This window comes from Microcaecilia unicolor, unplaced genomic scaffold (genome assembly GCF_901765095.1).
Source record: "Microcaecilia unicolor unplaced genomic scaffold, aMicUni1.1, whole genome shotgun sequence".
NCBI lineage: Eukaryota > Metazoa > Chordata > Amphibia > Gymnophiona > Siphonopidae > Microcaecilia > Microcaecilia unicolor.
Window position 1 is genome coordinate 1 of NW_021963126.1, and position 57,139 is coordinate 57,139.

At 42.0% G+C, this 57,139-nt stretch overlaps 1 protein-coding gene across 1 annotated transcript; it reads left to right on the top strand.

Moving 5' to 3' along the window:
• Window positions 1-1,869: 1,869 nt before the first annotated feature.
• Window positions 1,870-56,589, top strand: LOC115458972 (protein TANC1-like; the record flags this gene model as incomplete). The annotated part of the gene is made up of 9 exons (XM_030188834.1): window positions 1,870-1,948; window positions 9,928-10,061; window positions 17,088-17,211; window positions 24,737-24,912; window positions 31,187-31,319; window positions 33,960-34,051; window positions 40,342-40,488; window positions 45,731-45,831; window positions 53,549-56,589. Coding segments are annotated over 9 exons (2,391 nt in total), but the record flags the coding sequence as incomplete, so codon positions are not given.
• Between the last annotated feature and the right edge of the window lie 550 nt (window positions 56,590-57,139).

A 57,139-nucleotide genomic window follows, 5' to 3' on the forward strand; every position in this document is an offset into this window, starting at 1 on the left:
TGTCAGACAGATTTCTCACCCCTGTTTCCAGCTAAGCTACTTTTATTAGCAAATTTCAGCGTACAGATTCATTCTTTAGCATGATAACATAATTGGCAAGCAGTATACTTTCTCAGACTTCATCTGCTACACCTCTTCTTGTTTCACATAACTTTTCCTAGATCTCTTTCATACAGATTCAGAGCCATAACTAGAACATAAGGTTACAACAGATAAACCTTCTTAATTACACATTTATGGTTCCTAGCATTCAGGGTCTCAGTTCTCTGCTTTAAGAGAAACTGAATAATTTTTCCTCATTATGTGACTGACTTTTCAGTTCCCCCTTAACTCCTAGTTGACTTTCCAGGTCTCTCTTAGCCCGTACTAGACTCCAGTAGTCCAGTATACCCTGATCCAGTTCAATTTCTCCACAACAAACCACCCTTTGATTCTGTCCAGAATCATCCAAACAAGGAGAAAAGGTGGTTGGCCAAACAGAAAGGCAGTGAGAGAAAACACATTCTTACATATTCACGAAAGAGTGCAATCACAGTGCAGAAAACAGCGCAGAACAATGAAGCCTATTACAGTAAGGAGAAGGCAGCCAGCTAGCAAACCAAGTTTGCTATTCAGTTCATTCACATATGTATACCACAGATTGTCTTCTAATAATACACTCATTTATTCTCAGACGTTTTCTATTTGAAGTGCTAGGCAGGCAATGCAAGGGGAGCCCAGGTTGGGACGCAATCACCCAGGTCCCGTCAAGAACAGGAGCTAGAGAGAGGCCCCGGCGCCAGGCCCCCTTTGGAGGCCCGGGCCCAGGGAATTTTGCCCACCCCCCCTCTCGGCAGCCCTGCCCCAGACAAGACAGATGGACAGACATTCTTGGCAGCTTTTGTATAATTCTTTCCAACTTCAACTGGGTTGGAAAGAGTGAAATTGTGCCAAATCACAAGTATTGATTTGTATTATTTCCTATCACTACTACTACTAATCATTTCTATAGCGCTACTAGATGTATGCAGCGCTGTGCACATTATTTGCAGGTACTTTCTCTGTCCCTAGAGGGCTGGCAATTTAAGTATTTGTTCCTGGGGCAATGGAGGATTAAGTGACTTGCCCAAGGTCACGAGGATCAGTGTTGCTGCTGGAGATTTTGACCCAGGGGTCCTTTTACTAAGATGCATTAATGGATTTGTGCATTCTAAATGCCACACAGCTCATTGTATACCTAGGGACTGCATGGCACTTAACCAGTGGCGTACCAAGGGGGGGGGGCGGTGGGGGCGGTCTGTCCCGGGTACAAGCCGTTGGGGGGGGGGGGTGCCGTGCGCCGTCAGCTTGTTCGTTTCCATGCTTCCTCTGCCCGGAACAGGAAGTAACCTGTTCCGGGGCAGAAGGAACATGGAAACGAATGAAGCTGACCGGCGCGCGGCCCCCCCCCCCCCCCCCCAGCGGCATGCACCGAGGGGGTTCTTTCACGGGATGGGGGATCGCGCTGCACCGGGGGGGGGGGGGGCGCATCGGCGATCCGCCCCGGGTGTCAGCCCCACTAGGAACACCACTGCACTTAACACATACTAATTCATTAGCACACGCTAAATCCGTTATCACACCTTAGTAAAAAGATCCCCTAGTTTACATTATAGGTATGAGCCTTATCGAATTGTTTTCTTCCCAACCCATGATGCTAGGTCACCTTGTCAAAGTAGTCTGTAACTATGCTGAAAATGTAAACTGACCAGTGCAGTTCAAGGTTAGGACCTCAGGCATGGTCCATCAAACCAAGTCACAATAGCATGAGCTGGTTATTTTAATATTGTTGGCCTCAATGTTTTAAAAGTCTACTGTTTTTCTTGACTAAAATGTCTGATATTTTGATAGGTTGTTCGTAATCTGCTGGGACTGGAAAAAGAGTATGCAGTACAAATTGATGAAACTGACACATTGTGGGGAGAAACAGGTATTTCACTAGATTCAGATAACTTTAATGGCATGACAGTTTTACATGTGTTGCAAAGTAATGCATTGACTGGTAGATACAGAGAAAAAAAATGCTGGCGATAATCATTTTACTACCGTTAGTTTGAAAATGATGTGCAGAGAGGACAAAGAACTATTATAGGTCCAGGGTCCTGGTCACAGCTGCTTTTTCTCCTCTTTCCCTCAAGATCTTTTGTGATGTCTTTGTATTTTGCAGTGTAATAGATAATGCATTTCTATTTCTCCAGTATTGCGTTGGCATTCAAAGTCTGGCTTTTTGAGGTTTCTAGTTCAGTTTTTGTTTACCTCTTTCTATTTCTAGTTTCTGTTTACTTATTCTGTATTTGGTGTAGGTCTGTCTGTGTTCTGCATGTGTGATCAAAGTCAGGTATTCTGCTAATGTATAGGCTATGTGCAGCAATGTGTAGCAGTCCACTTTATGTTTTTGGATCTGTTCATAAGTACATAAGTAATGCCACACTGGGAAAAGACCAAGGGTCCATCGAGCCCAGCATCCTGTCCACAACAGCGGCCATCCAGGCCAAGGGCACCTGGCAACTTCCCAAACATACAAACATTCTATACAGTTATTCCTGGAATTGTGGATTTTTCCCAAGTCCATTTAGTAGTGGTTTATGGACTTGTCCTTTAGGAAACCTCTAACCCCTTTTTAAACTCTGCCAAGCTAACCGCCTTCACCACATTCTCCGGCAACAAATTCCAGAGTTTAATTATGTGTTGGGTGAAGAAAACATTTCTCCTGTTTGTTTTAAATTTACTACACTGTAGTTTCATCGCATGCCCCTAGTCCTAGTATTTTTGGAAAGCGTGAACAGACGCTTCACATCCACCTGTTCCACTCCACTCATTATTTTATATACCTCCCAGTAGGAGATGTATCAGTGCTCTAGGGCATGTTGCAGTGTTTAGATTCTTTGTTTTTCCCCAGGCAGGATTGTCGCTGTTTGGGTTTGAGGGTTAGTTTGGTAGGGCAGGTTTGCTATGTATGTGTTGAGTGCATTGTTTCCAGGGTTCTATTTCTTCATGGAGCACCCATTAGTGGAAGGAAATTTTGTTGCTGTTGAGGTGACACCAAAACCTGTTATAGAGAACATGATTTAACAGGGCCAGAATTCCTCTTAAACCATGACATAGGTTTAAGAGAGAAGTATGGATCCTGAATCAGATACAATAATTCACCCACAGGTGACATATATGAATCGGCTAAGCCCACACTGTTGTGATCATTTTCAAGGTGAACAGTTGTCAATGCAAACAATGGCTTCTCATTGACACGGTGCACTCTTTCCATTAGATACTTGATGCATCAAACAGTAGCCGCCATGGATATCTCTGCACAATACCATGCACAGTCTTTCAAGCAAATAATCCACAGCATTCAGCAAAAATGTGTTCACTAAGTAGAATCAGGTACCACAACAGTAAAGGAATATACTTAAGGATAACCAACTTTAGAAGTTGAACCTCTTCATTGATAAAAAATAACCTGATCCAGATCAGTAGGAGATGAAACAAATCTGAACTAGACATAAGTCAGCAGAGACCAGCCTGAATAGATAATGCTAACAAAAATGACTTAAGAGTGGAGATTTTGGATTTAGTCTTATGAGCATGAAAAACTTTAAGGTTGCTCTTGAGTTAATTACTCTCCTGCCATCCGTCAATGACCCGGTATTCTTGAGCTCTCTTTACACTTAAAAATGTTTGCTTTCTTGTGATGCAAACACAAAAGTGAGATTCACTTTTTTCTGAACAGGAAGTTCTAGAACAATGAGCCATTTTATAGGATCATAGGAAGACAGACCCTGGAGAAATGTAAAGAAATATTTTTTCACAGAAAGGGTGGCGGGTACATAGAACCCACCTGTGTGAGTTGTGGTGTTATCAGGGGATAGGATGGGGAGGGGCTAGAGGAGGTAATGGAATCAGAACCAAAGTATGAGATGAGCACAGAGGATGGCTAAAGGTGGAAAAATGAAGATTAAACCAAGGATCAAACCAGGTCCGGGGTATTACCTTAGGTGGGGAAAATGTGTAAACTACTTGACCTTGGCAGTCTTATGTGCCATCAACTTGGGATCTTCAAACAAAGCAATTTTACAGTCCAGCACACTTTCTGTAACTCCTTTCTAAAGCATGCAGTTATAAATTACAAAATGTGTATGCAAACAAACCATGTCTTTGTAATAGGAAATTTGTGTCACTTTTAAGCTTATGTTTTGTGTCCATACACGGAGGTTTTTCTCATTGAAACGGTGATGAGAGAGAAATTGTTTCAGATCATTGATTCCACAAAAAGACTAATCAGCTGTAATCCTGTTTTGCAAATGCCATGAGTGCCTAGTTATAGACAAACATCCTTTTTTTATGTCCTTTCAAGATTGTTGTCTGTACTGTAGGTTAAACTTAAATTTTTCTTTAGCTTAATGACTGTTCTCATGTTTTCCTTGTAGAATCCCATGCTTATTGAACTGCACATTTAAATTCCTTCCTAAAGGGGGGAGTAGGTGGGGCGTCTTCAGAGTACTTTGCTGTCGGACCAGAGCCGTCTCTGTAGTAGAATAGCCGGAATTCCTGAGTCACAGTTGTGTCATGTTATTGTTTGTTTAAGCATACTGTGGTCTATTCAGTCTTGCCTGTTCTCAGTATGGTATGCTTGAACTCCGGGCTGAAACAACTTCAAATGGTAATGTTAAAAATTTTTTTTTTCAAAATGGATTTAAGATAGGCACCCGAAAGGCCCCCTCTCTAACATTCAACACTCTGAACTCCCCCCTTCTCCCATTAAATCCTTCTTTCCTGAAGTAATGCTTGAACGCTGAAAGGATTATTTACATAGAACGTCAAGATCAGAATTGAGACATCCCAGTTGGGAGGCGCTCAATTCAGGTGCTGTTTTGCCAAGGTTGTACTGAACGTGGATCACTTTGCAAAATACATAAGAACATGCAGGTCTGCACGTGTGTCGTCCTGCTCCTGCAGCAGGAGTAGTACATTGAAAAAATGAACAGCATGAAACCTGGTACATTCATGTGGAAGCAGGGATTTTGCAACTTCACATGTAAGTGGCAGCACTTCCACTTGCAGCTGTCCCATTTTACAAACTTTGATATGTAAGTGCAGCCAATTAAGTAGTAAGGCCACAATTTTATCTGTCTTCATTTTGGAATCAGATATGAACAATGAGAGATTAAATGAGGGATTGCTCCCTTAATCCCTCATGTGAAGCCCTGGCTGAAAGGAGCACTTATTAAAAATTTGAGTGCCTTTTACCCTTAACATAAATCTAATAGCGGCATTTTTTCCCAAAAATATGTGTTCCTTTTGTAAAATGGGAGTATACAAATGCAATTTTTGTCCCGCCCAAGGCATGCCCAGACCATGTCCCCTTGAAATCTATGTGGTGTGGAACTCCATGTGTAAATAGGCTTTATGAAAACATAATTTACACAGTGTATGCCATCTCCATGTGTTTAATGCCACCCATTTACATGTAGGGATGCTCTAACCTCTTTTGTGATGGGATTAAGTAGGCCATAGCTTTATTTGCAAGTCTTAAATCTCAGCCAACTCCTTACTCCCCCAGTGAGATTCTAGGGTTTTGGAACCACCCTCTACTCTGGATACCATTGGCCCAGCACTGCTATTTGCAAAGTGCCAGCACATCCCCCTTGGGTTTTCACTCTACTTTCTGCTCTTCACCAGAGTGGCCCAGTGCTGTAAATTGCACAGCTTTATAAACAATGGACCTCATATTCAGCCATCAGGAATGAGCGCTTTGTTCACCACCAACGAAGTTGTTATTGGATTTTCAAATCCAGCCTTGTCCGGACTGTGGCTTTGAATATCCAGTTATTTTTGAGACGGCTAACACAAAGCCACTTAAGTTGATATTCAATATTTAAGTAGCCATGGGGTAGCGTATAAAGATAGAGCAGACTTTTATTTGGTCCCATTTATGCACTGAACCTGGCCGCTTAAGGGCTGAATATCAGCTCTTAAGCAGCCAAATGCTGACTCCACCCCCCACCCCCACCCCCCAGAATGCCCCCAACATAGCTGGTTTGAGTTAGGCGCTAAACACTTATTTCAGCAGCATTTAACAGATTAAGTGCCGGCTGAAAATTAGCAGCTAGCCCTGACCAAGCAATGTAACTGGTCAACGGTATTGGCTGGAACTCAAATAACCAAAGAAAATACAAACTTGATGCGACACTGCACTCCATAGGATGTGAGGATGAGGAATCTCTTCTGAGATGCTTTACAACTTGGCACATCAGAGTCCACAGTGCTCAGTTAATAAGCTTTACCGCCACCTTCCTGTTCTCCAATCTGGAGCTGGCTGGGCAAGCATGTTTTAAAATTGGCCCTGTTCTTGTCCCCCCTCCACAAAATGTCCTAATTAGATTGTAAGCTCTGTCGAGCAGGGACTGTCTTCATGGTTAGAAATGATAAGTAGTAGTAGTAGTAGTTATAAGGGAAGTGGGCCCTCAAAGCTATTTGAGGCTGGATGGACAGTTAAGGGACATGTTACTATGGTGTCCTAAGCAGTTAACACAGGTTTTAGTTAACACTAACCATTATTGGTAGCCCATGCTAATGTCTAGTGTGTGTTAAACGGATCAGCACAAGTCTCTGAGTGCTGAACTTCCGCATGGAGACTTTGTTGTGTCATAGCATCTGTCCAGCCAGGCGAGTTTCTCACCTCATTGAACCTCAAGGAGTCTTAGTTCATATCCCAATTTGGCCTCCTCAAAGGAAATTTCTCCGGTTGTGAACCTGGTAGATCATTTTCAATTCAAGGCTATGCCTTTTGGCCACACCACTGCACCTCACATTTTCAAAATTTATGGTGGTGGTGGCAGCCTTTCTTCACTGGCAAGGGATCCAGGTACTTCCTTACCTGAACAATTGGCTAATTCGGGTGCTTCCTTATCAAGAGAGCCTTCACAATACACACACAGTTCTGTATCTTCTTTCTGCACTGGGTTGGGTGGTAAATACAGCAAGAGTCACCTCACCCCTTCCCAGACCTTGGAGTTTCTGGAGTGTGCTTCAATACCTAGGCGGTAAGGTTTTCCCTGCCTCAGCATCATCAGCTCAAGCTCAAACAGCAAATTCCTCAGGCTTCTGTCTCTTCCCTGCCTGTGGCATCAGATTATGCTCAGGCTTTTGGTTCTACGGTGGCAACTTTGGATGTTATTCCTTGGGTGAAACTCCACATGTGGCCCTACAGCGTCCTTGTTGAGCCGGTGGTCTCTGGTCTCGGGGACTTAAAACCAGCTTGTGCAGTGGACGCCTCAAGTCGGGCGGGGTTGCCCTTAAAGACTCCCAGTTGGTGTGTTTTCATCTCCAATGCCAGCCTCTTCAGATGATGACCCATTATCTCTACCACTCTGCACAGGGCTACTGATCGAGAGTGGAGGCTTTCTGATCTATCAATAGATTAGAACTTTGAGCTGTCCGGAAAGCTCTACTAGCTTTTGTGCCTCTTCTTCGCGGGAAGCTGGTGCACGTGCTCTCGGACATTTCACGGCCGTGTCTTACGTCAACAGGCAAAGAGGAACAAAGAATGTATCTGTAGCCCAGGAGGTGCACCTTCTTTTCCAATGGGCAGAATTGAACATTCCGATATTTCAGCGTCTCACATATCGGGTTCACTGACTCGTAAGCAGATTCCCTCAGCAGAATGTCTCTGGACTTGAGGGAATGACAACTGTCAAGATTGCATTTTGCCTCATTTCCACTCAGTGGGGCCTTCCGGTTCTGGACCTCATGGCCTCCTGACTCAATGCACAAGTACACAGATTCTACATCCGCTTCAAGGGAGAAGGCTCCCTAGGAACAGATGCACTGGTAAGCCTGGCCATCGGACAGTCTCCTTTACGTGTTTCCTCTGTGGTGTCTCATGGGAAGGGCGTTGCACAGGATTGCATGTCATCCCGGGAAGGTTGTTCTTGTAGTTCCGGATTGCCCAGACATCCTTGGTACGCAAACCTCATCCGTCTTAGATTGTTCCTTGGTTGACTTCTCATTCCTTTGTTAAGCATTATCATTTGGATGTGTCTGCTCGAGCTGATGATTTCAGCGTCTCACATAGCAGGTTCACTGAACTCTAAGCAGATTTCCTCAGCAGAGTGTCTCTAGATGTGGGGGAATGGCAACTGTCAAAGACTGCATTTCACCTCATTTCCACACAGTGGTGGCCTTCCGGTTCTGGATCTCATGGCATCCAGACTCAATGCACAAGTGCACAGATTCTACAGCCGCTTCAGGGAGAAAGGCTCCTAGGAATGGATGAACTGGTACAACCTTAGCAGTCAGACAGCTTCCTTTACATGTTTCTTCTGTGGTCTCTCATGGGAAGGACGTTGCCCAGGATTGCACGTCATCCCGGGAAGGTCGTTTTTTGTAGCTCCAGAGTAGGCCAGATGTCCTTGGTATGTGTACCTCAGCCATTCTATGTATTTGGGTGTTTGTATTGTTGTGGTTCTGTTATATCTAAGGCACAAGTTTTGCCCTTTATTTCGTAGTTCTTTTTCTATCTAGAGGGTGGAAGTTTTTTCTCTGGAAGTCACACTTCACTGCTTTGTTATCAAATAAAGGCTTGGTTGCTAAGCACAGGAGCTTATGGGACACTACTCATTAGGTTTCTCTATCTCCACCTGCTGGCGAATGGTCACAACCCATTTGTCTGGACTGAACCTTTGGATTAAAGAAAAGAAAATTGGTAAGTTTCAAGTTTATTTAAGGTTATCAATAGAAATCAAATAAAATAAAACATGGAAAAGAAAATAAGATGATACCTTTTTTATTGGACTTAACTTAATACATTTCTTGATTAGCTTTCGAAGGTTGCCCTTCGTCAGATCTGACGAAGAATGGTATGTAGAGAAAAAGACGACCTTAGATTTTAAAGGGTTTAATTTTTCCTTCTTTCTCTGATTAGTTAATCATGCAGAATTACATAGGTAGCTTTTAAATGTGAGGTATGGGTAACTCTTGTTGCCTCTTTCTCAATTACATTCCTGACCCATCCTAATCACATATCTTTATTTCAGGTTCATGCTATATTTCTGTGCAGTATGTTTTGAGTTTTGTGACTGTTTTTCTCCTGTAACCTGTAAAGTGTTTACACAATAGTGTAGCTGTATTGCTGCAGTGAGAAGTGATCTGTATTTGTTCAGTACTTTTCTATTTGAAACGATTTGTATTAAGAAATCAATTATAATTGGATTTATATATCAGAGTGAACAAGATTAGGTACCAGGGTTGAAATAACCATCAAAGTTTTTATATTTTTAAGTGTGAACTTAATATTCAAATGGATATAGTTGAATAAATAAGAACTTAGGTAAATGAAGCCTTTTAAAAGTGGCTAGGCTGACTGGCTAAATTTACCCCCTTAAATTTCATTAGACAACTAAATTCAGCTAGTCAAATTCTGGGTTGGCCTTGGGAGTAGAGTTAGGATGGTGAAGAGGGTTGGTTGTCCACAGTTAGATGCTGCAGTTTTTCAAATTTTGGCCACCCTGCCTCCTAATTCTTCCTTCCCTCCTTCTGGTTTTTTAAATATGGAAAAACGTGGCAGTAATGTCCTGCCTTTCCTCTCTGTTTCTATTGTTTCAGAGAAAAATCTGGCCTGTGAAGAAGTCTAGGATGTTTGCATATTTCTCTCTCCCCCCCCCCCCCCTTTAACTCTTTCAAAGCTACAAACTGAGGGCCTTTTTTTTCTTTGTTTATTTTGTTGTTGTTTTTGCTCTTTGAGAGAAGGGAAGAGGGATAGGGAATTTGCAGCTTTGGAAGAGTTGGGAATGGAGGGATGGGGATCACTGCCTGATGATGACATTATCTTTTGCTATAAATATTATGATGATTGAACACTTAGCGCAAAGTGTGACCTCAGAGTATTGCTCATGCTCTCTTGTCATTTTCCAGCTCTTACGGCTGCATCAGGGAGAGGAAAACTGGAAGTGTGTCAGCTTCTGCTTGAACGTGGAGCGGCCGTGTCCAAGCCTAACAGACGTGGCATTGGTTCATTTTTTTGTGCCGTACGTCAGGGCCACTGGCAGGTATAGTAAGAGTTTTAATCAAATAAAAATACCGTTGTTAACTCATCATGCCAGAGAATCTTAGTTATGCATATGATCTGTCAAGTGAAAGGATATTCTACATCGCTACTTTCCTAAATTCACTCATTCAGAGTTGTGTACAGGTTGTCACTCTAGTTCTCTTGTGCACATAGAAATGAAGTGCATCAAACAAGTTGTAGGTAATATCTTTCCACAGGACTAAATTTAATTCATTTCTGACTAGCTTTCAAGAGTTCTGCTCTCTTCAGGTTCATGCAAAAAGTCTTGAATTAAACAAGCAGTGATTTGGTATGTACAATTCAGAGGAGCTACCAACACCTAAAGCTGCAGTCTGAAAAAAGTTTTTCTTCAGATTTGTACACCAGGATATGGCAATACCTTCTAAGGGCAAAGGGAAGATTTAGTTGCCGGATCTTTTAACCCGTTACCATAGTTGATAGAAGTTGTTCTAGTATTGATAATTGTAATTCCTAGTATATTATAAACCTGATAATAAGTAAACACAAGAAAGAGAATGAAAAAAGCTATACACCGCAAAAGCTGATAGACTATCCCATGGAGCACGCAAATTGACGCTTAGTGCCAAAAGTTGTGTGTGCTGTTATTCTATATTAATTAGTGTGCACATACTGCTCTTATTCTATATGTGCACACTAATTAATATAATAATTGACTGTTAATTATACAACCAATTACTGACAATTTACACCAATTAGCAGTTGGTGTATACAACTGCCTTCAGTTTCTATTCTATAATCTGGTTGCCTAAATTCTGGGGTGCGCATCTTCAAAGGGGGCATTGGCATGGGAGGAGCATGGGCAGGTCAGGGGCATGCATAGAATAAGTGCACGTAGGTTACAGAATATCTGCATTTCTCTGAGAACAGGCAGGCCATATTAATCTCACATGTGGGTGACGTCATCCACAGAGCCCGATGCGAAAACGTTGCCCGGCGTACTTACCCTTTAAGATCTTAAGGCAGCGCTCTCATCACGCATGCACGGGTGCCTTCCCACCAGACTTGCAAGTGCAGGACCAGCAGTCTTTTTTCATCCTGTGGTGGAGAGAGAATATGTTCTTTGACTGTTCTCAGCACTCACCAGGTGCCGTCCCTCACGGAGTTTTTTTTCCTCGTTTTTTTTTGTTCAATTTTACTTTTTCATATGAATATTACTCTTCATAATTTTCTAAGAACCTTTTCCCCCACTTTTAGGTTTCCTTTATTTTTACAGCACCAAAGACCCTGTTAGGCCTGAGCACCCAGTTGGCTTCCATTGACTTTTTCAGTTGAGCTCTGCCCTACTTTCCTCACCACGAGCTGTTTGATTTTGCTTCGGCCATTTTCCCTTCCATGTCATTGAAGTTCCCAGTGACTTTAAGCGTTGTACCTGGTACAATTGGACCATGTCTGGGGCTGACACTCATTCCTGGTGTATTCAGTGTTGTGGGCCAGACCATAATCATCTAAGCTGTGTTCTTTGTTTGCGTATGCAGAAAAGAACCCAGAAGTCCAGAGAGGGTTAAAAAAGAGAAGAGTTTTGGAGCCAGGTTCAAATCTTTGACGCATCAGTATCAGCCTTGGCATCTGCATTGGAAGCATCAGTCTCTATGGCTACCAGGCCCATGTCTGACACTGGGAGTGGACATGCATCAAGTGGGTTTCCACATACCTTGATGCCAGCCGCTATGCAAAGCCCCCAGTAGCAGTCCGGTATCAGACCTGACAACGAGGAGACATGTGAATTCAACATTGTCCTCATCGGCACCAAGGGACATCAATGCTCAGCATTGGGTGAAGGCCAAGAAGCACAAGCAATGTTCCCTCTCAACGCACGGTGCTGGGAGTTCTGGGGCATTGAAGACTTCGGTACCCGAGAAGCGTCGGTGCCTTTGCACCAGTCTCTTGGTAGCTGAGACCTAGTTTCTGCCACAGCACCAACAACTCTGCAGGCTATCTGAGAACGGTGTTTCCAGCTTTTACCAAGGTCAGCCCTTGATGAATGGATCCGGGCCATGCTCCAAGAGCACTTGGCGGGGCTTCTTCAGCTGCAGAGTCCATTGGCATTGGGGGCGCTTGTGCCAGCCATGACTCTGCCTCTGCCTGCCCCTCAGGACCCTCAGCATGTGGTGAGGTCACCGACAAGGGTGCCATGTGGGTATCAGCGTCGACACCTGCCCATGTAGATACTTCCTCAACCTCTGTGGAGGAAACTTCACCGGAGTCTAGAGGCAAACCTACAATCACTGTAGCATTCCGAGCATGGCCATGGTTCCTTTCGTCCAAGGTAGGTGTGGACTCTGTCCTCTCATGTGGAGTATTTTGCTGATTCTGATTCGGACCATTTATGGATGTCTGATGATGATGATCCACAGTATTTCTTGGAGGAGGAGTCCTGTGGAATTCCACCAGACTCCTCTTCTGAGGAGAGACACAAGTCTCCACCTGAGAGTCTCTCCTTCCCTTCTTTTGTTATAGAGATGGTGGCTGCCCTCCCTGTAAGTTAGAAATGGAAGACGAACCCAGGACTGAGATGTTCAAGGTTCTGGACCACGACTCATCTCCTAGAGAGGCTATGACTGTCCCTCTTCACAGGATCTTTCGAGACGTTCAGGTGAAAAATTGGGAGTCTCCTCTGTCTGTCTCAGTTTTTTCCAAAAAGATTGACACAATGTATCAGATTCAAAGTGCACCTGGATTTGATAAGCCACAGTTGCCTCATCACTCATTAGTGGTTGAATCCAAGCTCAAGGGAGCTAGGAGTTCCAGGGACTTTGCCTCGGCTCCCCCAGGCAGGGAAGCCCAGACATTGGATTTGTTTTGGTGTAAGATGTATCAGGCCTTGATGCTTATTTCCCATATTCAATCATACCAACTCTACATGAGCCTTTACTTGCGGTCCTTGGTGCGCAGTCAGTCTGACTTGGCGGAAATCTCTCCCTCCGGAGCAGGCTGAGTCACTTCACCAGCTGGCCAGAAAGCAGAAGGTCTGTCATAAATTTCTGGCCAGCAATGCCTTTGACACTTTGACATAGGGTCCTGGATCTCTGCTCAAAGTATAGCAATGCACATATTCTCATTGTTGCGTGTCTCTGACTTGGACCTGGTGGTTCAGCAGAGGTTGGTGGGTGCTACTTGCCGAGGAGATGATCTTTTTAGCGAAAAGGTGAAAGAGGTTGCTCACTTTATCAAAAAGCACACTGACACCATTGATACCATCTCACGGCAGACACCTTTGCCGTCCTCCTCCTCCAGGAGATTTTCTGGCAAGTCGAAGCAACTCCCCAACTACTCTCAAAGCGAAGGTACATTCTTTCTTCTCGCCTCACTCAATCTGTTCAGCCCCAGCGTTCTCTTTCTTGTCAACTGTGTGTGCAAAATACCCAACTGCCTTTCCAGTCAAAGCAAAGGGCGAGCTTTTAACTGGCTCAAAGAGAGCATAGCTGCCATCAAAGTGGCCATGCCGGACAACCTTCCAATATTTTTTCCAAGGAAGGTGACCCCTTGTAACCTCCGACCGGTGGGTTCTTCAAATAGTCTATCTTGGTTACACTTTGCATTTGGCGACAGAAACCACCAAATTGTCCACCGAGAGCGACTTACCTCAGCGCTTATCACAGGGAAGTACTTGTAGAGGAACTCTCAGCCCATGTGAAGGTCCATGTGGTTGAACCCAATCCACCAGGGGAAGAAGGAAAGGGATTGTATTCTTGGTACTTCTTGTACCAAAGAAGATGGGAGTGCCCCATCTTAGACCTAAGGGCCCTGAACAAATATCTGGTCAAAGAAAAGTTCAGGATGGTTTCTGTAGGCTCCTTTCTCCCCGTGATTCAGGAACAAGACTGGCTATGCTTTCTGGACTTAAAGGATGCCTGTATTTATATCCTGATACTTCCAGGCCACAGAAAGTAGCTCCAATTTCAGGTGGGGACACATCACTTTCAGTACCACGTTCTGTCATTTGGCCTCATGGTAGCTCCCAGGGTATTTACCAATGGCCCAATATTTAGTGCTGAGACCTGCGTAGCTAGGCCAGCCAAAGTTAGAACAGCTTTTGAGCAGTCCTAAATTTGGCCACTTACCCCTGACCTGCCTCTCTTTTTTGGTGGCGGTTAAAGGCGATATTCAGCAGGACTGCCCGCTTTAGTGCCTACCCACTTAAATTGCTTTGAATATTGGCACCCCAATGTTTAGCAGCAGTCACAGCGTCACTACACAGACTAGGGGTCTATGTGTTTCCTTACCTGGATGATTGGTTTTGGAAGAGCACGTCGAAGGAGGGTGCTCATGGGTCCATGCAGAGAACTATTCGGGTGCTGGAGCTACTAGAGTTTATCAACTACCCGAAGTCCCATCTACCATCAGTTCAGCAATTGGAGTTCATAGAGCCCTGCTAAGAATGGTTCAGGTGAGAGCCTTTCTTCCTCTGGCATGGGCTGACTCCCTGGTGCCATTGCCACTCAGGTTCACAGCTGCCAGCAGGTCACAGCTCGGCAGATGTTGAGGTGGTTGGGCCATATGGCCTCCACTGTGTATGTCACTCCCATGGTATGTCTCTATATGAGACTTGTCCAGTGGACCCTGGCTTCCCAGTCGTCTCAGGCCTCGGGGAACCTAGCAGCTGTCATCCAGGTAAACCCAGAGCTAGATCAATCTCTCCTCTGGTGGACAATTCTGTCCAATTTGATCTTGGAACTACCATCCAAATTCCTCCTCTCAGAATGTGCTAACAATGGATGTATCCAACCGGGGGGGGGGGGGGGCTCATTTAGATGGGCTTCACATTCAAGGTCCATGGTCAGCCCAGGAGATGGATTTACTGATCAACCTCCTGGAGCTCCGAGCAATTTGGGACACTCTTGAAAACTTTCAGGAGTCCATCAGGATGTGGAACTGAGCCATCCAGGACAGGATAGATTGATAACTTATAGTTAGATAGATAACTTAGATTGTGAGCCCATTAGGGACAGTACAAAGTACCTGTAATAGAAATTGTAAACTGCATAGTCGCCTCAGGGATCACTTGCTGTATATCAAGCACTGAAAATACATAATAAGTAAATAAATAGTTCTCTGGGCCATGTACCTAGCGGGGAAAACTCAACAGCCTGGTCGACAGACTGAGCAGAGTAATGCAACCTTATGAGTGGTCTCTCAGTATAAGCGTTGCCCGCGCGATTTTCTGAGAGTGAGGCATTCCCTCTGTGGATCTCTTTGCCACTCTTTACAATCACAAAGTCCCTCAGTACTACTCCAGGCTCAGGTCACATGACAGATTAGTGTCAGATGCCTTTCTCCTTCATTGGGGGACAGGTCTTCTGTATGCGTATGCTCTCATTCCTTTCATAGCGAAGACCCTGCTGAAACTCAAGCAAGACTGGGGAACCACAATCCTGATCGCTCCATATTGGCCCAGGCATTTATGGTTCCCACTTCTTCTGGAGTTATCCTCCAAACAACCATAGAGATTGGAGTGTTTTCCAACCCTCATCACTCAGAATGAGAGGTGTCTTATCCATCCCAACCTCCAGTCCCTGGCTCTCAAGGCCTGGATGTTGAGAGCATTGAATTTGCTTCCTTGAATCTCCCAGAAGGTTTCTTCAAATCTTGCTGGCTTCCAGGAAATATTCTACTAAGAGATGTTATACTTTCAAATGGAGGAAGTTTGCCATTTGGTATGAGGGCAGGGCCCTAGATCCTCTTTCTTGCCCTACACAGAACCTGCTTGGATACCTTCTACATCTTTCTGACTCTGGTCTCAAGACCAACTCTAAGAGTTCACCTCAGTGCAATTAGTTCACTTTGGACTGAGGCCCATCCAGCAGCAGCACAGCAGCTATTTGGCTTACCAGGATCCCCAAGCCCTGCCAGCTAAACACTCCCAGTATCTCTTCCTCCAGGAGATTGGGGGGGTGTCATTTTACTCCACTCCTTCAGTGTCACCCCCAGCACCTTTAAATCCTTTAGTTATTCACTGGCAGCAATCACCAACACATTTCCCCTGCTCACACCTTTCCAGGCCTTCCCTCTAATACAACTTGATGTTCGTGGAACCAGGAAGTTGCGTGAGAAGGAAAGCTTGGCACAAGCGTGAGCAAGGGGAGTGAGTTGCTGGACCTAAAGGATTTAAGGTACTGGGAGGGGTCGAGGGAGTGGAGTTAAGTGACCCCCCTGATCACCTGAGGAGGGAAGGAAAGATGCCAGGCAGGATGGGGTTGCCTTGCCCCCACCCACTTTGGACTCAGGTCTGCCCAAAATTGGATGTCTGACTGCTCCTGCCTACGCCCCTGCCAAAGACCAATGGGAAAAACATGATCCCTTTACTGAAGCATGGGTATGAGAATTCAAAGAACAGGTATTCTGTCATAGAGTTTCTTATTGAAGGTGCGGAGTAGCAGGAGGTGGTATGCCAAGTCAGCATTAGTCTAATTCTGTTTGGTGAGAAAATAAGAAGGGCGTTACTCTGAGGATTTAAGGGAGTGAGAGAGAGAGTACGCAATCAGATCTGAGATGTAGGCTGGGGATACTTGGGTAACACCTGATGGACCAACAATATGGTTTTGAATATATAACAATAAGAGAGAGGTAGCCAGTGATGGTCTTCCTAAAGATGAGAGACTCAATCAAATTCCTATAAAGATGAGAGACTCAATCAAATTCCTAGAACTGCAGAGAAGCTTGACTGTGTATAATTTGCAAATGTCTCCTTGGTGACTCATTCAGTCCAGAATAAACAGAGTTACAATAATCAAGTTGATTTAGAATCAGTATGTGAGTGAGTGTCTACCAAGGAGAAGTTGAACTCTGTGTATCTGCATAGGGGCAGAAAAGATTTCTTAACAGATGACCTCTTGTTTCATAACTTATTTCTTTAACAATGCTTTCTACTTGAATTCAAGTTTTGTTTTTGTTTTTTTACCTTCAAGGGACAGTAGTGTCTTTGTGATATGTCTTGTAATTTTTTTGTAAGTATGAAATCACAAATGAAAATGATTTTTTTTTCCAGATTGCTAGGCTACTTCTAGAGCATGGGTGTGATGTTAACATGAGCGATAAGCAGGGCAGGACACCCCTTATGGTAGCTTCTTGTGAGGGACACTTAAGCACTGTGGAATTCCTACTTTCAGAAGGTAAGAATCTTTCAGACAGTTTTGAATTAATATGTAATCATTTTGATGACGTTTCCCTCCAAGATGAAAACAGGTTTTTCATGCATTTTGAACATAATATACATATCAAAAAGGTAAAAAACCAACCAACCTTATTTGCTTAAAGAACCGTTAATGATGATCCTTATGGTGGGGGAGGGGAGGGAGAGGGGGTAAAAGGGGGGGGAGGGGTGTGTGAGAACTATGGTACTGGCATAGCAAGCATTTGAATCCGATTTGATTATATCATCCTGGATTCTTCATAAAATTGATGTTGAAATTACAGGGAATTGGGGGGGGGGGTGTATGGGTAGAGTTTTAGTAGTTAAAACCTGATGACATTTGTGCACTACATGGGAATGATCACTATGTTAAAGTTGGAACATTGTTGGAAAATTGTGTATTTTTGTTGATTTGTTCAGTCATCAATAAAAACCGTTGAACGATAAAAAAAAAAAAGAACCTTTAATGATAAGTCCAACAAAGGATATTGCAAAATGCAAAAGACTGTAAAGTTGAGTGGCACACAGAGCGACTCGACATGGCCATGTTTCAGCAGTATTGCCTGCGTCAGGAGTCATACAATCCACAAAGTGATGTCACTCAGGTTCAGTGACAAACTTCTATCTCTACTATCGCCAAATTGCAAGAAACGGTATGGTTGAGCAGTAGCGCACTACCACTCGACTACACCATTTTTTGCAATTTGACGACAGTAGAGATAGAAGTTTGTCACTGAACCTGAGTGACATCACTTTGTGGATTGTATGACTCCTGACGCAGGCAATACTGCTGAAACATGGCCATGTCGAGTCGCTCTGTGTGCCACTCTATTCTATTCTTGGCATTTATATCCCGCTTCTATCATTAGAGATTCTAAGCGGTTACAAAAGATGAAATACAAAATCAAAAAAGTACAGCAACAACATCACATATTCAAACATTTGTTAAACAGATTTGTTTTCAGTGCTTTATGAAACTAAATGTAACCAGAAAGAGTACGAACTCAACTTTACAGTCTTTTGCATTTTTCTACATTCTTTGTTGGACTTGATTATTAAAGTTTCTTTAAACCAACAAAGTTGGTTGTTTTTTGTTTTTTTACCTTTTTGCTATTTTTCCTCACTTCTCTGCCCTCTGGGAGACCTTGTGGGGATTTCTTCATATACATATACAAAAATTGGCAAGAATATTAAGTGTCTGTTGTGAAGACATCTATTCTGTGTTCATGGTTCAAAAATGCATGATAGTAGTAATCTGCCTTGATCAATTTTACAAAATAAATCGAAGCTAACGTTTGAAAGGTATTAATATGCAGGCAGCTCTTTTTTAGAGGCAGGGGAGTAGTGGAACTGGAGGACATGAATTGAGGTTGCAGGGAGGTGGACTTAGGAGTAACATCAGGAAATACTTTTTTATGGCGAAAGTGGTGGAGTCAAAACCAGTAATGGAATTCAAAAACAGGTGGGATAAATACAGAGGATCCCTATATAGAAAGAGGATGGAATTAAAGCAAAAATTAAATGACCTTCACACTTCAAACAGAGCTTAGAGAGGTGTAACCTTCACAGAGTGTCTGGTGTAACTCTAGCCATCTTATTGGGTAGACTAGATGTACCATACAGGACTTTATCTGCTATCATTTATTAGGATACTCTGGCATATCCCTTGCAACCATATTTGAAGGACTGCCGCAATTTATAGTGCTGAGAGTTTGTAAATCCAATTCTAATAGTGAGAATTACAATTTCTTACCATGATACCTTTTGTTTTTTTATTTATTTTTAAAAGATTTCTAGGCCACATTATCTGCATGTCTAAGTGGGTTACAACTTGCATGCATAAATCCAAAACAACATGGACAAATCAACAAACAAAAACTAAAAAATACAAAATAGTGAATGAAAACAATAAAGTAGAGCAATACATCACCTTCCCTACTGATAAGATCTTTAAAACCCTACTATTAATTAAGCCAGCCTTTCCTTTTGCATTAAGAGGGAACTTCTATAAATGACGCTCAATGTTGTTATAATGGGCACTCAAAGATGAGCACTCAATTGTAGAATAGCATTGAGTACCAATTTAGGCACCAGGATTTAGCTTGCTGAATTCCAAGTGTCCAGTTTGGGCTTTCATCATCCCTGGTATTCTGTCACAGTGTGCACAAATTTTAGGAATGCTCCAACCTGCCCATGGATTTCCCACGGCCATGCCCCCTATTGGGTTGTGCGCTATGGGCATAGCAAAATGTGTGCCCAATTCCAAATTGATGCCAGTTAGTGCCGGTTAGCACCCAGTTATTGGCACTAATTGGCTCCTTAGCCAATTTAATTGGGTGCACAATATTTGGATTGTCCAAATATTGACACCCAATTTTGGGCGCCATATATAGAATCTGGGGGTAAAAAGTGTATAATTCATTCCATGAATTCCATGGTTCCGTTTGTTAGACTGGCCAAATCAAAGTCCTGACCTGAACTTTATTTAGGATGTTGTGGCACTTAAATGTGCTTTTCATACAAGGAACACCCTCAAATGACAGAGTTGAACAGTTGTTTATGGAAAAATGGGTCAGAATTCATCAAAAGCAATGCGAGAGACTGATCAACAATTACAGTTTTTCGGCGGTGACCAAAATAGCAAACAGATGCTAGGAACTATTAGGAAAGGGATGGTAAATAAGATCAAGACTACTATAATGCCTCTGTATCGTTCCATGGTGCAACCTCACCTTGAGTATTGTGTTCAGTATTGGTCACCGTATTTTTAAAAAAGATATAGCGGAATTAGAAAAGGTTCAAAGAAGAGTGTCCAAAATGGAAAAGTGGGTGAAACTCCTCATATGAGGAAAAGGCTCTTCAGCTTGGAAAAGAGGTGTAGAGCAATTAGAAATGAATCCATTTTTTACTCTTTCAAAAAGTACAAAGACTAGGGGACATTCAGTGAAGTTACATGGAAATAATTTTTAAACAAATAAGAGGAAATATTTTTTCACTCAATGAAAAGTTAAGCTCTGGAAATCGCAGCCAGATGATGTTGTAACAGCGGCTGGCGTATCTGGGTTTAAAAAGGGTTTGAACAATTTCTGGAGGAAAAGTCCATAGTCTGCTATTGAGACAGACATGTGGAAGCTACTGCTTGCCCTGGGATTGGTAGCATGAAATGTTGCTGCTATTTGGGTTTCTGCCTGGTACTTGTAACCTGTGTTGGCCACTGTTGGAAACAGGATACTGAGCTAGATGAACCATTGGTCTGACCCAGTATGGCTATTCTTATGTTCAGGAGTGGTTTAGTTGAAGTTGCTGCTGCTCAAGGAGATGCTACCAGTTACTGAATGAAGGGTTCTCATACTTTTTCATGCAAGGATATTTGTTGTGGAATAAATAAAACTCAGATGAAAAGGATATATTTTTATTATTCAGCAGTGTTAACTGTCTGTGGTGGCATCCAGTCTCTGTCACTCCAATTCTAGTCTCACCATCTTGGGAAAACAGGTAGCTCAGACGCTGCTCCAAGATTTAATAGAGGCCTGTGGTATTTTGGACTTGAACCAACATTGTTTTCAACCAGGACACAGTCCAAAGACACTTTTGATCTCTGTTATGTGGCAGTGAGATTTATTATACTCTAGAAAATGACTAACTGTAAAGTAACATAGTAAATTATGCAGTCCATCTGGTCTGCCCAGAAAGATGGCCAGGGTTGAACTTGCCACTCTGCGCAGGCTACTCCTCCCCCCTTTGTTAGGATTGTACTTGCCACTCCATGCATGCTACCCCACATGCTGTGTCTTCTGGTGAAGCTTTGTGCTCCATTTAAAATCTTATTTGTCCTGGAAGAGTTTGCAAGTATGCCTTCATGACAATTAAACATGTTATTACATTTCTGTCATATCACAAAAAAAGGAAACCTTGCTTAGGCCTTAAAAATGGGAGAGTGCATCAATAAATTTTCTCTCTTAAAAATTAAAATATGAAATATAAAAATTATTATTTAGAAAGTATATGTACTTTGCTGGTTTTGTAGCCTGGTACATTCAAGTTAGCCGTGCAGCTTAGAGGGATATAATCGTCTACCTTCTTGCTACAGACAAGGGTAAAATCACAGCGTTACCCTTCGTAAAGTTCAACGGATTTTGAAGGAAATCTTCCAGCCAATGCAGTTATATGTAACTGAGGGGAGCTGCGGCCGTTTATGAATTGATGCATGTGGGCTTTGAAAGACTTTTATATCTTTCCAGAAAACTCTGGAAGAAATCTGTTTGATGCCAAGCACAGCCATATGACCTATGTATATAACTGATAAATTGATGTCTTTAGGAAGCACTTAGAACAAGAAATGCAACTTCACTTACCTTCTGATTCAATGTGATACTATTTTTTTAATTTAAACCTTTTTTAATCAACATTTTTTATTCTACTTATCAGTCCTAAGTGGATCATAGGATGAACATAAATATAATAACATGAAACCTTATAGAGTTAAAGCATGACGGAATAATCTACACTTAATGGTTAATCTCAGTGGTCAAGTACTTTGGAGAAAAAATGAGTCTCACAACTTCATGCTGAACCTAACAGTTGGGGTTCATTACGAAGACTCTGGAAGGATATGCCAAAAAATAGGTCCTATGGTGGAAAAACACATAATTGCCAAATACATTCAAGTTGTACAAACTTAGCAGTAGGAATGCTCAATAACCCCTTTCCTTGAGAATTTAGTTAATGTAATTGTTGGTAAAGAACTAAGTTATCCCTAAGATATTGAGCATCTTAATTATGAAAAGTTTTCAATACCATAACCAAGATTTTATTCTTATTAGGGCTGAATTTTAATCACAGTTAACTCTGTGAATAATGCATTAATCATTAATTGTGATTAAAAAAAATTAATCACATTGCAGGGTCTCCTGCCTCCTCCAAACATCTCTTCTGCTCTCTTCCACTCCCAACCCCTGTCCTCAGTGCAATCTGAGGTCTTTCCCCCCATCCGCAATTTAGCATCATCCCCCCCACATCAGTCTTCCTTAAAGGTGGTGTTCTGTTGATCCTCACCAGCAGCAGCGTTGCACATGTGCTGCCTAGTCCAAAGCTTTCCCTCTGATCCAGGAAGTGATGTCAGAAGAGGTGGGACAGTTAGAGGGCTAGCTTTGGAGCAGCATATGTGCAACTCTACCACTTTTGGGGACCAGCAGAAGACCAGTGGAGGGGGATTGAGAGGGGGCAGATCCTGAACCCTGGGTGGGGGGAGGGGAAGAATGAGCGGCAAACCCACAATAAGAACTGGAGGGGCCACTGATGGAAGCTACAGCCGAGGTAGGGAACCACAAAAAAGAGTTTCTTGATGCTCACCACCAAGTTTGTGTCGCTGCTGTTGGGGGTAGAGGGGAGGGAGGGAGAGGTGCTGGACAGTGGGAGGGAGGAAGGAAGGAAAGAGAGAGAATGGACCCCAGAAAAGAAAGAGAATGGACCTGGGGAAGAGGAGAGAGAGAGACGGAAGACAAAGGAGAGATGTTGGATCTGAGAGTGGGAGGCAGGAAGATAATCATTCCTTTAGGGAAGGGGAGTGGATGGGATTTGATATACTGCTTTTTTTGTGGTTACAATCAAAGCGGTTTACATATTATATACAGGTTTTTATTTTGTACGTCGGGCAATGGAGAGGGTTAAGTGACTTTCCCAGAGTCACAAGGAGCTGCAGCAGGAAATAAATAAATATCTTTAATTATACAATTGATCACCATTCAAAGTTCTTATCAAAATTTAGCCCTACTTAATATGCATCTTGATTGGTAACCAGTGAATCAATACATTACACTATCACCACCATAAAGCAGTTAGATTCAGTAGTTAACACTGCAATTAAATTTGTGCAGAGGGATACATATATAATTGATAGAAGGAGCATTACAGTTTATCACATGCTTACCATAAAATATTGCACTATATAAAGATGGTGGGATTTGTCTTCCAGTTTAAGCAATATGGAAGAGGGTCAGTTTGAAAGGCTGAAATCTTTCAGAGTGATAAATAATTATTGAAAAGCTTGTGGATAGTGTGTCTTAACAATCCCATTCCTTTTACTTTCTAAATTCCTTTCTAATTCCTTTAAGAAGTCTTTGTTTTGAGCCTCTTTAAATTTCAATCTAAATGTAATAGGGCCCCGAAAGGGAGTAGTACATTGATTTTTTAATCACCCCATCCATATACACCATATATTTTTTTTGTGGCTGCAAATAAAAATCCTTTACAGTCCCCTCAAAAAGATACACTTCCAGAAATAGAAAACAACTGCAACTTATCTGAATAGTCAAATCCATGGATGCAAAATGTTCTTTCTGGCACCACTCATTGTTCATAAGTTTGCTCTATCTTCCCCCTTAAAAAGTCATTATATATATAACAATGTTGACCTGGTTGGTGGTTTTGCGAATAAGTTTTCTCAAAGAGCAATCTTCTCACCTTTAGCGCAAACCTCCAAAGATCATCTACTTCATGGTGAATTTCCAGGGAAGTGAAGTTACACTAATGATCTATATCCCATAAGCAGACTCAAGTTTGAACGGAAATGCTTATTGAATGGTTGGCTTTCTCTCCCCCCCCCCCCCCCCCCCCCCCCCCCACACACACACACACAGTCACAACAGTGGGCACTTTGAAGTAATTATAGAGATGAAATAAATATGCCTACTGAACCACAGGTAGAGATTTTCTTTTGTACAGGTGGGGAAGGGCAGTTTTTTCTTCCGCTTCATACTTTTAGCTCAGTCAGTGCTAAGACTGGGATCTAGCACCATGAGCCGTCATTCACAACCATCTGTGGATTTTCCCCCTATTTTGTATCCTTCCCAACTTTAGTCTAGGTAGTGCAGTGGCAGCCCTCAGCTAGCAGCTGTATCCCAGGTCTCCTTCTTGAACCTTGCAATCATCCCAAAATTTGGCAATTGGATGTTGTAGTTGCACAATGACCAACTCATCTTTCCCACCCCAAATCTGTGTCCTTTGCCTCTGCAGCATCCCCAGCCAACCCAAGGATTTGAGGGCCAGTAATCAAACCCAAGTCCATTTATTTATTTGCTTGTTTGTTTGTTAGTTATGTTTGTATCCCACATTTTCCAGCCTATTTTTAGGCTCAATGTGGCTTACATAGTCCCAGAGAGGTGATTACAGACTCTGGTGTGAACAAATCCAGCGTGGATAGTACAATTGATTAGATTTGGTGTGAATTACCCTGGTCTGGTCTATTGAAGAGCTTTTTCCATTTTTTTAATTCTATGGATATTGAAAATGTTTGTAAAATTCATTTTCTAATATTTGATAGTTGGTCTATTTACAGAACATTTATGACTTTGATATTTTAAATAATTTTTTATTTTTACTGTTGTGTAATTACTTGATCATTTAAAACTAGAATTGTGGTGATTGATGTACTGTAATTCAGGACTTCTCAGTTTGTTAGACCAGCAGTGTTCATTATATTCATACATTTATTTCTTCTGTTGAAGGAGCAGCCATAGAGTCATTAGACAAAGAAGGACTGTCTTCGTTAAGTTGGGCCTGTTTGAAGGGCCATAGGTCAGTGGTGCAGTGCTTAGTTGAAAGAGGAGCAACAATAGATCAAACAGACAAGAATGGAAGAACTCCCTTGGATCTAGCTGCCTTTTACGGAGATGCAGATATTGTAAGTAATATTATTTTCCAATCTTTAGTGCCTAAATTCGTTTTTGAGCTGTGATACCTAAAATAAATTTGAAGGGGGGGGGTAGAAACAAGGCTTTTTGTTCTAAATACAAGTATGTTTTACTGTATATTCATATAATGATGGCTCCTAGTGTCTGGTGAATCTTTGCCACAAGAGGAGCTTTAAAATCTGACCTACCTCCTTCCCACTACATCTGATAGGAGGAGGAGAGTAGCTTCACCTTGAATAGAAAAGGACATGACTTAAGGTGCTGCCTGTGTCCTCTTCCTGCTGGCCCCACTGGTTTTACATGGGAAAGGAAGCTCAATAAGCTAAAGAGCAAAGGGGTTGTATGAAAGAGGAATTTGAGGTATCAGGGAGAGTATGTGTATATTGGTACTTGTGATGAGAGAAGAGTCACCTGGAATGAGAAGAGAGAGGACTAAAGAGAAGTAGAGGAGGAGGGACTGAGGAGAAGGGAAGAGGATTGTGAGGAACATCAAGACACCTCTCACTCCTCTCTCTGGATCTTACCCAAGATCCCAGAACCACTACATATCCCCCTCTGAATCCCATCCAGAATTCCAGGGCCTTTCTTCCTTTCCTCCTCTTGTCCCACCAAACACTGCCTGGATCTTCTTGCCTTCTGGTCTCCCCTGTCCTTCAATTCTTCCTATTCTACTTCCAAATCCTCTTTCCTTACCCTATCCCCACCACCACCTCCCCCTATCAGTTTATATCCAAGCAAGGAGGATGTGCAGGATCTGATACCGTACACTGTTTACAAATTTGTAAGTTAATGACATTAATCGTGCATTTGCCTTTTAATTTTATATTAACCTGCACCAGTAGTAATATTTTTACTGTGGGTATGTTATTTTCGTAACTCATGCTCTCCACTAAAAAAAAAAAAAAAAGATGGCTAAAATGAACTTTTTATTGAATGGAGGGGATTTCCCGTTTTCTATCTTAAGACCGCTGCTAAATATAATGCAAATATCACAGCACATGACTTAGATGTGCCTCTTCCACAGCAGCTATGGTTTTGACAAATATAAAAATAATTTTGCGGTTAATATATTTAAAACTGGTCCATATGTTTCCTATGCAACAAGCTATTTCTGGAATGTAAGTGAACAAGGTTTATAACATGAAAGGCACATACTGGAAGCCTACATCAGATAAGGATATTTTTGAAGCCTTTGTATGCAGGAGATTAGAGGTGTCTGTGTTTTCTCAAACTGTAATAAATCTTTCATGTGGTAACTTTTTGAAGTGTGGCTCGCAAGACACATAGAAATCCATAACAGAGCAAGAGGCAGGAGACAGACCTGTTAATGTCTGAGGCAAAAAAACAGAAAGGAATGATTTCTTAATGCCGTGATGTATATTATTCTTATTCTGTTGTAATTTGCTCTACGTGTAGTGATTTAAAATAATATTTAAGAGTAGCTCATTTCTGGGTATGTACCTTCTTTGCTTTTTCTTTCTAAGGCAAGAGAAGACCAGAGAACAGGAGAAAGATTGCTTAAGTTGTCAGAAGCAGACTGTGTTTTATGGCATGCTGTACTTCCCCCTGAAGTCAGAACTGTTCAGTTCATGACAAGCCTGACTCTCGATAGACAGCATTGTAACCATAAGAACATAAGAATAGCCATATTGGATCAGATCAATGGTCCATCTAGCCCAGTATCCTGTTTCTAACAGTGGCCAATCTAGGTCACAAGTACCAGGCAGAAACTCAAATAGTAGCAACATTCCATGCTGTCAATCCCGGGGCAAGAAGTGGCTTCCCCACGTCTATCTCGGTAGTAGACTATGGACTTTTCTTTCAGGAACTTGTCCAAACCTATTTTAAACCCAGATATGCTAAGCGCTGTTACCACATCCTCTGGCAATGAGTTCCAGAGTGTAACTATTCGTTGAGTGAAAAAATATTTCCTCCTGTTTGTTTTAAAATTATTTCCACGTAACTTCATTGAGTGTCCTGTAGTCTTTGTACTTTTTGAAAGATTAAAAAGTCTTTTCACTTCTACTCGTTACCACTCAGTATTTTGTAGACCTCAATCATATCTCCCCTCATCTGTCTCTTTTCCTGGCTGAAGAGCCCTAACCTCTTTAGCCTTTCCTCATACGAGAGGAGTCCCATCTCCTTTATCATTTTGGTCGTAACATAGTACTCGAGGTGAGGTCGCACCATGGAGCAATACAGAGGCATTATGGTTTTCTTGGTCTTATTTACCATCTCTTTCTTAATACTTCCAGCATCCTGTTTGCTTTTTTGGATGCTGCCGTACACTGGGCAGAAGATTGCAGTGTATTGTCCACAATGACACCTAGATCTTTTTCTTGACTGCTGACTCCTAAGGAGGACCCTAGCATCAGGTAACTATGATGCAGATTATTCTTCCCAATGTGCATCACTTTGCATTTGTCCACATTAAATTTCATCTGCCATTTGGATGCCCAGTCTTCCAATTTCCTAAGGTCTCACTGCAATTTTTCACAGTCTGCATATGTGTTAACAACTTTGAATAGTTTAGTGTCATCTGCAAATTTAATCACTTCGCTTGTCATTCCGATTTCTAGATCATTTATAAATATGTTGAATAGCACCAGTGCCAGTACATCTCTGTGGCACTCTACTGTTCACCCTCCTCCATTGAGAAAAATGGCCATTTATCCCTACCCTCTTTTTTCTGTCCAATAACCAATTCGTAATTCACAACAGAACATTGCTTCCTATCCCATAACTCTAATTTTCTCAGGAATCTCTCATGAGGGACTTTGTCAAAAGCTTCTTTTTCTCTCTTTTCCCTTTCTCACGCTTTTTGGCATTTGTTTGATATTATAATGCTTTCTAATATGTTATTCTGTTCTTAAATCAATAAAAATACTAAGACGTAAAAAAAAAAGCTTTCTGAAAAAAATCTAGATACACTACATCAACCGGCTCACTTTTTTTTGACATGTTTCTTCATGCCTTCAAAGAAATGAAGCAAATTGGTGAGGTAAGACTATGTCCATTAAACCATGTTTATCTATGTGTTCCATAATATTATTCTTTATAATAATTTCTACTATTTTTCCCGGCACTGACATCAGGCTTACCAGTCAGTAATTTCCTAGATCACCCCTGGAATCTTTTTTAAAAATCGGCATTACATTGGCCAATCTACTACTACTACTATTTAGCATTTCTATAGAGCTACAAGGCATACGCAGCGCTGCACAAACATAGAAGAAAGACAGTCCCTGCTCAAAGAGCTTACAATCTAATAGACAAAAAATAAATAAAGTAATCAAATCAATTAATGTGAACGGGAAGGAAGAGAGGAGGGTAGGTGGAGGCAAGTGGTTACAAGTGGTTATGAGTCAAAAGCAATGTTAAAGAGGTGGGCTTTCAGTCTAGATTTAAAGGTGGCCAAGGATGGGGCAAGACGTAGGGGCTCAGGAAGTTTATTCCAGGCGTAGGGTGCAGCGAGACAGAAGGCGCGAAGTCTGGAGTTGGCAGTAGTGGAGAAGGGAACAGATAAGAAGGATTTATCCATGGAGTGGAGTGCACGGGAAGGGGTGTAGGGAAGGACGAGTGTGGAGAGATACTGGGGAGCAGCAGAGTGAGTATATTTATAGGTTAGTAGAAGAAGTTTGAACAGGATGCGAAAACGGATAGGGAGCCAGTGAAGGGTCTTGAGGAGAGGGATAGTATGAGTAAAGCGACCCTGGCGGAAGATGAGACGGGCAGCAGAGTTTTGAACCGACTGGAGAGGGGAGAGGTGACTAAGTGGGAGGCCAGCAAAAAGCAGATTGCAGTAGTCTAAACGAGAGGTGACAAGGGTGTGGATGAGGGTTTTGGTAGAGTGCTCGGAAAGAAAAGGGGCTGATTTTACGATGTTGTAAAGAAAGAAACGACAGGTCTTGGCAATCTGCTGGATATGAGCAGAGAAGGAGAGAGAAGAGTCAAAGATGACCCCAAGGTTTCGTGCTGAGGAGACAGGGAGAATGAGAGAGCCATCAACAGAAATAGAAAATGGGGGGAGCGGGGAGGTGGGTTTGGGGGGGAAAATGAGAAGCTCGGTTTTGGTCATATTTAATTTCAGGTGGCGTTGAGACATCCAGACAGCAATGTCAGACAAGCACGCTGAAACTTTGGTTTGGATGCAAGGTGAGATATCAGGGGTAGAAAGGTAGATTTGGGAGTCATCAGCATAGAGATGGTAGGAAAGCCATGGGATGAGATTAATGAACCAAGGGAAGAGTGTAGATAGAAAGAGGAGGGTAATCTCCAGGTACTATGGACAATTTTAACGACAGGTTACAGATCACGAACAGCAGATCAGCAATTTCATTTTTGACTTCTTTCAGTACCCTAGAATGCATGCTATCTGGTCCAGGTGATTACTCTTTAATTTGTCAGTTTGGCTCAGTATGTCTTCCAGGTTCACCGAGATTTCTTTCAAGGAACACTAAAGCAAGTTCCTGTTTTAATTCTAAATGAATGATAAAAATTTTGGCTTAGCTTTTGTCACCTTCTTTTCTTTCTAGCTGAGAGGGACCTGGTGGCATGAGTTTTCATTTGTACTACACCAGGAATTTTTTTCCCCCTGCATACTCAGTTGTGTCAGGGAACATATAATCTGGCTTTGTTTGCAACCTTACAATAAGGTACCCTAACTCTGTCCATCTAAGTATCACCGCCATGCAATGACCACAACTCCCCTCCCCCTTCCAGGAAGCTGTGAACACTGTCTTCAAGCAACCTCTGCCCTGGCCAGATTGAGGAGCAGAAATTCAGACTTGTGAATTGAACCAGAGATCTTGGTAGTTCACAGCACTTGGGGCCCTGTTTACTAAGCCACGCTATAGGCGTGCTAGCATTTTTAGCGTGCGCTAAATGCTAGAGACATCCATAGGAATATATGGGTGTCCTAGCGTTTAGTGCGCAATAAAAACGCTAGCGCACCTTAGTAAAAGGGCCTTTACTATCTGAGACACTATTCTGCCACCAATAAAATTTAAAAAAAAAGAAGGATCACCATAACACTTATTCCTCCCAGCATAAAAATTATTCTTTATTTCATGCTGTGTGCATGCAGAGAAACAAATATCCAAGCCTTTTGAGCCCTGAGACTATCTCTGAAGAAGAAACAATGCTGCTACCATCTTGAGTCAGCACTGATAAACCAGCAGTTGTCACTGAAGGCATCGCACATCTAACTTGCATGACAGAAGATGTCTCATTTGGTCAGCTAACACCAGTGAGCTCTGATCTAACCGGTCAGAGACTATTCCGGTATCTTGACCCTCACACACAGCACAGATGACAAGCTAAAACTTGGTTTTCTTCTTTCCCGCACACTTTTAGTCTATGCTCTGCTGGATCCTCCATCGCAATCCCACTGTCAGTGTACCTCAGGGTTCTGTTTTGGGAACCTCTTGTCTCTGCACACTTTTGTAAAATTACTCCCCCCCCCCCCCCCCCCCCCTCCAAAAAAACAAAAATGTTGTAGTATTTTTTTCTTATTGGCTATGCAGTAGTAACAACCTTGAATATCCTGATAAAAATTTGGCTTTAATGTTTTTAGAAGAGATTGTTACACTTCTATTTTGTTGGATATTGCATACATCTCAACAGTGTTCGGGAAGGCACAGTGGCAATAGTCTGGCCTGGTACACAGATGAACAGGCAGGATTTGGCACGCCTCTGAAGGGGATCTATGTTTGGGATCATTCTGAAAGGCAGTTATCCTCTAAGGAAATATGTCCATTATGTAAGTACTTGTACTACAATTTCATTTCTGGACTAATTCCACATCCATTTTACAGTGCAGAGTTTTAGTTGCCTTACAGATCCCAAAGGAAACTAGATGCTTGCAGACTGAAATACCTTTTATTGCACTAAGTACAGTATTATCTGGGCATTGTGAATTACATAAGCTGTCAAAAGCCAAATGTGTGCCTTCTTGAATGGATTTCATCTGAAGAGGGGCCATGTGTGGCCTCAAATGCTAATACGCATCATCTGTGAACAATATCTTCGTTCTTCATACACAAGCAGCTTGGCAGTTCTGCAGTGTCACAAGGCCAGAGTGCTTTGCTATAGAGAATTCATGATGGTTAGGTTATGGAATTACATAGGTTCACAAAAGGTTGTTCAGGATGTCCTACAGTTTGAATTCCCACCCCCAAAATTAAAATGGAGTACATGATCACAACATAAAAAGTAAGTAGCAACCCTTCAGTATTAAACACTTTTCTTATTATTTTTATGTAGGTGCAGTATTTAGTAGAGAAAGGCGCAATGGTTGAGCATGTCGACTACAGTGGTATGCGTCCTTTGGACAGAGCAATTGGATGTCGGAATACGTCAGTTGTGGTGACGCTTCTAAGAAAAGGAGCCAAATTAGGTACAGTAAATTTCAGTGATTGCCTTTAAAGCCAAAGGTTTGTTGTATCTGAATAAGGAAATCAAACAGCTTGTCTGAATGATCTTACCTTATAGTCAGCATTTATTCATTATATTGGATGTTGCAGTATATTCAATGAAAGCAAAAGCATGCATTATGCTTAATAGATTTCAATATAGTTGTTGTTATAGGCCTCATAAAGCATGTTTTAGCCTAGTTTCCTTGTTAAACCTTTGAATCATTCATCTACTTTAATTCAGAGTTGTGCCACACATATTTTGTTTACTCAAAATCAATAAATAGTGATCATTCACAGCACACTAGTCTATTCAGGGAATCCTTGTGAACAGTTTTTAATTATTCTTCATCTTTTACTGTTTTTATCCATAAACGGAAGGAAAAAGAGCCTCAGTTATTGCTGAAACCAAAACAACATTCATAGGAACTGCATGGTTAAATGTTCTCTTTCTTCCATACATATTTGGTACAGTCCCTGCTCATTTTTGTTTCCCTTTTTGTGAACTACCTGTAGGACTGTCATTGTTAGGAGATGCCTCGCTGTCTACTCATATAAAGGCATAGCTTTTTTCCTCTTACTGGTTATGCTTCTCACTATGCATTCTAGCATATCTCTGGCTCTGGCTACCCCCTCATCACTCCATTTTTACTACCTTGAGATCATCAAATATCAAAGTTGCCCACTAAAGCAGTATTAACCTCTTCACAAAGCAAGCAGTGGGAATTCACTGGCTGGGTATAATGCCTGAACTAATGCAAATTTTCTTTACTTCAAACATTTTACGATGCATACAAACCCCTGGACACTCTTGAGACCCTTTGTAAACTCACAGGTAATAAAGAAATTTTGCATCTCCACAAATCACGCAATGGGCATTTGGCACTATCCAACCGCAAGGCTGGAACTTGATGAAATAACGTTCTCCTTTTTTATTTTTTTTTTTACATTTACATGTATTTATTGACATTTTCAGAATTATACAAAAATAAGGAAATATTTCAATAACAAATACAAAGGAAAAGTGCCTTATATTTAATCAAGTTAAAGAAACCAAAATACATATATTCACTAAAGCAAAATAAGTCCCCAGTTTGGGAAGAGAGGCAAAGTTAAAGAAAACAAGTAGCAAAAACAGAGGGATCATCCTTCAATACAGCCTGTACATTGAAAATGTTCCCGTCAGCCAGACTCAGAGTAGACTCAATATATATATCTCTGTATAAATGATTTCAGTAGAGAAGGTTCAAAAAAGATTTAGGGCCTGATATTCAAAGTGATTTAAGTGGGCAGGAGAGGCTCCTGCCCGCTTAAATCATGCTGACTGAGCTGGCCTCCAGGGTTCAATGATGCTGAATATCGGTGCTAACTGGCCATTTTGAATCCAAGCAGAAGCAGGGCATTCTGGGATGGAATCAAGGAGGAGCCGGGAGTTATACAGGTGTTCACAATATTCAGTGCCGGGACCACATAGCAAAGCAGGCAGATAGGACCTTGCAAAAAGGCAGTCATAGTAACATAGTAGATGACGGCAGAAAAAGACCTGCACAGTCCATCCAGTCTGCCCAAGAAGATAAATTCATATGTGCTACTTTTTTATTTGTACTGTCCTCTTCAGGGCACAGACCGTATAAGTCTGGCCAGCCCTATCCCCGCCTCCCACCACCAGCTCTGGCACAGACTGTATAAGTCTGCCCAGCACTATCCTCGCCTCCCAACTACCAGTCCCGCCTCCCACCACCAGCTCTGGCACAGACCGTATAAGTCTGCCCAGCACTATCCCTGCCTCCTACCACCGGCTCTAGCACTGTGCTTACTTAGCTATGCAGGTGCAGGCCAGCACCCACATATCTTCCAGCCTGTAAGATTCTCCCCTTCCGACACCTCCCTCCAGACTACCACTAAAGTTCATGGTTGCTATTTCTAAGGAAGAGCAGCCAAGGGCAAGAGCGAGTAGGGTTTGCTCCTGCCCTGCTTAACCACTGGATCACCATGGAACTGGGGGGTCCTATGAGTCTGTGAAGGGGGGGGGGGATCAGGATGTGTGGGGAGGGAGTTCCAGACATTGGAACCTATATTGCTGGGGGTGGGGAGTGAGAGGGGATCAGATCTGGGGGAACCTGGTGACCCAACTAAATATCAGCTGAGACCCCTGTAGTTCCCCACACCAACACATGTCCAGTTAGAGCCAGGTATTCAATGCCTGTGCCTGGTCATGACCCGGCATTGAATAACCAGGGCTGACCACCGCCAGCTGAATATTATTCTGATAATCTCCTCCATCCTTCTTGACAAGGCAGTTTCAAAGATGTTTCAGAAAGGAAGTCATCCTAAGAGCCAAAGCTCTGGGGTGCAGTTGAAGAAAATCTCTCTAAATAAACTGGGTCTTAGAGAGACAGCAAGAAAAATTTATATTTTGTGACAAAGCAGTCTTAGGACTCTTTCTCAATCCATGAACAACATAAAGGAGGAAACTGCTGTCCTATTTTTACAAGTGGTTTGTGAGGCTCCTTTCTGATCAGTCGGTGTCTGACATAAAACAGCCTTAACTACCCTAAAGATTCATCTATTTCATCTACGGTAATCAAATAGTTGTTTGATAAAATAATGTTCTCCATTCACAGGAAATGCGGCGTGGGCAATGGCTACGTCTAAACCAGATATCTTGATTATTCTACTACAGAAGTTAATGGATGAAGGAAACATATTGTACAAAGTAGGTTGATTCTGCTTTTCTGGAGTTCCTGAGTTTGCTCATTTTTCAGTATTCTGTTCATTTGTATCCATGATTGTCATTTTGTACATGTTGTACCTGGGGCAACAGAAGGTTAAGTGACTTCCCTAGGGTTACACGGAGCTGCAGAGGGAATTGACCCTGGTTCCCCAGGATCTCAACCCACTACTGGCCATCAGGCAGCAGCGAGAATCAAACCCAGTTCCCCAAGTCTCCAATCTGCTACATTAACCATTAGGCCATTCCTCCCTGATTTGATGAAGCAAGTGTCTTCCCCCCACCCCAACCCCAGTGAAGTTCTAGGAGTAAGCATTCATGCCAGGAGGAGTATGACAGTGAGGAGAGCAGGGTATAAAAAGAGAGTTACAACATTTATTTGCTGGGTCCCAGAGTCTGGGACCTGTGGAGAAGCTAATCTTTCCGCCAAGCCCTAGCCTCCTTGTAATTATTTCCCTGCCCTCACCAATGAAGCTGCAATGTACTGTTTAAAAACAATCGGACTGACTCTCTAAGATACCATCCCCCATCAGCCAAAAAGTGAAGCCCACTCGCTGATGCCAATACCACTGCCACCATCAAGAGGAAAACTGAGGCAGGAGCATGCCAGCGGTCCTGCTGGTCTCTCTGCATATATTACTCAGAGGCCTGAATGTCTGCCTTTAATTTTGCTGATATCCATGTAATTAAGTGTGGATAATCCAGGTTCTGAGTGATGTCAGCAGCGCAACTGACAAGAGCACTGACACACTCTGGTCTCAGCTTTCCTGATGGCGGTGAAACAACAGTAATTGTTGGCCAGCAGGAAGGAGTATAAAAATTGTGGGGAGGGCTAAGGAGGTGCTACATACTCATTATGGATATCCTGAAAATCCAACTGGATGGCGGGACAGGTTTGGGAAACCACGGATTTGTGGCATTTTTGAAGGGGATTCTAAAGAAGGCACAGGTTTGGAAAGTGTTTTTGTGTGATCTTTGTGTTGTACAAAAAAGCGTAAAGCCATATAAATAAACTGAGTGATATTGTCCTAGCAGTCTCCCTGTTGAATGACATGCATGCCTGCTGGTGAAGCAGGCATGTTTGTACCTGGAAAGAGATGATAGGAACAGTATCCTGTTTCCAACAGTGGCTAATCCAGGTCACAAGTACCTGACAGAAACCCAATTAGTAGCAATTTTCCATGCTACCAATCCCTGGGCAAGCAGTGGCTTCCCCATGTCTGTCTCAGTAGCAGATTATGGACTTTTCCTCCAGGAACTTGTCCAAACTTTTTTTTTTAATTAATTATTTATTGAAAACCCACAAAATACAAAGCAAGTAACAGTGCTTACAAGAAACGATATGGTACAAGAAGAGGACTAATCCCAAAACACCCACCCATCCAAGCACTCAAACAAAAACCCCTAGGACATACCATGGTGTTCCTTCACAGTGTTCCTTGGAAAAACGTTAAAGTAATCCCACAAGCCACCCTTCCACCACCCAACCCTCTCTGTGCTCCATTTCATAAATTTAGCAAAAAAACCATGTGCTTTTATGAAGAAGTCCGTCCCAAATCAGAGACCACACTTGTTGAAATGTCCTCCAGGCCCTCGGGGACCCCCTCCCCCTCCTGACATCCAAGCATTCTTATCGCATCAACTGAAAAAGTTAATTACGCCATTGTGTCAGAGAAGGCGGAAGTAACTGTCTCCAGTTCCAAAAAATACACTTTCATGCCAGTAGGAAGCATTTATGTAAAAGAGCACTGGCATGTATATTAGTACTCATCTGGATAAAGTTAGAAAAAAGTAACACATTAGCTCACCATAGAATATGTTTACCCAAAGCAACTGACGAGTATGACACAACTCTCCTCCAGAACAGCTGGATCCGAGCACAGGACCAAAACAGATGGGTCAAATGAGCAGGACTTACCCACACGGGGGGGGGGGGGGGGGGGGGAACCCACCTTTTCACTGCTGCTTTTAGCTCCTAGCCACAATTGCCCTCCCCTTGTCCCTTCCTCCCTTCTCACCCATTACTTCCCTCACCTGTAACTGTCTTGTTTGTCTGTATTACTTAGATTGTAAGCTCTTTTGAGCAGGGACTCTCTCTTTGTATCAGGTGTTCAGCGCTGCATGTGTCTGGTAGCGCTATACAAATGCTAATAATAATAATAAAACAGTTGAGTTTGATATCTGTGCATGATGGGCCCACTGTAGCGAAATAAACATACACATCAGAAGTTTATACTGCTGTTCCAGGAGAAGAGATGAACAAACCACCTTCTTGATGTTTTTTATCAGAAGATGCAACCTGTCCCCAGTGACCTGTTTTGTGTCCGCAAGCTCTCCTTTCCAGTCAGTGGCGAGCAATTCAAAGTCCCACAGAGGGGTCTAGAGTATGCAAGCTGACTTGATAAAAAGAAAGACTGCTGCATCCTCAGTCAAAGGAGGCCAAAGTACCCACATAATGGGAAACCTGCATATAAGGGTACCAGTCACTGGCATGTACAAGACCCTCCTCTCGTAAATCTGCAAAGGATTTCATACATCCCTCCAGGTTAACCAGGTCCTTCACAAACTGAAAGCCTGTGGACCACCATCTGTGCAAGTAAGATTTACAAGAATCAGGATCCAAGTCCCTATTGCCTGCCAAATGCAATAACAGTTGATGGCAACAACTGAGCTCACTTGCAAATCCAGTTCCACGCTTGTCACATAGATTTCAATATTGGATGGTGTTGAGATGAAAGGAGCTGATAAAGGTCTCTGAATTGTAAATAGTATAACAAATGCACTGGAGCCACAAGCTGAGACTCCAAAGCACATGTCTTTAATCCAGTCTACCAGGTGACACATCAAACAGGCTACATGTACTTGTGAAGATACAGACAGGCCAGACCACCATGACCCAGAGGTCTGGACAGTTGTGACAATGTGCTCCGTGGTTTCTTATTATTACAAGAAATTTACGCAATACAGTCTGAAATTTTGCACTGTCTCTGTTAGTCAAGAACATTGGAAAAGTCTGTAAGACATAAAGCCACTTTGGGGAAAACACCCCCTTAGCAATCTCTTTTCCAAGCAAAATAGCTCTAACCTCTTTAGACTTCCCTCATATGGAAGGAGTTCCATCCCCTTTATCATTTTGGTCACTCTTCTATGAACCTTTTCTAACTCCGCTATATCTTTTTTGAGATATGGCGATCAGAATTGAATGCCAAAGACAAAAAACTGTGAGCAGTTCCACCAATCAAGATATGGCGACCAGAATTGAATGCAATACTCAAGGTGAGGTCGCACCATGGATCGATACAGAGGCATTATAATATTCTTGGTCATATTTTGCATCTGTTTATAGTGGAGTCTGTGGTTATGTGGTCCTCTCTGATAATCACCTAGTCCCAGAGAAGGCTACAATAGGTGGTAATTCTTTCTCTGATCCTTCTACTTACCATAAAAAATATACCAATAGGGTTTCTGCCTCCTTACACCCACCCCAAGATACAGTGGACCAGCCACCCCCAAGATATGGGGTGACAGAAAAGACAGAGACTATGTTCCTTTGGAAGGGAAAGTCTTTATTCCTCACCAATTTAGGTAATAATAAAGCAATAAGGCAATAACAAATAACAATTTGTTATGAGAGGGAGTGAGAGAGACAAAGAATTACTCACTGTCGATCATCTCAGCCTCTTGTCTAAATACAATACAACAGTGCCTTATATACAGTGGATTGGGCATCATTTCCCTCCCAAATCATACAGCCTTGCAACTTCAGCTAATTTCTGTCTTACTTTATTGTTTACATAAAATGGAAAACACTATCTGAATGTTATGGAATACAGAACACAATATATAAATGTTTATGGAACACAGCATCTTATAACAAGTCCAAGGTTTCTTTCACAGGAGATTGTAGTGCTATTTTGCTACAGCCAGGTCTTATCATTGTTTTGTCTAGTAACCTCAACACATCTTCGCTTTCAAACTGTGTACATTCTTAGTGTCCTTGTGGTGTAGAGTTAGCAGCACCAGCTCTGTCAGAGAGGGGAAGAATGCTCCTTGCTGGATCAGCATGACCTCGAATTTCCAGCTCTCAGCAGAAAGTAAAGATGCAGCTTTCAGGCATTTTAGAGCCTTTACCTTATGCAGTTCATGGGTCATAACTGACCTGTCAGTGAGTCAGAAAAGTGCAAATCAATTCACATCCCTTTCCTAATAATTCCTAGCATCCTGTTTGCTTTTTTGGCCACCACCTCACACTGGGCAGAAGATTTCAGCATATTGTCTACAATGACACCTAGATGTTTTTCTTGAGTACTGACTCATAAGGTAGACCCTAGCATCAGGTAACTATGATTCGGATTATTTTTCCCAATGTACTTCACTTTGCATTTGTCCACATTAAATTTCATCCGCCATTTGGATGCCCAGTCTTCCAGTTTCCTAAGAGCGTCCTGTAATTTTTCACAATCTGCATGTGTTTTGACTACTTTGAATAGTTTCTTGTCATCTGCAAATTTAATCACCTCACTTGTTCCATCTTCCAGATCATTTATAAATATGTTAGCACCAGTCCCATTACAGAGACCTGTGATACTCCACTGTTCACCCTCCTCCATTGAGAAAAATAGCCATTTAACCCTACTCTCTGTTTTCTGTCCAGTAACCAATTCCTAATTCACAGAAGGACATAGCAAAGGCTTTGACATGTACCTGTGAAGCCTGTAGACTTAACTACATCAAGATTTAATATTGACATTAAAACATTTTTGTAATAAATGAATAAATAAATTAGGGGCCCTTTTACTAAGCTGCATTAGATGCTAACGTGTACCTAATACAGCTTAAAATGGCATACCACATGATACACTCAGGCGTCCTTGGGTAACTGCCAAATTAGGGTATTCTAATCCAGACAGTAAAAAAAAATGTTTTTTAGGGGGTGGCAAGTGGGTGTTCCTGTGCTAACCAACGCAGCGACATTACCGCACACTAATTAGCGCAGGATTACTGCATAAGACCTTACTGCCTACAAAATGGATGGCAGTAAGTGTTCACCCAGTACTTTTTTTTTCTCTAATGGCCGCGCACTCATGGAAACATTAGCGCATGACCATTAGTACAACATACATCTACAGTAAAAATGGCCTTAGTGCGTGTGCGCTAAGGCCACTTTTTGCTGCAGCTTAGTAAAAGGACCCCTTAATTGGTATTCTACAGTCATTTGGTAGTGAGAGAGCAGGTTCTCTAGAATTTAGAATACTGACTGGGAATTCAGAAACCTGTGTTCAAATCTACTTTTTGCTACTGTAAAAATCACTTTATTGAGATATTGGATAAATTGTACTCTCATTGCCTCAGCTACCCACTAAGAGGCCCTTTTACTAAGCCGCTTAAGTGTCTACGCGTGCCCAATGTGCGCCAAAATGGAATTACCGCCTGGTTACTGCGTGGCTCTTGCAGTAATTTCATTTTTGGCACACGTCCGATACGCACTGCTGAAAAATAATTTTTATTTTCAGACGCGCATATCGGACACGCACCAAGTGGCATTTGACACAGGTAGGTCATTACTGCCTGGGTACCACGTGAGACTTTACCGCTAGGTCAATGGCTGGTCGCAGCCCCAAAATGGATGTGTGGCAATTTTGATTTTGTCGCACTTCCATTTTTGGCAAAATTTTTAAAAAGACCTCTTTTTTTTTTTTTTTTTTTTTACAGGTATGCTGAAAAATGGATCAACGCGCGCCCAAAAGCCATATCTACACTACCGCAGGCAATTTTTCAGCACACCTTAGTAAAAGGACCCCTTAGCTTGTAAACTCTCTGGAGAAGGGGCTCATTAATAATTTAAAGATGCTATGGATTTGGGCACCCTCTAAATACTAAAATAATGTATTTAGGTATTTGAACCCTAAAATTGAAGACTGAAACAAACAATCTTTAAATATTTTTCTTTTTTTTAATTGGGAAAGTCTCCAACATTAAACCAAACATGAACTTTAGGGAAGAAGCTCTAAAGCCGTTGCTGTTTTTTTTTTTTTTTTTAATTCTTTATTTATATTTTCCAAATATTTGCATTACAAGAAAATCTTGCTTAAGAAAAGCAGACCAAATTAAACTTAGGAATATAGCATCCATAATGAACATTATAACAAATTTAAATGTCTTCTTTAAATCACAATAAACAAAAATAAAAAAGGGGGAGGGGGTGTGTATTAAGAATAAAAGGGAAATTTAACAATTACAATTTATTAAAGCCGTTGCTGTTTTGCTCTCTTTAGAAAGGGAAGATGAAAGAAGCAGCACAGAGGTATCAGCACGCCTTGAGGAGGTTTCCACGGGAAGGATTTGGAGAAGAAATGAAGGCATTCAATGAACTAAGAGTTTCACTTTATTTAAATCTGTCACGTTGTCGCAGGAAAACAAATGTAAGTGGCATGTGAGGTGTGTTTTAACTGTCCTGCTTCATGACAAACCTCTAGAAAGAAAAGTAATGTCTTAACAACACTTATGCTTGATTTTATACAGTTATTGTTGGCTGTGTAGCTTACAAAAGCTCCACGTATCACTAGAGCATACCAAAAGGAGAGACTTTATTTTTTTTTTTGAAGCAAATTAAAAACGAGCTAACTACGTACATGTAGAAGAGAAAATAGCTTCTAATAAGTTCTTTTTCATTGTCCTTGTGTTACATTCCTAGTGACCTTGTTTCTAAGTTTATTAAGGGCTTATATCCCACCCATCAAAGTAATGTCTAGGCAGCTTACAATTAAAAGCAATCAAGGGGGGAGTGAGAAATAGAGCTACAGACTGTGAGGAAAGGTGGGAATGAAATACAGTGTTCAATGGGATAGGTGAGTGGGAGACACAAATGGGGGAGGGGATTGTATAGTTCAGATCAGTATCCGGTACTCTCGTACAAGCAACTTGAACATCATTGGTCATAGGCATCTGTAAATAAGGAATTAAGGTCGGTTTTGAATTTCTGTAAGGAGGATGAGAGATGAAGGTGGGTTGGCAGTTTGTTCTGGAACTCCGGCCCTTGGACTGAAAAAATAGAGTGTCGTCTGGTATCACGTCTAATTTTACAGAAGGTGGGTACTACAAGTTGGTTTTGTTGGTTGGACCTAAGCGTACATAAGGGGCAGTAAGGTGCCAGAAGACGAGATTATGCGTTCTCTACCTGTGTTGTATCTCCTAATAATAGAGAGAAAGGAACTCTTCATTAATGCTTTACAGTATTCTTGGGGGATCACTTTCAAAGCACTTAGACTTGCAAAGTTCAATAGTAACCTATGGAACTTTGTATGTCTAAGTGCTTTGCGGGAACAGAGGAAGGCTTGCCAAACCTCAGGATTCATGAGATTAAAAATGTATTGCTATGATACGTATAAAACAATACACAATAACATAAAATCATTACTCAAGTCTTGAGTACTAATTTTATGTTATTGTGTACTGTTTTATACACATCATAGCAATAAATTTTTAATCTCATTGATCCTGAGATTTGCCTAGCCTTCTTCCGTTTCCACTCATTTCTGCACTACTATTGTTCTCGTCAGACTTTTCTGTTCGGTTACCTTTTGATTTCTATATCTGCAAGAAGTATTTCAGTTTTTTTTTTTTCTGTTTTTTTTTTTAACTAGCCAACCTTTTGACTAGGTGTAAAATATTGTGGTTGCCATCATATAACATGCAGGATAGCAGTGTGCATTTCATTTGCACTCTCAGTGTCCTGCTGCTTGTTCCTCTCAGCTCTCTGCAGATGGTATGTTAAACAATGGACTATGTGCAAATTTCACCACCATGACCTGGTTAGCAAAGTTGAGAAGGACTACTCTGATCTTCAGCATGTGACTGAGAATCTAAAATGTCTTTTGAAGACTAATATTAGGATTTGGATTGTATGTCAATACATAAAATGGAAAATGTATTCATCAAGCAACAAAGACTACTTAATGGTACTAACAATGCACCCGTTTGCAATAGTGATATTAAAACGCTGGTTTGGGTAATAGTTTTGGTTTGCAAAGGCGCAGAGTGAAACTTGAAATAATCATTTTTTGTATTTCATGTCTGTCTAAAATCCATATAGCCATGCTTGGGGTAAAATAAGCTGCAGAGTCACATACAACCTTCCTTTAGTCATGCTGTGGCATACTGGATCAATTAGAGCTGATGCAAGCCCTTTGTAGTCAGACTAATGTTGAGTGTATTACAGTAATCCAACCTTTGATGTTATTATAGCATGAACAACTTTGACGACTTGCCTTTGCTATGTATTGAGAGAGTCAGTGTAGTTATCACAGATGATAGATGCAGCACCTGAAGGTTGCTTGAATTTGGGGATAAGTTTAAGTGTAACTACCTACCTATATCCTAAGGTTCCTGACCTATGATTAAAGGGAAAGTTCATAGCTTCCAAAACGGATTTTGATGTTATTTAATACCCACTTATGTTAGGGACCCATAGAAGCTCAGTTTTACTTGGGTTCAGGCAAAGTTTTTTTTTTTTTTTTTTTGTTTAGCTCATTCTTGAATTGCTAGGTTATCAATAGAAATCAAACAAAATAAAATATGGAAAAGAAAATAAGATGATACCTTTTTTATTGGACATAACTTAATACATTTCTTGATTAGCTTTCGAAGGTTGCCCTTCTTCGTCAGATCGGAAAAAAGCAAATGTGGTAGCAGATAGTATATATGAGTGAGACATCCAAGCATTACTTTGACAGTCTGGCAGGGTGGGAGGGAGGGGGTGGGTAGGAGTTATGCATGGGGACATCAAAGCATTTCATTGATATTCTAACAGGATGGGTGTGGATAGGTGAGAGGAGGGTGATAAACAGAGAAATACAACCTTATGGTTTATAATGGGCTCTGTTTATCACCTTCCTCTCACCTATCCACACCCATCCTGTTAGAATATCAATGAAATGCTTTGATGTCCCCATGCATACCTCCTACCCACCCCCTCCCTCCTACCCTGCCAGACTGTCAAAGTAATGCTTGGATGTCTCACTCATATATACTATCTGCTACCACATTTGCTTTTTTCCGATCTGATGAAGAAGGGCAACCTTCGAAAGCTAATCAAGAAATGTATTAAGTTATGTCCAATAAAAAGGTATCATCTTATTTTCTTTTCCATGTTTTATTTTGTTTGATTTCTATTGATAACCTTTAAGAGTGGACTAACACGGCTACCACACCTCTCTACTTAAATTGCTAGTAAACAGTCATTTTATTCAGGAGAATCTTCTATCTTGCTTTCTGTGAAGATCTAATAGGGTTACAAAGTCCATCTGTTCCATAACCGAGTCTGCATCCAGATTGGCACAGATCTAGCCAGCGTCTCTCTTGTAGCCAGTCATTGAGCTGAACTCAGACTGTTCTATAAGTTTAGCTAGAAATGGGATGTTAAATATTGGCCAGTAATTTTGAGCTTGTCCTAATCAAAGTTGTTCTTCCTTAGCAGAGGACTCGCTATTGCCCTTTTTAATGCTGTTGATAGTTGTCTTAGCCTACCAACAGCCCTCTAACCTCAAACAGATACCAGCGACCACAAAGTGTTCAAAAATTTATTTATTTATTAGGATTTATTTATCGCCTTTTTGAAGGAATTCACTCAAGGCAGTGTACAGGAAGAATAAATCAAACATGAGCAATAGACAATTACAATAGTACAAATATTAAAATAACAATACAAAGTATGGTATAGTACACTACTTACAATGCCAACACAATACGTAATAGAACATTTTAATTGACAGTGTAGGGTATATGCAAAGACAGAACATATAGATAGGTAAGAGAGTAAGAGGAGTTTAGAAAATAAGGTGACTAATTTAAAGAAAGGTGCACATGAGGTCAGAGAGATGGTTAAATGACACCCACTCAGAGATTAAACCCTGCCAGAAACCTAGATGCCAACTCTGTTATTCACTCATGTAACACTATCATAGACAGGGCTTTGGAGTCGAAGTCGGAATCAATTTGGGGTGGAGTCGGTAAAAATGTACCGACTCCAACTCCAGCTTCAAAATTTAAAAAAAATTATATTATATGGTAAATTTATCATTCTTTACATATAATCGTGGAGGAGTGGCCTAGTGGTTAGGGTGGTGGACTTTGGTCCTGGGGAACTCAGGAAGTGAGTTCAATTCCCGGCACAGGCAGCTCCTTGTGACTCTGGGCAAGTCACTTAACCCTCCATTGCTCCATGTAAGCTGCATTGAGCCTGCCATGTGTGGGAAAGTGCGGGGTACAAATGTAAAAAAATAAATAAATAAATATGTACATATACTGGATCTAAAGTACTAGATCCAGAACAAAAAATGTAAAGCCTAATATCAGTAGGAGTTGGAGTCAGAGTTAAAGGTTTGGTGTACTGACTCCACAGCCCTGTTTGTAGGATCCAGTAACATCAGCTACAGCATCTGGGGCTCATTTACCTGCTCTTCTTCCAAAGTAATTTTTAATTATTTATTTACTTATCAGGATTTACTAACTGCCTTTATGAAGAGATTCACCTATTCTATCAGCCATGTCCCCTGCTTTCCATGTAGGACAAACTAGTTAGTCATTCAGAGAAAGAATAAATAGTCAAAAATCTGATATTAGAAATGGCAACATTAAAAAACCTGTAGGGGAACATTTTAACCTTCAAGGACGCTCTCTTACTGACCTTAAATTTGCCATATTCTTACAAAGCACCTTCTAAGGGATACTCCAGCGTGAAGCTGTTGAATTGGAACTCATCAATAAGCTTAACACCATCACCCTAGGCCTAAATAGAGGCCACAGATCATAGCACTCTACAGGTGTGAATGGGCTTCACTATTCTAAGATTACCCTGTCTTCGTTCTCTGTCACCCACTACAGCTGTCAGTTTAACTATGCAGCCATTATCTCTCCCTTTCCACACCCTACCTTGCATTTTACAATACTTTATCTTTGTATCCCTCTCCCTTCCCATGCATCTTCCTTATATGTGCATAATCACGTGTCCTGAAACTTCACTTCATACATCTGACGAAATGGACTCTGGTCCTTGAAAGCTTATGCCTTAATAAATTGGTTTACGTCTATAAAGTGCCACCGGCCTCTGTCAGTTTCATTAGAAAAAGAGGAGTTCACCATTTTTGTGGGCCCCTCCTATGAGGCCCCATAATGAACTTGCATCTGGTGAAAACACAGCAGTTGGGGGAACTACTCTTCATCCTTGAAAATTAGCCTCCTTGCAGCAACACCCTACCCCCAAAAAGGCCCTTCCCCCAGAAAAAACTATCCTACCCCCCCTAGCTGTGCCCCCACCACCCCTAATCTGCCTCCACTGACCCTACCTCCTACCATATCCTCCAGCAACTATCCCTACCTTGCAAACTGCTCCAGTCTCCCTGACTTATCTTCCCTCACAAACACACACATATACATATATAAGGGTTGGAAAGAATTTCATGAACCATGCTCCACATGCTTTCACCACTTCTGTTATTTGCCTTCTCTGGTATAAGAAAGGGTCGATGGCCATTGAGATATGGTGATCTTGTAGCAGGGATGTGCACAGAGGAGCAAAGATAGCTTTTCCTGTAGCCTTCTCTGTCTCTTTCAGAAAAGTGTATTAAAAGTACTTTAACATTGTAATCGTACTTTTTAATGTCTTAGGACTTTGGCATGGCAGAGGAATTTGCTTCCAAGGCACTAGAACTGAATGGTAAATCCTATGAAGCTTACTATGCCAGAGCAAGAGCCAAAAGAAACAGCAGGTAACATTTTATCTTCCTTTTTAAACTGGTACTTTCATGTATTATGGTGAAGTGCTAATACTTGACCCTTAACCTGACATGTCTGCATGGGACCTGTTTCCAATCTGGCACCTTCCTTTGGAATTCCTCTTCTTTTTTTCTTTACGATCGAGGTAAGTGGGTCCTAGGCTTTTTTTCAGCCAAGTTGAAAGCCACAAATCTTTATGTTTAGCATTCACAGAGCGGAGTCCAGTGATGAATCTCTTATTTATTTTTAAAATGTATACATCGCCTATTACCTAGGCGATTTACAAATCAAACATTCATAATAAAATAAAGCTGAAAAACAAAGACGAACATAAAAACACGCTGGGTCTCAATTTCAAAGCACGTAAACGCACAAAGTACCATAGGTTACTATAGTACTTTGTATTAAGTGCTTTGAAAATGAGCCCCATTGCAAACTAACTACAAATTACACAGCCTGTTCTTCAATATTAAAATTAAGCACTGATCACTCCTACAAACAGCTGAGTTTCTAGTAATTTTTTGAACTGTACCACATTGGTGCATAAATGAAGCTGCCCAGGAAAGGGTGTTCCACAAACATACCCCAGCAATGGAAAAGGCAGATAAGCTCATGTCAGCAGAGCGAACTCTTGTTACAGTGTCCAATGATAAATGCATTGCACTTTCTGAGTGCAGTGACTGTTTCAGACAGTATACACAAACAGTGTATACTTTTGGAGCTGCCTCCATTCTTCATATCCAAGCTCCAGGGCTATACTGTATATAAAATCTAAGAAACTCTAAAATTACCTTTTTAAACTTAAAAGCTGACAGATGCTCCTTAGGGCACCCTTTGCCTTATGTTTGAAAGGAAAATTGGGGCCTTCATGGGATAAGGGAGAGATCCTTTGCTTTTTTTTTTTCCACTTCCTACTGTTGTCACAGGGCATCGCTCCTACTACTTAAAAGTCTTTCTTTTGAACAAATATCCTCAGTGCACATGGTGCTGTGAATGTCTAGGTGCTGATTCTTCATCATCTTTGCACCTGGAAAAATGAACATGACACCCCTTATCCAAAGAATTATATTGTCTTCCAGTTGGTTGGTATATCGGGTTTACAGTCTTGTCCTAGACTATTCATAGTGAAGTACTGGCCTGCATCCAAACTTTATTTCAGCAATATGTCCCAGAGCTTGCTCTGTTCTTTTGACCAACCTCCCATCTTATAAGAAGGTGTGGTTGACTGAAACTTCAGAACAGGAGTAAGGGGGGACCACTTAAATTCAACCCACTGCAGCGGTGAGTTAACATGAGTGGCGTAGCCACAAGTGGGCCTGGGTGGGCCACGGCCCACCCACTTAGGGCTCAGGCCCACCCAACAGTAGCACATGTTTAGTGGTAGCTAGTGGAGATTCCAAGGTCCACCAGCTGAACACTTCCCCCTGATGGTAACGAAAACACTACTCTCCATGATACTGGCACCTGCACATTCTCAGTTTTCAGCGCATGCCTGCTGCAAACTGCCATGGTGGAAAGAAGCGTGTTGAGATATTTTTTTGGTGGTGGAGAAGAGAAGAACACTTGGTGCCCACCCACTTCTTACCTAGGACCACCCAAAATCTGTTGTCTGGCTACGCCCCTGGTTAACATGCATAAAATTGTAGACAAAAAAAAATCAGTGATGGCAAAATTTTCTAAAACCAATAAAATACATAAAAAGATTGATTCTATTACAACAAATGCTAATAGGAATTGATGTGTCGTGGACCAGGACCAAGTCTCAGAAGACTGTGTTCGTGAGGAGCTAGCTAAATTAAAATTAGACAAAGTGATGGGGCCTGATGGAATATATCCGAAGGTACTCAAGGAACTTGGAGAAGATCTGGTGGCTCAGTTATCTGACCTTTTAAATGCTTCTTTAGAGTCTGGAGTGGTCCTGGAGGACTGTAGAAGGGCAGATGTGGTCCCTTTGCACAAAAGAAAGGAGGAGGTTGGGAATTACAGACCTGTTAGTTTGACCTCAGTTGTGAGTAAACTAATGGAAGCACTTCTAAAGTAGAGGATTATGAAGTTTCTAGAATCAAATGGACTGCAGGATCTGAAGCAGCATGGTTTTACTAGAGGCAGGTCTTGTCAGACAAATCTGATCGATTTTCTTAGACTGAGTGACCAAGCAGTTGGATAAGGGAGGGGTTCTAGATGTGATGTACTTTGAATTTAGCAAAGCCTTTGACACTGTTTCACATAGGCGACTGATAAATAAACCGTATAGGGCCTAAAGTGATTGACTGGTTAAGTGGAAGGAGACAGAGGGTAGTGGTAAATGGAGTTTGCTCTGAGAAAAAGGATGCTATCAGTGGTGTGCCACAGGGATCTGTCCTTGGGCTGGCTCTTTTTAACAACTTTGTGATTGATATTGGTGATGGACTGTCTGGTAAAGTTTGTCTCTTTGCAGTTGATACCAAACTCTGTAATAGTCACCTCTTCTACCTGTTTGTCCACCTTAAGATCATTGGATATGATCACCTCCAAGTCCCGCTGTTCTTTTGTATACAGAAGTATTTCACCCCCTATACTATACCATTTCTTTGGAGTTTTGCAGCACAAGCGCATGACCCTGCATTTTTTGGTATTAAATCTTAGTTCCCAACTTCTAGTACTATTTATCATTTCTGTAGTGCTACTAGATGTATGCAGCACTGTACACTTGAACATGAAGAGACAGTCCCTGCTCGACAGAGCTTACAATCTAATTAGGACAGACAAACAGGACAAATAAGGGATAAGGGAATTACTAAGGTGGAAATCATAGGCTAAGCCTCCCCAGCCGCAGCGACGGTGGTGTACTAATTCTTCGGGGCAGTCTTGCCTGCCTGCCCACCCGCCCCGCTGCCAGCGCTGATTCCTCCGCTGGCGTTTAGCTGTCGGCGTTCGCGCTTTAAAAATGGCCGCCAAGACTTCCAGCGGCCTCGCAAGACTTCTGTAAGTCTCGGTGGCCATTTTGAAGCGTGAACGCCAGCAGTGCCAGTGGGGGAGAGTCAGCGCTCGCAGCGGGCAGGCAAAACTGCCTGCCCGCCCGGCGCCTGCCCCGAAGAATTTGAAGAGTCAGGATCCGGAGGGAGGGAGGAGAATAATTCATGCAGGGCAGGGGAGGGTCACTGCTGGACATGGGTGGATGGAGGGCAGGGGAGAGAAGGGTCGCTGGACATGGGTGGATGGAGGACAGGGGATAGGAGGGGAGAGAGAAGAAATACTGGACATGGATGGAGGGGAGGGAAAAGCGAGGAAGGAGATGAGATGAGGGAAAAGGAAGAGAGAAGAAAAACTGCACATGGATGAAGAAAATAGGCAGAAGCTGAGGACCAGAAATGTAGAAGAAAGGCGGAAAGTAAAAGAAATAAATGGAAAGGAAGCCCTGGAAACGGAGTTAAGAGGACAGATAGTAGCAGAATCGGATACTGGGCCAGCATGATCAGAAAAACAAAGTCACCAGACAACAAAGGTAGAAAAAAATTATTTTATTTTCATTATAGTGTTTGGAATATGTCCACTTTGAGAATCAGATGCTCAACATTAAAAGTTTATATTTATTTACCTATGTATGGCATTTTATCCCACATTAAACATGAATTAGGATGTTTTGTGGCTCTACATGAGAATTGTGATATTATGATCCCTTGTTTCATATTGTTGACAGTCTGCATTTTCCGTATGGGTGGTATATTGGTGTATAAGGTTCTGCCCAGTGTAATATTTATGGTACAGTAAGGCAGTGGCGTAGCTAGGGTAGTTGACACCCGGGGCCAGTCATTTTTTAACACCCTCCCCCCCCCCCCCCCCCCCCCGAAATCCAGTATTAGGCATACCGAGAATGCAAAACACTCAGGACCTATAGAGCAATTCTACCATACCATAAGCAGTAATTTGTACGAGTCACACAAGGAAAAGGAAAGCATCTTAAACACTACAGTGAGCACTAGAACATCAATTCACCTATTGTAAAACGAAAACAGATAGATTAGTACAGATCGTCGATCCTGCACAGTCAATGCCAACCGAAAGCCATGTCTTTTTCACAAATACAGATACACCCTAATCCACTATAGAATAAGTAATCATAAACTTTCTATTTAGACAAAAATTAAACTGAACCCCCGATGCCAGACTCTGCATACAATGCAACACCACAGAAACAGAAAATGTCCTCTAGTACTGTGCAAAATATAAAGACAGCAGATGTAAATTTGAAAAAACTAACAAATACCAATCACCACTTTACAAATTAACAAATAGAAATAAAACAAATAATATCATTTATTGGACTAATACATTTAGCTTTCAGAGGCCAAAACCTCCTTCCTCAGGTCAATTCAGTATAGTACTGTTACAGTGTCCTATCCTGACCTGAGGAAGGGGGTTTTGTTCTCCGAAAGTAAAATGTATTAAAATTAGTCCAATAAAAAGATTACCTTATTTACATGTTCTATTATAAACATTTATTAACACAGCTACAATACTACTTTATCCTAAAGCAAAAAAATAAAAATATATATTTACAGTTCGTTGTCTCTGGTTTCTGCTTTCCTCATCTTTTCACTGTCTTCCTTCTATCCAGCATCTGTCTTCACTCTCTCTCTGCCATCCAGTGTCTGCCCTCTCTCCCTTCCATCCACTTCTGCCCCTTCCATGCACCATCTGCCCCAGTCTGCCATCTCTCTCTCCCCCTTCCATCAACATCTGCCCTCTATCTCTGCCCCTTCCATCCACCATTTGCCCCAGTCTGCCCTCTTTCTCTCTCCCCTTCCACCCACCATCTGCCCTTTCTCTCTGCCCCTTCAATCCGTCTGCCCTCCCTCTACCATCCATCCAGGGTCTGCCCTCCCTCACGCTCCCCCCTTCTATCCCCTCTCTGCCCCCTCTTTTCAGCCCCCAGTTCCAGCCCCCTTATTCCACCTGCCCCTAGTTCCAGCCCCAGCCCACATCTCCCACCTGCCCCCCTTTTCAGCCCCACTATCCCACCAGTCCCCAGCCCTTTTCTCCCATCAGTCCTGAGCTTCAGCCCCCAGCCACTTCTCCCTGTCCTTTTTTCAGCCCCTAGTTTCAACCCCAGCCCTTTTATCTCACCAGTCCCGAGCTTCAGCCCCAGCCAGTTCTCCCTGTCCCCTTTAAAGCCCCTAGTCCCCACAGTTTCAGCCCCCTTCATCCACCACATGCCTTGCATCCCCCCCTTTTCAGCCCCAGACCCATTCTCCCACCTGCCCCAGGCATGGACCCATTTTCCCTCCTGCCCCCCTGTCAGACACCAGTTCCAGCTTCAGACCCCTTCTCCCATCTGAGCACTCCCCTCCCCTCTCTGAGCACCCCTCTGAGCTCCCCTACCCCTCCCCAATCCCCTTCTCCCCTCCTTGATGCTCTCCCACCCTCCCTAATCCCCTTTAAGCACCCCTCTGAGCTCCCCCACCCCTCCCCAATCCCCTTCTCCCCTCTCTGAGCTCCCCACCCTCCCTAATCCCCTTCAAGCACCCCTCTGAGCTCCCCCACCCTTCCCCAATCCCCTTCTCCCCTCTCTGAGCTCCCCCACCCTCCCTAATCCCCTTTAAGCACCCCTCTGAGCTTCCCCACCCTTCCCCAATCCTCTTCTCCCCTCTCTGAGCTCCCCACCCTCCCTAATCCCCTTTAAGCACCCCTCTGAGCTCCCCCACCCTTCCCCAATCCCCTTCTCCCCTCTCTGAGATCCCCACCCTCCCTAATCCCCTTTAAGCAACCATCTGAGCTCCCCCCCCCCGACCCGACAGCCCTTCCCTGTTCTCCTGCTGCTCCTACCCTGTCCTGTCTTTAAAAAAAAAATTTTTCGAAGCGCCGGAGAGTGGCAGGCAGCGCGCCTCGCGTCTGCCCTGCTAGTAAAGAAGATCTCGTCAACGTCGTCGTCCTTCCCACACTGAGTCCTGCCCACCCTCGCGGTAATAGGAAGTTGCCTCAGAGGGGGGCGGAACTCAATGTGGGAAGGGCGACGACGTCAGCGAGATCTTCTTTACTAGCAGGGCAGATGAGAGGCGCGCTGCCTGCCACTCTCCGGCGCTTCGAAAAAATTTTTTTAAGCAGAGTAGCGGGAGCAGAGCACCCCCCCACCCGATGACACCCGGGGCGGACCGCCCCCACCGCCCCGCCCTTGCTACGCCACTGCAGTAAGTGTGTTTTTGCACAAAGTTGTGCATAGTGTTTTGCATTTGAGCGATTGTGGTTAGTATATGCTTTGAGCAACCACTTTATTCTTTGACATATGATACATAGCTAATATCTAAATTTAATAAAAGATATTAATTGTGACTTTTATTTTTTCTATGTGTTATCAGACAATTATGGATTTAAGCTCCACCCCTGGCCCCACCCCCTAATCCCGCCCCCTTTAGCCTCCCCAAACAGTTGGGCCACCGACCGCCTATGGTGGAAATGATAAAACATGGGTACTGAACAAGTGAGTGAGGTTAGGAGTTAAAAGCAGCATCTGATTGTAGATATTTGGGAAAACAAAAGTAAGCACTGGTGCATTTATTAAGTATGTAATGTTATTAAATAACTAGTCTTTATCACCTCCCCAAATTAGTACTCACCAACCACCCGCAATTTAGAGAGCTAAAAGACTAGGAAGGCCACATTTTATGAGAAAAGCAATTCTTTAATTTCTTACCAAGAGAAAGTTACAATTACAAATGCTAGTTTCTCATGTGGAGAGCAGGGGACACAAACATGTGGTCTACCACTGCCTCTCCAACATGATGCTCTGGTTCAGTTGTTTATATACCTTTTGTGTTAAGTAAGGCTTCACATTACTTCAGCACTTATCTTCCTGAGAGATCATTCTGTTCTCTGTTCTCACCATATATTTTTCCCTTAAGTTGCTAAATCACATTCTTCTGTCCATCCATAATTGCACCTTTCCCATGCCAGCTAGCTTGCCTGTAAGGGTATCATAATAGATCCTAAATTCCTGAGTTTACACAGGCTCATGTTCTTTAATAAATTACAGGCTTCTCAATCTCTGATAGATTCCAGAGTCGCACCCCTGTGCTGGGGTGCTGACCTGTGCTCATGATTCTACAGTAAAGGTGTTGATGTGATTGCTCACAGCAGGGCTGGCTCAAGGGACTGTGGCAACCTGAGCCAACTTTGACATTGGTGCCTCCCCCACCTGTGATCCGGTATCTCTTCCATCCACTCAAGCCCCCCTCCTCCCTTGCAGGTGATAAAGGGTGCCAAAATCCTGAATCTCTGGTCTAGCATCTCCTCTCTCCCCCTACCTTGCATGGAAGGAGGATGGAAGAGAGGGAAAGATGTCAGACCGGGATTTTGGCACCTTTTAACCAACAGCGCTCTGAGCCAGTGTTTCACTTGGTCTATAGGTTGAACCAGCCCTGGCTTACAGATGTTTTGGATCTTTCTACTGTGCTAACTTCCATGTCTATAATAATCTTATCCGACTACTGGTAGACTGTTAGTGTCACACATAAATTAATCAAATCTTTTGTTTTAATAATAGTTTACTGGTATTACACTTTGCTGATGTTATTTATTGTTTTTTTAAGTGGCTTAGTACATTTTACATGTTAGAAGATCTAGTAAAGAGGTGAGCTCATGCCTATGGGACTTTTTAAGATTAAATTCCTCACTATTGAATAGAATATATTTTTTTCTCATGCATAACAGTGATTGTTATTTTTCTTTTTACAGACAGTTTGTTGCGGCTCTTGCTGATCTACGTGAGGCCATGAAGTTGTGTCCAAGTAACCAGGAAATAAAGAGACTTCTGAGTCGAGTAGAAGATGAATGTAGACAAGTACATAGAACACAGCAGCAAAAGCAGCAATATCTGCCAACCTTGCCAAATAACGATTCTGATCACGAGGAGGACGTTCTTGGCCAAAGGCAAAATGCTCATCTAGCTTTAGAGGAAATAGAAGAAGAATTTCCACAGCAAGATGAAACATCACTGTTTTCAGTGAGGCCACAACATTCACAGACTCCATCCCCTCACAGCAGGACACTTCAGGATGGCCTTCCACCGAAATCTAGACCTGTTTCACCTCAGAACAGAGCAGAGAACAAATATTTAAAAGAGACAGTAGCTCAGCAGGGTTTGATTATGCAATCTACAAAGCAGGCACAGATAGTAAAAACTAACCAGCACATGAGTGCCCTTCAGTCTTTCTCAAAAACTGGAAATGGTCAGTACAGTGTGAAAACCCAGCTGCCTTCACAGCATACCTCTACAAATCCTTTGCCAAGCAGACATAGGAGTCCACATTCAGATGGGACAAATGGATTCGCCTCTGGGAGCAATGCAACAGGAATTCACCCTGGACTGTATGGTGAAAGGTTAGCCTCAGGCCAGAATAAGTATTTGCAGCATCATGAGAACTTAACACCTTGTAATTCCCATTCTTTATCAAATACACCAACCACGGTTGAGAGGTTAAATGTCCATTCCATGTCTGTAGATCTAGCAGCTACAGCTCAAGGAGGAAAAAGAAATTGTAATGAAATAAAAAAGCAAACAAACTTAATAAGTGCAACCTCTTCTAATTCCCCAACCAGCAGCATGAAGCAGTCCAGCTCGACCCACAGTTTAATTTCAAGCAGCAGCTTTTCAGATGGTGACAAAAGTCCAGATGTTCGAATCAAAGAGAAAAAGGTCACTCAGGCTCAAAGCAATGCAGCAGAGCCTAGAGGCCGCAATACTCCATTCATGGGCATCACAGACAAAACTGCAAGGTCACTGCAGAGCTTGCAAGCAAACCGCAGCTGGCAGAGCCAGGCAGCAGAAGGTAAACTACTGAACACAGGTGTTCAATCCATAAAGACGGAACAGTTTTCTGCCCGCCCGGTAGCTGGATGCAACAGTCCAACAAATTCTTTGTCTTCTGCTCCTGCTGGAAATATTCAAAATGGAAAACCTTTGAAAGAAGTTGATGAGATTAAGGACCAAATGCTTTCCCATTTTAAAGAAGCTCGAACCACCAAGAATTCAAGTCAAGAAGGGATAGCCAAACAGCAACCTCACATAAATAAAGAGGGTCACTTGTCTCATGTTCCTTCTACAAAGCCAGCACGATCATTTATTGAGTCTAATGTGTGAATGTTTAATTTGTATGGTAGTTTGTTGTAAACACATGCATCTCCGTCTACGGTTTCCTGTCAGTTACTCTTATTATGGGATCATTTCATAATGGGATATGTATAAGAGGTGTTTGGCATTATAATTTGCTGTCATTATTTTCTATTTCTATCATTCCTAGTGGTATATTGATGTCCTCTGGCCAGTATTGTTAAAATACATGGGGAAACCTGTTTATCACAAAACAGTGAAGTCAACTAGACTGTCAAGCTTACCTTGAAAAGATTGTCACACAAAGATGGCATTTGCAGCACTAAAGTCCATCCATCTAAAGAGGATGGGAATTTTAGAGGTTCCGCCTCTTCTCCCTCATATTGCTATCTTCTCCGACACTCTGCCCTTTGTAGTTACAGCTCTCTTAAAGGGAATTGCTTGCAACCATCTCATCCAGAACATTGTGAAAGTATACATCGATTCCATTGTGTAATGAGTTGGAGTATTGAGCTGTACATGAGTTTGCTTATTGCAAACCTGCAATCATTTATAAATGAGTCCGCTTCTTGTAATGTAAATTCAGAAACCCGTAAGACATTTGTATAGAGTTAATTATTAAAGGGGCACTGTTAGATTTGGAAAAAGGGAAATCTTAAACTTAATGATTTGGTTACAGCTGTGTTACAACAGTAAAAAAAAAAACAAATGCAGACTGAAGCAACAAGCTAGGCTTGTGCTGAGACCATTCCTGTTGCACTGCAGAGGCAAGTTGTAATCACATTTTAGCCATTGTGATGTGGCACATATGGTTGTGAAAAGTTTAAATTTCATTAAGATTTACAAAGACAACCAAAGGTTAAAATACATGTAAGGTATAAATAAGTCATGATTAAAATAGCACTTTTCAAATTCCAACTTTACCAGCCTGATAGTGACCTAGGAATTAGCCATTTTTTTAAAACCTGTAAATACAATGTTTTTGTGAAGGTGGCCTTAAAAAACAATTAATGCCTATTGAAATACAGCCATAATGTTGCATGCATATTAAAGCTTCAGCCATTTTGGTTATTGCACTGAGTAATATATGAATATGGCATGCTAAACAGTTATTGTAGTAACCTGCACTTTATATAGTTTATATAAAACACCGTTGAGGTGCTATTTTACTATAGAATGGTGTATCATACATTCACGGAGGAAATGAGGTACAGGAAATATTACAAGGGTTTTTGTAAGTAATCAGATGTATTTTTTGAAGGCAGTAAACTGAAAGGGGGAAACCTGTGTTCATACGTTGTGTGAGGTTATAAGGATTTAATCAAAACTTTTAGGAGCTTTTATTTTTTTCTTAATAGGAATTGAGTTGTCAAAGCAAATAGTTGTAAAGAAGTTCCCGTATGTGTAATTATGGTCTGTTTTGTACAAGTTGGAATATTCAGTTGTGGTTTGGGGGTTAAAGGCCTTTTTATTCTCATGTACAGTATGTACAATATATGAACAGCCTTATACAGTTCTACAGCTTCTTTACTGAATCTGCTTATAATTGCTGGCTTATTTATTTACTGTTCAGAACTTTGTGAATCTTTCCTTGGTTCTACATTTGGTTTTATACAGGTTCTATACTTTTTCATATGGAATAAAGAATTAATATAGCTTGCTGTTATTTGCATGAATTGGATTTTTTTTAATTATGTAAAGTTTAAGGAACGGTTGTTATACCCAGATTGCTTTGGTAATATGAACAGAAACACAATAGGAACTCTCATTAATGAAGACAGAAAAACAAATAGAATTGTACTCCCTTTTTAATTAAAATATTAATGTATGTTAGGTCCTTTTTTTTTTTTAATCTAATATCTCCTCTTCCATGACAGCCATATATTTGTAAGAGATGTTAAAAGCTTTACCATAGGCATCAAGAGACCTTGGATAACTTCTGAGGGCAATAGAGTGGAGGAGTGGCCTAGTGGTTAGAGCACCGGTCTTGCAATCCAGAGGTGGCCGGTTCAAATCCCACTGCTGCTCCTTGTGATCTTGGGCAAGTCACTTAACCCTCCATTGCCTCAGGTACAAACTTAGATTGTGAGCCCTCCTGGAACAGAGAAATATCCAGTGTACCTGAATGTAACTCACCTTGAGCTACTACTGAAAAAGGTGTGAGCAAAATCTAAATAAATAATAATAATGGAATCTCATTGGAAGACTGCAGGCCT